The 72089-nt window shown below is 35.1% G+C and overlaps 1 long non-coding RNA gene and 1 other non-coding gene across 2 annotated transcripts; one reads left to right on the forward strand and one right to left on the reverse strand.

The window, feature by feature from the left end:
- Nucleotides 1-32313: 32313 nt before the first annotated feature.
- LOC124889363 lies at nucleotides 32314-35134 on the reverse strand. Its single transcript, XR_007048304.1, has 2 exons — nucleotides 34675-35134; nucleotides 32314-33813 (listed from the first exon to the last, which is right to left on the reverse strand). It is a non-coding gene; the product is annotated as an uncharacterized LOC124889363 (long non-coding RNA).
- An 8086-nt stretch (nucleotides 35135-43220) lies between these two features.
- LOC124889908 lies at nucleotides 43221-43327 on the forward strand. Its single transcript, XR_007048821.1, has one exon. It is a non-coding gene; the product is annotated as a small nucleolar RNA R71 (small nucleolar RNA).
- Nucleotides 43328-72089: the final 28762 nt, after the last annotated feature.

Consider the following 72089-nt stretch of genomic DNA (forward strand, 5'->3'; position numbering starts at 1 on the left):
GATGATTACAGCAGATGCATTTGGGTAAATTTATTACAACTAAAATCTGAAACTATCATGAATCTTAAGAGTTTCTAGATAATGATTAAGACTTAGTTTGGGACTACTCTCAAGACAATGGGATAGAATTTTTCAACTCAAAATGCTCAGACTTGTTCACTTCTTTAGGTATTTTGCATCAAAGTAATTGCCCTCACACACCATAATAAAATGGTATGGTTGAGAGGGAATACAGACAAATTTTAAACATTGCTAGAGAAATTAGGTTTCTATCTTATATACCTATCAGGTTCTGGGGAGTATTTATTCAAAGTGTAGTATATTTGATGAATAGATTACCATCATTTTCTATTGATGGTAAGAGTCCTTATTAAATGTTATTCTCTAAAGTTCCCTCAGTGCATTTAAGGTTGATTGGTGGCTTATGCTAAGCCTCAGTACTACCTAAAGGAGACAAATTTTCTGAGAGAGCAAGGCCTACAGTGTTGATGGGATATCTACCTCACAAAAGGGTTATTTGTTAATAGACTTAAACACCAACAAGTTGTTTGTAAGCAAAGATGTTGTATTTGAAGAAAATGTGTTTCCATTTTTCACTAAACAAAGTGATGACAAAATATCTGATTTCCTGCAATCATATGAAGATGAAACTAGTGAGACAAATTCAGATATATCTGCAGACCAATGTGAAGAGAAGTTCGTTTAAGATGATGCAAAACTTGATCACTTTACTGAAGTACTTCCACACGTGTAGTTAGACATATCTATGCAGTCATCACAGAAACTAGTGATTCTCAACCTCTACCTAGAAGAACAACAAGAGCTACTAAAGAACCTATTTGGTTGAAAGACCATGCTACTGAAGAAAAGAAGAAAGGAACCGGATATCCTATTGCAAACTATCTATCTTATGATAACACTTCACTGACATATTAATGTTATGTCAATAATTTTTCAGCTCTAATGGAGCCACAAAAGTTCAGTAAAGCTGTTGCAGATAAGAGATGGATTCAAGCTATGAAGTTAGAGATTCAAGCTCTGATACCATGTCAAAAATTACACTGGCATCTCATATATAGCCCTCACAGTTAAAGAGAAAAAAGTAAAGAATAAAAAAGAGGTAAAAAATCTTCATTGATGTAAAGAAAAAATGCAGTTAGAGAATACAACATTTGAGTGACTTAAGAGCTATTTAAACAGTAGAACCAATTCTCTAGAATCATTTAGAAGCTACCTACCTATTACCCTCTTAGCTAGCTGAGCTGACAAGTTGTCACAACTAACTTTAACCAACTTAACCAACCGGTTGTACATCTTAGGCAATGCAACAGTAACCAATACAATGAAAAAGTTAAAAATGTTAACTGCTTTAACCAATGCTAAGTAATGTTAATTCGTTCTATAATATCAACACCATCACCAGTGTTCAGTCAATGAAATCATAAGCAACATAAATATATATGTATCCATATTCTACAATCATATCCTTTACAAGGATAAATACTTTTTGGATATCCAACCAATATCATAACATCACCTTCGACCAATAATATGTCCAGAATAATCACAACATCATACTCACGGCCTTAGGCCCAGTGATAAAAGACAAGCCCCTCAAGGTCTAAAGTAAAGAGCGAGCCCCATGAGGGCTAAAGTAAAATAAAAGCGAGGAAGAGAATGCCTTCATAACCCATCATTCGTCGTTAAGGACAATCTAACCATAGATATATGGATGCATATAACATGAATATTAAAATGCATTATTGGGTTCGGCATGGTTAGTAGCATAGCTTCTCATGTATTCAAAAAATATGTCATCTAGAGTCCTTAGTATCATGACTCACAATATTAGCAACAAGAGAGCGTTCTAGTCTAATCACTAGTTTGATTACTAGGCAAAAGTATAACATTAGTAATATCATAGTCCAAAACCCAAAATAGTAGTCTAGTCAATGATTTAAATGATAACATAGTCATGGGCTTAATTAATAACATAATCCATAGCTATGCATAACATTAACGATAATGTAGTCAACAACCATATACATCATCTCAAATATTATCACCATAACTCATTTACCACGGTTAGCCAACATGCTCCCAAGGCCATTCTCTAAGAGTTTAACAAGAGTCTAAGGTCTTCAATGGAACTATAAAAATCCAAGCTTAAGGTGGGTCAAGATCCTACTTCTAATCCTAAATTTCCATAATTAGGAAAACTATACCCCAAACTAGGATAAGGTATCTAGTTCAACTTCTAGATGTCAAGTACGCTATAACCAATCCTAAGATATGAACTTCGCCTAGAAATATGGGCATTTAAGCCAACACTACCCAAATTATGATTTCAAGATCACTAGAATAGCCCAACTAAGTTTAAGCACACTAACCATGATTCTAACACATAAACCACATCCCAAACCTTGCATACTATCATATCCATGCTATAAATTAGCTTAACCTAGTTAAAAGGTAATAAGGTTTTAAAAGGGTCATAAACATTCCACCTTACGGGTCCAAAACCATCATCTTATTCCCCAAACATCAATAATTAATACTAAGTTATTTTGTTCATAATCAAGCCTAACATTGATATTCACATGCCATACGTAACACACATCATCTTCGAAGAATAGTAGGTGGAAGCCTACCTGAAAGACGAATCGTAAAATCTTACATCATTCACCACATGCTCGTCTTCATTTCACAATTCCCAAAATGTCATCATGCTATCAAAAATATAATCTAATCATCAATACGAGTCTAACGACACCCATATTGCACCATTGTGCTTCGGGTCCAAAAATGACACTAAGTATCTAAGTGGGTCCCACTTACGAAAAATACATTTCCGAGGCCAACCCAATACTCACGCATCATCAAGGAATCATAACCCTCAAGAAATGGGTGCAACCAAAGCTAGTTTTGGGCTAAAATCAAGCACTTAGTGAATTTGGTGTTTTGGGTCAAGAACTAAAAAATTTATCAATAAAGTGATGAAATCTTACCTTAATTCGGATGATAATCGCGATAATAGATGATAATCAAGCTCCGAAGTCACCCACACAACTCAATTTTGAGTTATCATACCTATTTAGGATTTTATGATCTCAAAGGTGAAGGAAAAAATGCCCAAATTTGCGACCTTGGGTCTATTTATCGACCCCCCCTCTCGGCAAAGAGATGCGGTATCTCCATGACAACAAAGTCAAAAACTTATTTTTGACCCTCGGAATTCATTCGGAATCCAAATAACATGATCCAATAGTGAAATTTTAATTTAAACCATATTTCAAATCTATTCGAATCATTAAAACTTTCACCCGAGATCGTTTTGGCAAAAAGTGGAGCCCACATATATAGTTTCTTTTTTCATAAAATATGCTCAGTAACCCAAAATAAGTCTGGAAGTCTTGGGACCTGAACCAAGGGTCCCCCTAGCCTAAAATCGACATTTCAGATGCGATGACAAAGTCAGATTTTTCATCTGAGGTCGTTTCGATCAAATGTGGGTCTCACACCCATATTTCCTATTTTTCCACTTTCCAACCAATAGGTTGAAATGAGCTCGGTGTCATTGAGACCCAAACCAAAGGTCTACCTAGCCTAAAATTGGTATTTTGGATCTCTGGAGCAGTCGGAATTTGCATCCGAGATCGTTTCAATAAAGTTTTCGCCCGGTGGTCATTTGAAACCAGCGAAGACTTCAAAACAAAGAATTGATTCTAAAAATCAAACAAACTGACCGGTAACCAAACCGTCGATCCCAGCATGTCATAAATGACTTGTGGAAGATATGGAGAAGCCATAACAGCGAAGATAAGTGGAAATATGAAAAATGACCGGAAGGTCATACATAATTTCTAACTGTCCTGAACCAGGTTCATTCATCAAACATGTGTTTTCTAGTCTCTAAGGCTTCACAAAGACAACAATAAGGTCTGCCATTTTCATTTTCAGCTTTATCATTCTGTCTTTTGTAACTAATGATCTTCCTTTTTCTGTTGGCCATTGTAGTACTCTGTCTCTTGATTGAGCTAATGTTGTCCATAAAGTATGCAACAGGCAATATAGATTGTTTCCTTATTAATTGTAAGTAACTGCAAATGATAAAATAGAGTTCATTGTTTGTTAGTTTATAAACACCCTGAGTACCAGCTAAACATTTTCACTTTGAAAGAGTTTAATTTTCTCCAAAACCAGCTAATGTCTTGTGGAGCTTTATGGTCTCAAAAATTAGTTGCATTCTTTATATATATACCATGCACCCGTCTAATTCAATGAAATTTTTTTTATCTACCACCAACTGCCATAAAAATTTTTCCACTGACGCTATATTCCAAAGTCTACAATCTTTAACATTCAAGCTACCTTTACTCTTTGGTGCACAAACCTTTTCTCAAGAAACTAAGCAAGCCTTCTTTCTGTTATATGTGCAGTGTGCTCCCTCGTATATATTCTCTACACTTCCGATCAACTTGCTTTTTAGGAGAATAAATGTTGATCCCCAAAAACTGTGAATGGAAATTAAAAGAATACAACATTAAGCTTCTGTCACCTTCCTGCATAAGAGAGCTACTTAGCATAGCCCGTTGATATCCTACGAGTGATCTTTCCAATCTGTTGTTGACAATCAATTTTGCCCCATTTCTTAGATAAAAGTGGAACCCCGAATATTTGATTAGAAATTTCCGTAAGGTATATTCAATACTTGCCAATAGATTAGACTGCACCTGGTTTGTAACTCCAGCAATAAACATAATTGATTTCTTTAAATTTGCTACCATGCCTGTTGTAGCACTGACTAGAGCTTCTTTCCTGTAAGAACCTATTATTCCTCACCTTTGTAAAAATCATTAAGCCATCAGTAAATATTAAATGAGTCAGTTTAGTCCCACAGCATATGGATGGAACTTAAAGTCTGATGGTAAACTCATGTAGTGAAAAATTCTTCACAAGTACTTCATGACTATAATTATATCACATTTGCTATTAACATTATCAAATTTCATTGGTTAACCTCAAATATTATTATTGTCATCATTAATATCATGTATATTTTTGTGACTATTAATCTAGACAAAAATAAAAAAAAAACATTTCAAGAGTAAGTAAAGCTTAATACATTGTATGGGTGACAGGGTGACAACAATCCTTGTTAACGTAAAAAGGTTTATATTCTAAGGATCAAATATTAGGTGAATTGTTGTTGCTTAAAGGCTCAAAAGTCAAAACTGAATGCCCCTAATTTGAGGTGGTCTTTAACCTTTGCTCTTCAAATTGGTGGCCTATACATCGCAAGACACAAGTTATGCTTACAAGGCAAAAAAATATTTTGTAAGACAAAATTCACAAGACACAAGTTATATTTTACCAAGAAATAAATTCAGTTTCACAGCACAGTGCCTTAAGAAGTTTATAACTCATAAGTTATGCCTAGTAGGACACAACTTTGTTCCTATAGAACTTATGCCAATATAGCACAAGATTGGTTTTAGTATCCACTAAGTTATGCCTTAAGAAATTCATAATCCACAAGTTGTACCTTATAATACATAACTTAGGTCCTATATTACTTATATCGATAGAGGCATAAGTTCAGCTTCACAGTCCACAAAATTATTTCTTTAAAAGCATCACTTATTCCTAAAAACTTTTGGGCATGAGGATTTTTTTTTCTAAACTTATATTAAGGCAAAGATCTCCAAAGTTAATAATGCATTGCGAATTAGATTGATACTATACAACTTATGTCGAACTTAATAAAAATTGCAAAATTAGGTCATAGTTATGATATTCTTGGCCCACAAAATTTCATTAAATGAGAAATTAGGAAAAAAAAATTAAATACCATTAATTTGAAAGACAAAAATTTAAAACACCCCGAATAGGAGTAATTCCTACAAAAACTACAAACATTATCGCACTTCAAGATTTGCAGCATGTGATATTAGCTTTCATATGCCTTCTTTGTTATGTCGATCCAAACAAATATAAAAGGAGCAAGTAGGGTTTTATCGGCCTTTACCTTATTGTACTCAAAAGTTTTTATAAGTAGAACAATTATATAATGGAATATAGAAGCCGAGGATTTGGGTATAACATTAGTTGGTATGCTTGTATAGTTTACGTATTAGTATTGTTAATATATTACTTTTCAACTATTTTATTCTTTGATTTTATTATTATTATTTCCTTTGTTTCGATAATCGTATTATTTGTTGTCGCTACTCATTCTGTTCTCTCTTTGTTTTTAGCATTGTCTTTTCATTATTGTATTTTGTTTTAATACTTGATTGTGATACTTTACTTGAATCGAGGGTCTGTTGGAATCCATACTTATATGGGACTACAATGGCTGAGTATGTTGTTATTGTTTGTATAGCTATGTAAATCTACTGTGTACAAACACCTCTTATACACTATTGTACGATTTTATATAAAGATTGACAACATTGGTTACATTATAATATGGTACTGTAGTTATGAAAAAATAAGAATAGAATAAAAAGAATTAATAGAGAGACAAAATTAATTTTTATTTTTCTTGAGGGATAAGAGGTTATTTACAACAAAGAAAAACTTCTTTAAATTGATTTAGTCCCAGAGTCAGAGTATTGACTTTTTCTCTAGAATAACATAAACAAATAGGCATTCACTCTAATACAAATACATTGATGACCATTGTATGTTGTATATTAAGTGAATAAACACTGTTATGAAAAAAAAAAAAAACTCTACATATTTACACTGTGTCAAAGTCCTGATGACCCTAAGAATATGGCAAACCAATCTGTATCTCTATCTCTATTTTTAATCTCTAATTTCTATCTTTAATCTCTAATCTCTGTCTGTAGTCTCTAAGGCCTTAGAAATATTATTTGAACTTTTTATCCTTAGTTAAAATGTCCACAATAAATGAAATTATCTTTTCACTATTTTTCTAATATTTAAAAGTTTAAGATAATAATAATTTAGTTATTTTTATTATATTTAGTGCTTCGAATCCAGCTAAACATTGTGTATTAATTTTTTTCTTTATTTAAATTATGTAATTTAGGAATTTTAAACTAACTAATATAGTCTATTAATTTTTCTTATTTAAGGATTCTTTATATTATTACTATGTAGAAACACGGTAAAGAAGACACCTCTTCGTCAACGTGCCTGTTTGCTTCGTGATTTTACTATATTACTCCTAAGTAATTATTATATGTCATTTACGCATTAAGAATCGCTACTATGTAAAAACGCGGTAAAGCAGGCATCTCTTTCTCGACGTGCCTGCTTTCTCTGTGATTTTACTATATCACCCCTAATTAATTATTATATATTGTTACGTATTAAGAAATTAATAATATTTGATAAAAAAAGTAAAATAAATCATTTTGAGATGTCTGCTTTAGCTATTTCAACCGTACATGTCTGCTTGCTTCGTGATTTTATAATGTTATCCCTAATTAATTATTATATGTGTAGACACGTATTTTTGTCCCGTCGAAAATAATTCTTACTCCCTATCATACTCTAACCCCATTCTATAATTTTTCCGCAAGAAAAACAAAATAAAATAACCACTTCATTTTTTTACTTATTTTTTTTATTTTTATCCAAATAACACCTCACCTCTCACCTAACAACCTACTCCACCCCATACCCCTACCCTACCTACCCATGTGACCCCCTACCCTATCCTTTACACATTTTTATTTTTCTTGAATAGAAAGACACAATATATAGATATAGATATAGAGAGAAAGGGACTTCTTCTTTATAAACGAAGGATATAGAGAAAATCAGGGAGGAGTCCATTTTTTTTGAACTTTTATTTTGACTTTTCTTATCTTCTTCTTCGTACAAAAAAGCACAGGCCACAGAATTTCTATCTTTTCTTTAATACATAGAGACACGCAGAACACACACATGACGGGTACAGTGAAAAGAAACAAAAAAATGGTGTGAGAATTTGGGGGGGAAGAAGTCAAATTTTTGGGGGAATTTCTGGTCACTGTTCCGGCAACAGCGTCGCCGGAATCTCTTCTCCAGATCGTCATTCGTACAAACCAGTCCCAAACTCACTGAAAAGCCTCTCGCTTATTTTAATTTCTAGTCAGATGGGGACGGAAAACAACACAGTCACTAGAGTACGATATTTTTCTCATCAGTTTTTGCCTTCGCAGCTCACCGGAGCATTGATTCAGACTGTTCTTTAGGTCGATGGTAACAAATGGTTATCCATTAAGCAGAGGAAATATTATTTTAAAAGAATAAAACATAAAGATTAGTTAGGCTCCCAATCTGGAAAGAACGGACTAAGAGGGTCAGCTACCCAATAAACTTTCATAATTAAATACCATTACTGTATAGGTAGATCTGATTGTGAAAGGCCTATTACTGGATAATTCATGGGTAGAGCCAAAGCGTGTGGACTATACAAGTTCCCAATAACAACAATTAGTTGATTAAATATATATTAAATTAAAGTCTAAAGTAAAGGCTAGATTTCAAGGCTATAAGATGGAGTGAATAGGCTGAAAGGGTAAAGCCTCCAATAAAGGAGAGTAAGTTGGTAGAGGTCTTCATTCAGGAACAAGATAAGACCTATTTTCAACATTTATTTCCAGCGATAGGAAAGTCGTTTATTGAAGTCCTCAAAATAGGAGAGATGATAGAGAATGGAATCAAGACTAGATGAATTGTAAGTTTTACCGCATTAAAGGCCACCAACCAAGAAATTCGAGGGGGCTCTGGAACTTTTGGAGGTAAAAAGAAGAAAGAGAACATGGCGACTGTTGTAGCTAGATCCTATTCCTATCCCAAAAGACCGCCTCGCCCCTATCACCAATCCCAAGCCCAAGCCTATTCCCATGCTCCATATATTCCTCCCCATCATTACTATCCCCCACAAAACCTACTATATTCCATTCCACCACCCCCGTACCCAATATATAGCGCACAAAGATATGCTCAAACCCCTTCTTACCCGCAATGGCATGTGCAAGCTCCTCAAAATTGTTCTTCAGCTCCATCAAATTACCAAAACCCTTCTAAATCTGGTTTCTAACCTAGGCCCGAGTATAAAAAAGAGAAGGTAGCCAAGAATCAGTTCATGCCACTCGGGGAATTGTATGCTAGTTTGTTTGATAGGTTGAGAAAGATGAAGGTCTTGAAACCAATTCAAGGAAGGCTTTTAAATCCACCCTTGAGAAATATGGATTATTCTTTAAGGTGCGCATATTTTTCTGACATGCCAGGGCATGATATTGAGAAATACTGGTATTTGAAGAGAGTCATCCAGGATTTAATTGACGCGAATTAGATTTTGGTACAGGCCCCAGAGATTCCAAACATCAACCAAAAACCATTTCCAACACATGATAAAACCAACATATTGGAATTGATATATGAGGCAGAGAATCATCGATGTGTTATAAGCCAATTGTCAGAATACAGACCAATGAAGATAAATCTGTGAATGGCAGATTCGTTGAAAGAAATGTCATCGATCCAGAAGGAAACAAGAGAAGATAAAGTCCAAGAAAGCACAAAAAAACCTGTGATCACGGTGAAAAGAGTCGGAACAGCTGTTGGTCCAAGTCAGGACAAACCTAAGTTAACGGTGGTAGGAGCTCCGAGTAAGCCTATTTTAATGATAAAAGAAGTACTCGCGGTGCCTGTTATCATCAAACCGGCAACCCAACTTCTGATAGTTGATATAAAAAAGGTCCCCTTGAACTATAAGCGGACTGTGATGACTTATCAGGGGAATGAAGTCGAGGAAGACGTAGATGAGGTAGGGGGTCTGACTCGGTCAAAAAGATGCTTCATGCCTGAAGGTTTGAGGAAGCCCAAACCAGTGGCGAGTGTGCCTTCGTATCTTAAAAAGCCTATCACCAAAGAAGAAGCCAAAGAATTTTTAAAAAAGATAAAATTGCCAGAGTATTTAATAATAGATCAGTTGAAGAAGACCCCTTCTCAAATTTCCCTCTTATCTTTATTGTTTCATTCCAAGGAACATCGTGACATTATACTGAAGGTATTAAATGAAGCATACATTTCTAGGAAGATTACGGTAAATCATCTTGAGAAAATAGTCAGAAAAATCTTTGAAGTAAATCGAATCAGCTTCTCTGAAGACGAATTGCCAGTTGAAGGTACGGGGCATAATCGGGGTCTTTACATTACCGTGAAGTGGAAGGATTTCTACATCACTCATGTCATGATTGATGGATGTTCTGGCACAAATATTTTCCCTATTTCTACCTTACAAAAGTTGAACATTGGTGTTGAGAGGATCAGGCTCAACAATGTATGTGTCAGGGCTTTCGATGGAGCAAAATCAAACTCCATTGGCAAAATAGAACTGATATTGATTATAGGGCCTGTTGAATTCTACATAGAGTTTCAAGTATTGAATATCGACTCCTCTTATAATCTATTATTGGGAAGACTGTGGATCCACAAGGCCAAAGCAGTTGCATCTACATTGCACCAGATGATCAAGTTTGAGCATAATAGGCAAGAAGTGGTTATTCATGGTAAAGGGGATTTGTCTGCCTACGAATATTATCCCTTGTCTCTTATTGAAGTGAACAACGTAAAGGAGACATTTGTCTATCAAACTTTTAATACAGTGTCGGTGTATCGTATCTTTGAAGGGCATGGTATTCCAGGGCCACAATTGTCTCCCGCTTCTATCATGATGATAAATAAAATGTTAAAATATGGATTTGAGCCAGGAAGGGGTTTGGGAGTGTCTCTGCATGGTATAGTTCATCCCATAGGTCCGAGGGAGAACATGGGTACTTTTGGTCTGGGTTTTGAACCTACCGCTGAAGATCTGAAGAAGGCCAAGGAAAGGAAAAAGGAAACATGGTCACTCCCCCACCCAACGCCGCTGCTCAGTGAGTCATTTGTCAAGAGCGGTGTTACGAAACATGTAGAATTTGAAGCTAAATTAGTTGATGACTTCCAGAACTTATTGATTGAAGTTGACATGGTTGAAGCAGGAGAAGGTACCAGTAAGGCAGATGTGCAGTTCATAGGCCCAGTTGTCCGTTTCAATAATTGCGAAGTCACTCCTCTCCCTTGTAGAAGGGAGTTTTGGTAGTTCATTTTGTTTTCCTTTCAGTTTTTTGAGTTATTCCAGGGCTGTAACTCAGAATTTAGCTTGTTTATAATCTGTTGTTTGTGTTTAAACTCTCTTATCTTTCCCTTTTAATGAAATGCACTGTCCCTTTTATTTTGTGTCTAATGTATTTTGTTTTGTCTTTTCTTTATACAGTTCTCTTTATGCTGACTCTAATGACATGACATGCATGTGGAATTTTCAACCTAATCTTAAAATCCAAACTAATCAAGATATAATAAAGCAAGAGAGAGAATATGATGAAGAAGAGGCACTAGAAGAAATAAGCAAAGAGTTGGAACAGTTTGAAGACAAGCCGAATCTTAATTTGAATGAAACTGAGCCAATTAATCTAGGGAATCAAGACGATGTTAGGGAAACTAAAATCAGTGTACATGCTTTGCTACAAATAAAAGATAGAATGATTCAAGCATTAATTGATTATAAGGATGTTTCTGCATGGTCTTATGATGATATGCCTGGTTTAAGCACTGAATTAGTGGCTCATAAATTGCCAACTGATCCTGCCTTCCCCTTGTGAAACAGAAGTTGATGAAGTTTAAAACTGATGTAAGTATCAAAATTAAAGAGGAAATCATGAAACAACTTAAAGCCAAAGTCATTCGAGTGGCTCGTTATCCCGTATGGTTATACAATGTTGTTCCTGTCCTAAAGAAAGACGGCAAAATTCAAGTATGTGTTGATTACCGTGATTTGAATAGAGAAAGTTTAAAGGATGATTTTCCACTTCCCAACATCCATATTTTACTGGACAACAGTGCTAAACATTAGGTAGCCTCTTTTATGGATTGCTATGCCAGATACCACCAGATCATTATGGATGATGAAGACGCGAAAAAGACGTCTTTTATCACACCATGTGGTACTTACTGTTATCGAGTGATGCCATTTAGTTTAAAGAATGCTGGAGCAACATACATAAGAGCCATGAACACCATGTTTTATGATATGATGCTTGAGGACATTGAGCTCTATGTAGATGATATGATTGTTAAATCAAAGAGTCAGGCTGACCATATTAAAGATTTAAGAAAGTTCTTTGAGAGGCTTCCCATGTATAATCTCAAGCTCAATCTGGCAAAATGTGTATTTGGAGTTCCATCCAGAAAAGCTGTTGGGGTTTGTAGTCAGCCGTCAGGGTATTGAATTAGATCCCTCAAAGATCAAAGCCATTTAGGATATACCGCTGTCCAAGAATAGAATGGAGGTGATGAGTTTGCTTGGTAGACTGAACAATATCAGTAGGTTCATTGCTCAACTCACAACCACTTGTAAGCCTATTTTCAAGTTATTGAAGAAGAGTACTGTGGTTGAGTGGACTGAAGAATGCCAGGAAGCATTCCATAAAATCAAAAGATATCTTTCAAATCCACTGGTGTTGGTACCGCCCGAGCCTGGAAGGCCTTTGATTTTGTGCTTATTGGTTATGGATAATTTATTCGGTTGTGTGTTGGGTCAACATGATGTCACAGACAAAAAGGAGCAGGCTATTTATTATCTTAGCAAGAAGTTCATAGAATATGAGGCCAGGTACACTCTTTTTAAAAGGACGTGTTGTGCCCTAACTTGGGTAGCACAAAAGCTGAAGCATTATTTTTCATCCTACACTGCTTACCTCATCTCCCGCATGGATCTATTGAAGTATATCTTTCAGAAGCCTATGCCGACCGGTCTATTAGCGAAGTGAAAAATATTACTTACCGAGTTTGACATTGTATATGTGACTCGAACCGCCATGAAAGCTTAAACCTTAGCAGATCATCTTGCTTAGAATCCCATTAATGAAGAATATGAGCCGCTAAATACATATATTCCTAATGAAGAGGTGTTTTGTGTTGGTGAAGTCATTATAGATGCTGATCTAGGTTGGAAGCTTTTCTTTGATGGAGCCGTTAACATGAAAGGAGTCGAAATAGGTGCGGTTCTTATCTTTGAATCGGGGCAGCATTTCTCGGTAACAGCACAACTTCAATTTTATTGTACCAATAACATGGCAGATATGAAGCTTGCATTCTTGGTTTGAGGTTAGCTATTGATATGGGAGTCCAGGAACTATTAGTGTTGGGGGATTCAGATTTGCTCGTCCATCAGATTCAAGGCGATTGGGAGACGTAAGATTTAAAGCTCATACCATATTGACAATGCTTGCAAGATCTGTGTCAAAGGTTTGTGCCTTTAAAGTTTAGGCATATTCTAAGAATTCACAATGAGATTGCTGATGCTTTAGCCACTTTGTCTTCAATGCTTCAACATCCTGATAAAGCCTACATTGATCCAGTTCATATACAGAATCGTGATCAACATGCTTATTTTCATATAGTTGAAGAAGAGCTCGATGGTGAACCTTGGTTCTTTGATATCAAGTGATACATCTAATCGGAAGAATACCCAACACAAGCCACTAGTGATCAAAAGAGGACTATTAGGCGTTTGGTGGGGGAATCTTATACAAGAGAACCCCTAATCTGGGACTTTTGAGATGTGTAGATGCAAAAGAAGCTTTGGCAATCATGGTTGGAGTTCATTCTGGAATATGCAGGCCTCATATGAACGGTCATGTCTTATCAAATAAGATCCTCCGAGCAGTTTATTATAGGCTTACTATGGAGAGGGATTCTATTCATTTCATTCGGAAATGTCATCAATGTCAGGTATAAGGTGATCTAATACATTCTCCTCCTGCTGAGTTGCACACGATGTCTGCTCCATGGCTTTTTGTAGCTTGAGGGATAGACATGATTGGGCCGATTGAGCCAAAAGCGTCAAATGGGCATAGATTTATTTTGGTGGCCATTGATTACTTTACAAAGTGGGTAGAAGTAGTAACTTTCAAGTTAGTAACAAAGAAAGCAGTGGTAGATTTTGTTCATGCCAACATCATTTGTAGGTTTGAAATTCCAAAGATGATCATTACAGACAATGCTGCCAATCTCAATGTAAGAAGTGTGTCAATAATTTAAGATCGCACATCAAAATTCCACTCCATATCATCCAAAAGAAGATGGTGTTGTGGAAGCTGCTAATAAGAATATCAAGAAGATACTGCAGAAAATGGTACAAGGGTCCAGGCAATGGTATGAGAAGTTGCCGTTTGCACTGCTAGGTTATCACACTATTGTTTGCACTTCAATAGGGGCAGCCCTATATTTATTGGTGTACGAAATAGAAGTAGTCATTCCTGCAGAAGTTCAAATTCCCTCTCTTTGAGTCATTAGTGAAATAGAGGTTGATGATAATGAGTGGGTCAAAACCCGATTGGAACAGTTGAGCTTGATTGATGAAAAAAAACTGACGTCGGTATGTCATGGCCAATTATATCAGAAGAGAATGGCTTGAGCTTATAACAAAAAGGTACGACCCAGATATTTTGAAGTTGGTCAGTTGGTATTGAGGCATATCCTTCCTCATCAGATCAAAGCGAAAGACAAGTTCTCCCCAAATTGGTAAGGTCCCTTTATTGTGAAGAAAGTGTTGCCCAATAGAGCCTTATATTTGATAGATATTGAAGGCAAAATGGCATAAATGGCTATCAATGCAGATGTAGTAAAAACATATTATGTATGATATTTTATTCCTTGTTGGTTCTATTGTGTACTAGCATTTTTTGAAGATTGATATGATGAAGGCATTTCATTCTGCTACCCATTCATTATGTCATCCTTTGTTTACCCCGTTTGAGCTTAGTTTTATTTTTCTTTCATACCCCTCTTTTGGAATCAAAACAGAGTAAAAAAAATAAAGTGTCAAGAAAAAAAATCATGGAAAAAAAAGAGAAAACCAATTAAAAAAAATCAAATCAAAACAAAGAACAAGATGATGTAACTACGTGCGACCTGATTCTCCTCTTTCGGGGAGTGAGATACGTAGGTTTCCCTATTCGGGGCTCGGTCCAACCAAATAAACAATTTAGAATTATCCAGTCAAAAAATGGGGCATGAGTTAATCCTCATTGTTTGAGTTGATTCCAAAAGTTGTAAGTCCTATCCCACTTCAAGTGTCGTTTGAGCCTCATGTTATCTTTTCTTTCTAACCCTATCTAAAAGTCAAGCTACAACCAAAGAAAGACCTTCAGATCAATCTTTGAGAATTTTAAGGCTAAGCATGCAATGGATATGATGACGCATTTTGGAAACTACTTATCTTCCTCAGCATAAGGAATCAGGAAAGAAATAAAAAAAAGAGTCTTATTGGTGAAAACCCTCACGGGCACCATAAGGCGATGGTAAGTTGAGAAAAATAAAAAATGAGAGAGTCTTATTGGTGAAAACCTCCACGGGCACCATAAGACGATGGTGAGTTTGAGAAAAGTGAAAAGGAAAGAGGCTTGTTGGCAAAAATCTTTCAAGATGTCATCAATTAAAGAAATTGTACGAGTCTAACGGGCTTGAAGAAGCAATTCAGAGGCAAAGACATGAACTTAACAGAAAATGGAAAGTTTGGATAGGAAGATCAGGCATCCCAATCTAAAGTGCATGTCATAGTCATTGGAGTTGGTTTCCACATTCAGATAAGTTTTCTGAGGGACATTGCCCTTTTTCTTTCATTTACACATTCATGTTTTTGTCCTTTTATGTCTTTATCAAAAGAAAGTCACCGTCGTTTCTTTATATATTTTTAGTCTATTCTGTGTCAAAACAAGTGAGAAAGGACTTTAAAACTTGGTATCAATCTTCCCAATTGTAAGATAAAAGCCAAGACCAGCACATGAGAGAAACACGATCATAATTAAAAGCAAGGCAAAGGTAGTTTATCAACCAAAGGTTGCTGGATTCATAGGAGTATCAGATGTCAAAAGATGCATCTCAGAGGCATGGTAAAATAGAAACTCGGTGCTTGAGTCAAGGTCATTTCCCTTGATCTGGTTTGGGTCAATGATGCGACAAGACAGGGGCAAGTGTAAGTAATCTGAAACAAAGATAAAAGGAACGAGTGCTGGAGCAGATATCTGGAAAACCAAGTGCTGCAAGCCACCACTAAGTTTTAACTGACAAATTTTCTTTGTTGAAACATGGGAAAATTATAACGCCCTAAAATTTGGGTCCCGAGATGTCACACGGTGCTTAGGGACACAAGTGACCCCAAGCTAACCCTCCTACTGACATAACTCATAAGCAACTGAATAAAATGCTTAAATCTATATAAAATCAGCGAAAACATAGCACTTCTCTGAACTTATCAATACAAATATGAACTTTACAAGATTACTACTCTGTTTTTACAAAATGAAGCTGAAACTGAATACATCAACTTCTACTGACTGTCTATGAAGCCTCTACTGGGTCATGACTCCCAACTATCCAATCTCAATACGACTAAAATAAGAAAATACAATACTTCTTGAACTGTATAACTAACTCAAGCCCTTGAATCAAAAGGACTCACCACCTGCTGACTAGAAGCTGCAAACTGAGTGAATATGGTATGTGTGCTACCACCTGTACATACATTATGAGACAATGTAGCACATAGAAATATATATATATATGGGTCTTTACTTTGGGAATGTACTGAGTATGTGGGGGTGTATGCAGCATTTTTAAATAATATCATAAGTTTAAAATAAAATCATGCACGCTGACAATTATGACTCTCTTCGCTTGAATTAAACTATAATATAGTTTCTCATAAATCATTAACAGTAACACATGCTTCATAAATCTTAAAAATCATTGGACTCAACTCGAAACTCTTTTGCTCAAGACTTAGAGTGACTTGGTGACTCAAGAAACGTAAACTCTTATAGACTTGGGAGTTTCTTAAAACCGACATAAACCATGTGATCCTACATGGAGTCCAATGTCTTTCCCACATTGGGAAGAGCTGTTCTATCCTTGCCATCGAAGTAGAACCTTAATTTTAGTGATCACTGTCTTGTCCTTCGGCCCTTAATATTTATCCTACGGTGGCACGTAGTTTTGGGAAAGTAGGATGCACTGAACCCACACTTCCCGCTCGGTGCTAAATACTACTCCTAGAGTCAAGCTCAGAACGCATTAGGAAATCCACCTTAATCAACTCAAGGGTCTATCATGAAGACCAAATCATAAATATATCTCATCTGTAAATCATATACAACTTGTGGATTCCTAACTCGACTCAAACTCAAAACAATCTTTCTCAACATCAAGTGGACTTGCTTATCAAATCATATCAAGTATCAAAAACTTCAAGAAAAACATCATAGAACTCATTCTTAACTCTCAAGCTCAATATCAATATATATTCAATAGTCAAACTTCTCATGGAAAAGCATAAATCATGACACTTGTCTGAAACCACTTTAGAAATCATCATTTCATAATATCAATATACATCTCATGGCATAAATTTCTCAATTTAAGAAATGTGATGGTAAAATAATTATAAATATCAAACTTAATCAACTCAAATCTCATAAATCATCAATAAATTAGTTTGGTGTAAACCCACTTGCAAAGATCATGAAATTTCAATAGTACAAATCAAATCTTTGGGCACAAGAATGAAAGGATATTCTTTTTCAAGCCCCACATAACTTGATTATGATTTTTGAGATGAAGAAACTTGATTGGAACTTCTTTCTCGCACTCTTGAGCTAAATTTCTTGATGACTTGACTTAGATATCTTAAATCTTGAACCACTTGAAGGTATTTATGAAAGGTTCTTGAATTTTCTTGGAGAAGATTGGATTATTGTGTTGAGAGAAAATCCTAGCTTCTTGAATGTTCTTGGAAAGAAATTGGAGAGAAATGAATTTCTCTTCTCTACTTGGATATATATAGAGAGGGTAAGAACAGGTGGAAAAGACCAAAATACCCATAAGCAAATTCTAGAACTAAAGCCTAATTTTTGGCCCAAGCGTGACGCGCCAGGATTGTGTCCTTCACTGGATTTGGACAATTGGGAAACTGCTCAGTGACACGACGCGGTGAAATTGCATTGTCACCTTGGTTATGACCTGGAAGGGCACCACAACGCGGTGGAATCGCGTTGGTGCACTGGAATTTGACAATCCTAATTTAAGCCTTGGCGCGATGCGTCAATATAGCGGAGACTCACTGAAAAATGACAATTGTCATTTTGGCTAGCTCCGGGATGCGCTAAAGTGCTAGGTGGCACACTGTCTTACTTAAATAACTCTAACTCTTCACCCCGAGTGTCAGATTTGGGCGAATTTGGTATCGATGGAAAGCTTATTCAATGCTCTATAGGACAAAAAGTCGAAATTAGGGAAATTCTACATAGTTCAATCATCATTCACTTTGGAAATCATTTCCATATACTCAAAAGATGGATTTAGACTTAATGAACGATCGGGGTATTACACAAATTCTCCCCACTTAATTCAGCTACCATTGGAAATGCATCCATGGGATTTTACTTTATGTTCAAGCCCCTCCTAAAAAATGGGATTTTACCTTCTGTTCAGGACCTTCCTAAAAAATGGGCATTTACTTTATGTTCAAGCCCCTCCTGAAAAATGAGATTTTATTTTTTGTTTAGGACCCTCCTGAAAAATGGGACTTTACTTTCTGTTCAGGACCCTCCTGAAAAATGGGATTTTACTTTATGTTCAGGCCCCTCCTGAAAAATAGGATTTTACCTTCTCTTCAGGACCCTCCTGAAAAATGGAAATTTAATTTATGTTTAGGACCCTCCTGAAAAATAGAATTTTACTTTCTGTTCAGGACCCTCCTAAAAAATGGGACTTTACTTTCTGTTCAGGATCCTTATGAAAAATGGGACTTTACTTTCTGTCCAGGACCCTCCTGAAAAATGAGATTTTACTTTCTGTTCAGGACCCTCCTGAAAAATGAGATTTTACTTTCTGTTCAGGACCATCCTGAAAAATAGGAATTTACTTTCTGTTCAGGACCCTCGTGGAAAATGGGGATTTACTTTCTTTTCAGGATCCTCTTGGAAAATGGGACCATAATTTCAAACAATGAAATCTTTCTTTATCATGATCTTTGTTTAGGATAATTCTCCTTTTAGTTTTATTATGATTTCAGGAGCCCGCCTGAAGAACAAGGTGATGAAATGAGAAATTAAAAAAATTGCAAGTCAGGAACCCACCTGAAGACCAGGTCAAATAAATGAAAGTCGAGCAACGAAGTGAAGCAATTAGAAGCCAAGCAATAATTTAAAAGAAATTACAAGTCAGGAGCCTGCCTGAAGAATAGGGTGATGAAACTCAAGTCAAGAGTCCAAAAGAAGCTGCATAGATAGGATTTTTATAATTTCATTTATTTGTTAACTTGTAATTTTTATTTTTGATGTAATGACAGAGCCGCAGACCGAAACCTCGATGGAACCTCATTCGACTCTCTAACTCGGTATTGTCCACTTCTTTCCAATCTTTTAAGATACCTGTCACTTGATTTCCTCATAACTTGGGTAGGTAGGGTGTTCGTTAATACTCGGTCGTCCTTCTTTCTTCTGTTTCTTTCTTTGAATAATGATCGGTACAAATTTCTATCTTGTTGTCTACTTCTTTGTATGAAAACACTTGGTGTTTACATTCAAAGGGGGCATGATGTAGACACGTATCTTTATTCCGTCAAAAATAATTCTTACTTCCTATCATACTCTAACCCCATTCTATAATTTTCCCACAAGAAAAATAAAATAAAATAACCACTTTATTTTTTTTACTTATTTTTGTTTTTATCCAAATAACACCTCACTTCTCACTTAACAACCTACCCCACCCCATACCCCTACCCTACCTACCCACATGACCCGCTACCCTATTCTTTATACGTTTTTCTTTTTCTTGAATAGAAATACACAATATATAGATATAGGTATAGAGAGAAAGAGGCTTCTTCTTCATCAACGAAGGATACAAAGAAAATCAGGGAGGAGTCCATTTTTTTTAACTTTTCTTTTGACTTTTCTTATCTTTTTCTTCGCACAAAAAAGCACAGACCATAGAAGTTCCATCTTTTCTTTAACACATAGAGACACACAGAACACACACACATGACTGGTACAGTGAAAAGAAATGAAAAAATGGCGTGAGAATTTGGGGGAAGTAAACTGAATTTTTGGGGGAATTTCTGGTCACTGTTCCGGTTACAGTGTCACCAGAATCTCTTCTCTAGATCGTCATTCGTACAAACTAGTCCCAAACTCACTAAAAAGCTTCTCGCTTCTTTTGATTTCTAGTCAAAGGGGGATGGAAAACGACATAGTCACTTGAGTCCGACATTTTTATCATCAGTTTTTGCCTTCGCAGCTCACCGGAGAATAGATTTGGACTGTTCTTTAGGTCATTATTAGATTTCAAGGTTTTGAGTTCATCGTTTATGCTACTGTCTTTAGTCTTGGGGTCCCATTTTATCTCAATCTATTTATCGCAATCAGTTTAGAGCATTAATTTTGTGATACTGAGTTGGATTGTGTTGCTGTTGAGGTTTTCTATTAGGGATTCTAAATCCAGGGCTTCTTTAATATTATTATCAACCAAAATTGATTATCGGAAGGTCCATTTCTTTAACTCGTTCTCTATTCTTTATTTTAATTTGTTGAATGGGCTATGATTATTTGTGGGTTGACTATGTATGTTTGATCTAGTTGATGTTATGATTATGTGCTAGATGATTTGGTTTCGGTGATACGTGAATGAATTTGAGTAATCTTGATAGTGATTGATAAAAAAAAAATGTTGGGGCGGGAATTGAAAGTTGACGAAAAGGATAGATTCGAGTTAATTTCGATTTATTGTTGATTTAAAGCATTATAGAATTATAGCGTGTTGAAGAAAATATGCAAATGTAGGTTCGGGTAGGCAAATTTAGGAATAAGTGTTTTGTTGGATGTTTGAACGTGGAATGTGTGTGAATGTTTCCTAGTTTCTCGTATTCAACTCAAGTATATTCATTTGGTCGGGGAATACCCCGAGGTTTCATGTGTTTATTCGCCGGGGAATGCCTCGAAGTATTTTGTACCCAGAAGATGTTCCTGATCAAGGCCCAAGACATCGGGTAGAGCATGGAAGCATAGTCTACGATTAGTATAGGTTAGAGTAGGATTTATATTTTTCGCAATTTTTTTATTTTGGATTGTATAATTGGACTGAACATTATTATTTTTATTTTTTTTATTGTTGTTTGATGCATATTTATGTGTTTTATGTGGTTTATACATTTTAGTGTCAAAATTAGTCGATACTCCCTACCAAGTGACCGTGGTCGAACCACGGGATCGAGTAGTGCCTAACACCTTCCCCCGGTCAACAGAATTCCTTAGTAGGAATCTCTGTTGGCAAATCAGTTAAAGAGTCAAATTGTTTTGAAAAGGATCTTCCAAAGGTGACTTGACACATCGAATTATGTCAAGTGGCGACTCTGAGTTTTGAATGTAAAAATAATCCTTTTTTTGGGAACAAATCTTTATTTTGTCACTTTAATAATGAAACCCCTTCGAACTTAAAGTTAATATCTTTTTTTTAGAGTTAAAAAAGGGTTTGACAATATGTCATTTACATATTAGAAAATTAATAATATTTATTAAAAAAGTAAAATAAACATTTACGGCATGTCTACCTCAACTGTTTCAACTGTAAGTATACGTTGGCATGCCTGCTTTCTTTGTTATTTTACTATATCACCCCTAATTATTTATTATATGTCATTTACGTATTAGAAAAATAATAATATTTAATAAAAAAGTAAAATAGACATTTATGACATGTCTGCTTCAGTTGTTTCATCCGTAATTTACTATGTCACCCTTAATTAATTATTATAAGTCATCTAAGTATTAAAAAATAATATTTAATTTAAAAAGATAAAATAGACATAAAATGATAAATTAACTCTAGATGTTTTAAGTTAATTTGACATTTTATATGAGGCTCACTTAATTTTTTTTTCATGTGTTTTTTATAGCGGTTTCGCTATATCACTTCAAATTAGTTATTAGGAGTCATTTAAGACATGTCTGCTTCGCTACTTTGATCGTGACAATTGGTTGATTCTTACGTATTAAAAAATTAATCATTTTCAATAAAAAAAAAAGAAGGTAAAATAGACATTTATGATATGTCCATTGCAGTTGCTTCGGTCATAATTTTACTATATCACCCCTAATTAATGGTCAGAAGTGATTTAATTATTAAAAAATTAATAATATTTAATTAAAAAAAGTAAAATATACATTAATGATATATTAACTTTTGATGTTTTAAATTAACTTGACATCTTATATGAGACTCATTAAATTTTCTCATAAGTATATTTTAATAACAATTTTGCTATATCACTCCTAATTAGTTATTATGAATCATTTAAGACATATCTACTTCGTTACTTCAACCGTGATATTTGATTGACTCTCGAAATTATATCAGTGTCATTTAAACTGGAAAGAAGAAAGGGTATTATAAATCACAATAGTTTAAAATTTAAATTATTTTTAAAATATAATTGACTATCAATGTTACACAAGTTTGGATAAAGACAGTATTATAAATTACAACAGTTAATAGCTTAAAATAATAAATTACAATGCAAAAAAAGTATTATAAATTACAAGAGCTAACTTAAAATATCTAAAAGTATATTAAAAATATTATTAATTATCTAAATTTTATTTATATCATATAAATTGAGACAATAAAATATAACATATACTGAAGATTGGAACAAGCTGATCTACGTGTGATAGGATTAGGAATGAGGAATAACGATGTGATAGGATTAGAAATGAGGAATGAGATTATTCAAGATAAGGTAAGAGCGACCTTCGTGGTGAACAAGATGATAGAAGTGAGTTATATTGATAATATTTGATTTTTTTGTGCGGATTTCATAAGTATCTTGACGACGGATGAACGATGATAATAAGGCATAGTTGATAAATAAAACATTGAAGGCAAATTAATTTTAGAGGTATTGGTTTGTTTAATCGGTGCCTACGTATCAAGTAAGAAACTTTTATGATGGATTGAGGTTGAAGAATCAACATTGGTTTATCGTTAAATTGAGGTTTTTCATTGCCACTGAATATAAGTTGTAGTTTTATTCTTTACATGTATATCTCCTTCTCTATCTAAACTTCCTTTGTTCATGAGGTTTAGCACACTCCTTTCCACCATCTGCATATATTTCTGTGCTTATGTTTTCTTTACATGTATTATGTACATATGTTTTCTTTACATGTATTATGTACATATAATTTGGAGGATAACAAGGACTAATGAATTGCATTGGTTGTTTTGACTTTGAGAGCTGATATCATTCGGTGCTATATGGAAGTTGGTGCCTCGACTTGGATAACAACTTCACATCTTTTTCAACAATTGGAGCTTAAGTTATTTTGGGAAGTGGGACTATTGTTTATGGAGATTAAGTGCCTGTTTGGGATTTCTTATTTCTCCAAAAACACTTATTTTGAAAAAAAAAATACTTCTTTTGAAAATTAGCGTATTTGATAAACTTGCAAAAGTACTTTTAGAGAGAAGCAAAAGCAGTTTTTCTGCTTTTGGGAAGAAGCAGAAAATTTTTGTTTTTCAAAATAAGCAGAAGCAGAAACAGAAAATTATTTTTTTCCTGACAAAAATATCCTTATCATCCCCCCCGCCCATATATATATATATATATATCCTTTATTAATTAATCAACATATTTTATAAGTTTGATTTTAAAATTTTATACTTCATATTTTTAGCACAATTCTTTAGTGTAGATAAATATTATTTAGTGAACTTGAATTATCCAATAACGATTGGTTATTTAGGCTCATATAAAGGGGAGCGTTATCATCTCCCTGATTTCAGACGTAATTCTAACTTCAAAAATTCAAATAAGACTTTCAATTTCTGTCACTCCAGTTTGAGATGTACAATTAAAAGAATATTTGGAATTTGAAAAAATAGATTTGCTTTTCTACGCTCAGTGCCATCTTTTAAATTCAACAACCAAGTTCATCTTGTTACAAATACTATGGCTATACTTAATTTCATACGACAATGCTCTACTACTGATAAATACTTTAACTATTATGTTAACGAAGACATCATCACAAAAACCAAAGAAAGAGATGAGCCTTCTGGTATACTTTCAGAAATACAAGATAAATTTTCTACTAGTATGGAGATATTGTGTGATAAAACTAGGAAAGAAATCGTTGAGAATTTTTGTGATGTATGCAGAACTAGTTATTTTTATCGTTATTTTTTCATATGTAGTGATTTAATTTAAGAAATAATTTTTATATTCATTTTTTTTTGATGTTTTTAAGTAATATTTAAATTATTTAAGTAATATATAATTATTTAATATTTTTTAATGTATTTATGTATATAAATAATGATTGAAAATTTTAGAGTACGTACTTTTTAATTAAATAAAAACAGAATTTTAATTAAAAATATTATAATAGATATTTAAAATAAATTTTCTCTATATATTTTTTAGTAGTAAAAGTTTATTGATACATGTCCTTTTTGGTCATTTGCTTTAAAAAAACACTTCTTGAAAAAGATTATCTAAAAATAATTTGTTTATCAAAAGCACTTTTCAAATGAATTTACTAAGTACAAATTGCTTTTTCTTTTCAAAAGCACTTTTCTGAAAAACTATTTTATAAAAGTGTTTCTCAAATAAGCCGTTTTATAAGAGTAATCCCAAACGGGCTCTAATTAATACTTTCGATTTCCATAAATTTAAGTTCTTTAGGGTTTCAAAATTATAGAGCCATTTGACTAATTTTCAGAGCTAAACTAGATTAGATTACTTTAATATTTTAAAATTTAAATTTAGATATTCAAAAATTATATGAAAAGTATTATAAGTTGCAAAATTTTATATTGATTAATTCAATATCTTTTTGAGAGGTAGAAGATGCCTGTTGACATGATCATAGACAAGAAGATATGAAAGGATGGAGGAGAAGGTTAGTAGGTTGCGTGTTGCTAAGGTAGTTGAATTTTGAGCCACCATTAAGTTTGTATAATTTTCATGAATTCTTATTTTTATGTTTGCTATTATATTGCAAAACAACCTTTAACTAGGGATGAATTATTTTATTTAATGTTAGAAATCCATGTTTTCTTTGATTTCTTTCTGAAACTAATTAAGATGAAGAGAGTTTTTCAAGCACTTTGCATTGGAGAATTAGGGCAATGTAATGGCCTAATTACATATCGAATACCAAATAAATTTAGATAATATATGATTAGGTTATATGAACTATCGTACTTAATTTTATCTTATTGCTATTCTGACTCATACTTTTATGCAACAAATGATTCGGGCATGAGAAGAGAAGATACATGAATGTTCCAGTGAGAAGGTGTAAGAGGTTAAATATGATGAATATTTTGAAACGTTGAGCTAGGCCAAAGAAATCTTAAAGTGATGTGATTAGATAAGTTATGACACACCTATAGCTGACTGTGAAATGATCATGGACAGAAAAAATGAAAGGCGACAGAATGCCAGTAGGTTGTGTGTTGCTAAGATGGTTGAATTTTTAGCCATCCTTAAGTTTGTTTGATTTTTCATGAAATTTTTATTTTTGTGCTTGCTATTATATTGCTAAACAACCCTAATAAGGGATGAATTATTTTGTAGAAATAATTTTACAAGTTGACTTTTGTATTTCTTATCAGTCGCAAAGGTAGGAATTTTACTAAGGGTGTTTAAAGATTTAGTATATATAACCAAAAAGTTGTTTTTGACTTATATGCATAATTATTTTTTTCTATATGGATAATATAATTTTTCAATGAAGGGTGATCGTGTGAACACCCATGGGTCAAAGTAGCTGTGTCGTTATCTCTTAGTATTGGCTTTGGATGCTATTGATGATTGCCATTACTTATTTGAAAGTTTTGTATCGATTACATTCATGAAGTTGGTTTTGTGCAGAGGGTCTATCGAAAATTGTCTCGTGGTGTCACGACCAAAAGCTACCCCCTAGTCACGATAACGGTGCTTATGGCCACAAGTGACCACAAGCTAACCCATGATCAGGTACTTGTTGTGAGAACTGAATAATATGATAAAAATAACATGTGCGGAAGATAAAATGACAAGATACTGTCAACGAAAATACTAAAATATAGTTCAATATGTATGAAACTACTGAATAGACTGGAAATAAACTAACTGTATGAACATCTAGTCTAACAAATCTGAAAGCCTCTAAAGTATGGGGAGTTGAAGGGACAAGCCCCCAACAAACTCCAACTAACTAACTTAGTAAAGTACTACAAATAAATGAAAATCATAAAGTCCTCGATGGATGAGGACTCACCCCTACTGCTGCTGAGATGTATGCAGGACTAGCTAAGAGCGGCGAAAAACTGCGCGTCTGAACCTATGTTATAGGAAAATGTATGCAAAAGAAAGTATGAAGTCAGTACTTTGAATGTACTAGTATAAGAGGTAGGGACTAGCTGGGATCATGCAAGTACTGGACATGAATTCCTGAATACATAATGATGGATGCATGACTAACATAAGCCTATACCGAGATGATATGATCAAATGAATGAATAATAACTGTATAGCTGATTTATGATTTGCTGAATATCGATTAGCTGATGTCTGAAATACTAATTTACTGGTAAATGTATATTGATCATGTAAAACTAAATTGTATTGAGTCTGATTAAATAAAATGAAAGCATGGGAGGTAACATGTAACCGACATACCCCAATTTGAGCTAATCGGGGTCCAACCTGTAACCCCAGTTGAAAGGTGGCAATACCTTACCACGGGTACTAACACTAGCTATGTGGATCCACTAAACTGGTGTCTCGAAGGACTAGGGAGTCACCCTCTACTGGCAGGTGCTCCTATGAGATATATGTTGACCCACAACTAGCAGGAAGACTATCAAACCTACGCTAGCTACTAGCAGGTGAGCCCCCATCCCTGGGTTCGCTTGATGTTAAATCCTAATCCCAACTGAACTGACACTGGTACCAACTTAAGTTCACCTGAACACCATAATCGATAGTGCTCAACATGATCATAATAACTGAGTATAATGATGAAAATCATGGTTAACATAAGTAAACACATAGGTATCAGGTATTCATAACCTGCCAGTACTGAATGACACTTTAAATATGATAACATCACCAAAATATTCTTAGGAAGTCATAATTTGGGAAACCCAAAACACAATGCATTTAAATAACTGATAATCTAATGAATTACAACGTGGGAGTAAGTGAACTTGAAAAGGGGATCATGTTTACATAGCTAAATACATGAATTTAACAATTTGACTTGGTATTTGCCAAACATGACATAGAAATTTGGAATTTAAATCATATAAAATCATAATTTACATGGAAAAATTATTAACATGACTTGAATGTAAACTCCATAAGGAAACATGGGAAATATCCTTATTTTCACTAAATTGAATCATAGTAAAGAGTAAAAGGTCATACTCAATACAAAAAGAGGATTTCTGGGACTCAATGGGTGAAATGAACCCACTGATGAATACCCCACATACTTGTAGTAGAAGCTTTGAAAAAAATCTTTGAAGTTGTTCTTGTTCTTAAGAAACCCTAGCTGTTTGGGGAAGAAGGAAAAACCGCTCTTTTAATTGTTTCTAATAAAATTGGAGATCATGATGTGAATAAGGGGTTTGGGATCTTTTATACCACCCCTTTTGAAGTCAAAACAACTTGGCTTTGGATTTTAAGGGAGTGGAAAGAGATACAAAGGCCCCTGGAAAAATATGCAGGAAATCACGTTCCCAATCGGATCTGAGTCAATCATATGACTCGTAAGATAGGGTAAGACTGGGTCTCTGACTAGTAAACTAGGTAGAATTAAGATGGTCTACATTGGTCATCATATGAGTAGAACATACAACTAGTATCCATGGCTCTTATCTTGGACAAAATCTCTGAGAGTCTATACTGATGTCCTTATGACTTGGGTCCATACGAATCATACCCTTCTTAGCGACTAGTATTCACCCTCTTGTACCCCAGACAAAATGCACCTTACCTCACACTGACTTGGGTACGACTTATCATGTATGACTCGTACCTTACTTGATGACTCCTAGGGTCAACTCATACTAAAAAAGAATGTCAACTCAATCACACTGTCTTGGATACGACTACAACATATGACTCGTATGAGTCTAAATGACTTGAAGGATAAGTCGTAAGCTATCCATACACTAGGAAGAATATGGGGTATTACACTTGGCCTTCTGAAGGTAGGCGTAAGGTCTGGATGCACAATACCCTCCTCATACTCTACTTACGAGATTATATTGGATTTATTGACATTCATGAAACATCTAAATAATGAATTGGAAAACTTAAAAGTCTTTGCAGTTCATGAATTTTAGTTCAGGAAACTTTTGTATGAATAAAAATACTTTTCTAGGATAGGTTTGGCTGGAAGAAATCATTTTTCAGTGTGTTTGATTACTTTTGATTATGGAGAATCAGATTTTACATTTAAACTAAAACAAGAGAAGATGAAAAAACATGCTCCATTAAAAAAACAAATAATTTTCATAGCTTATGGGTGAAATTTAGTTTCCTTTAAAGAGGGTGAGGATATCAAAGTAAAACCCACCTTATCATTACAAATATATGCGCCACCGAATAAAGTACTTAGAAAAATCAAACTTTTAGCACTTTTTTAAATTATTATTTTTATTTAAATAAAAGTCTTGTCCCACTAAGCGTCATGCATGTGATAATAAATCTAGGGGTAGAGTAATAAAACCTATTGATTGCTTCCCAAAAGAGAGTTGTCTCGCTTAGTTGATTAGCATGCTTTATTCGTTAATATGAAGTTGTCTTATTTTAATTTTGATTCAAGTCGTCTGATGTTTGTTATACATACATGAAGAAAAATAATAGAATTTTTGGCAGTATGTAACACACACGTACAATGCACGTATCTTAACAGGGATGTGGATGGATCAATAACAAGAGGTTGGATTACGGATGACATGGTTACTTTTATTTTGGACAAAAATTCATAAGGATTCTTTTGGATGTAGCATAGATCAATAAGTGGAACGCATTTTAGTAGTGAATATTCTGGAATTGCTGGCATCGGGTGTAGAGTGTTAAGGGGTGGATATTCTTTACCATCGTAATTTGAGGTAGCCATAATCGTCATGTTTCTACGATGAATTCACTCCCCAAAAGGGTCAACACTTGGCTTCCACACAATGCCATTTAATAAAAATAATTATTGCGGCTTAATGTACACGCAATTATACGTGATTGGACAAGTAATATAGTGACTCTAAAGAATCTGATGTCGAACCCACAATGATTACTTGTTTAGCAATTTACTTAACTTTAGTTCCGACAATATTTTAATCAAGCATTGTAAAGTACCACAGAGTTTGTGAAAATTTAGTAACTAATAACAAGTAAGAGAGTAATAAAATGTAACAATCTCAATGTAGACAAAGATGTAATCAATACGAGAAGAAATTCCAGGGTTGAGGCAATCTCAACAATCATGTAAATCATTATCCTTCTTGTAAGTTAGGTTGGTTACCGGGCTGTTGGTTCACTTGATTAATAATATGATTATGGTCTTTCAAACATCTAATCATCTACCTAAAAGGATTTCACAATTACATCATTGAGTGAGGATTCAATAATCCATTTTAGATGCTTTACGTTACCTTCCTGTAGTTGAACTAAATAAGTTTTTTTTAGGTATATTACTATCCTAGATGCGAATCCAAATTCTTTGATATTTAGAAGATAAACTGTTCCTTAAACCATTTGATGTATTCTAATGATCATCCTTCCGAGTTCACAAAAAGAGTTAAACATGTATTTCAATGATGGACAAATAGTAAGAACAAGAGATTAAGAACAACTCATATGATAAACCAACGTTTAACCAACTCTAAGAATAACAAAGTACAATCATGTGTTTGGCTTCAACCCCAAAACAAGGAAAATTAGCCACTCATGTTCATAATCAACATCCATGAAATAGAAATATCATACAAAATTAAAAGTAAGAGAGTTGAATGGTGAAATAACCCTAAAACAAAGCCCTCATAATTTTTTTCCTTGCCTAGACATATGCAAAACATAAGCTAAAATATTACAAGTGTTCCTTTTATACTTGCATGCTTTTCATGGTTTAAATACATCAGCGTGACACCCCCTTATCGTGGAGGCTAAGTAGCATAGAACACTAATATCGCGGAAGCTTACTGGAATGTGCCATACGATTTTGATGCAGCCTTTGTGCTATGCCCTTATCATGGAGACTAAATGGCATGGCACGCCACTACCCCGCATGCTCATTGGAATTTGCCATTCACTAATAAACCACCAATGTGCTATGTCCTTATCACAGAGACTACATGGCATGGCACGCTGCTATGTTAAAACTGCCTTTCCAGTTCCATGTGTATTCTTCTTCCGTTGGCTGCTTATCTTATACTTTGTATGCCTTGTTCCACTCTCTCTATGCTCTCCCTGTTTCTCCAATGTTTCCCATGATCCATAGCTTGACATTCATGCCTAATCACGTTTATTTTCACCAAATTCAAAACCTATAACACTAATCATATCCATTAGCTTAAGAGTACAATTTTAGCTTAACATAAGACCTTTTACAAGATTTAGCTCATAGAATAAGTAAACATATTAGTCATAATTGGTACTTGGATGTGTAAATAAATCCAAGATCACCACCCCTACTTAGAGTCTTGTTCGCCTTTGAACAAATATACATAATTATTCTCAACATACAAAAGCTTCACTTCACTATCTTAACAAGATACTTCTACTGGGGACATAGTGACTACACATGACTTATCAATTTTCATCCCACACATGTCTTATCACAGAGTAAACACCAGAACGCTTATTTTAGACTTTCTAATCTCAAGAGCGGACTCTATAATATTGGAAAACTCATGGACATTATTCAGCCAGGAATCATACTGGTCACCTAACATCCACAAGCACCCTCACAATAAGAGAATTACCCATATTCGTTCATCATTGTGTAATATATCATAAGACTGGGTACACCAAATAAATTTTGCTCACTCTCCCAAAGTTTTCACACATGGAATAGGATAAACCATAAGCTTTCCCTTAGTGTACTTCTCTACTAATGTCAGAATATTAATGATTAGGATCAAATAGGACCTTTCAGGTTGTAATGTAGGATGCGAGACAGGTAGGTACTATTTTGGGTAGTATAGTAACTATCTTCCCTAAGCTCTTTAATACATCACACTTTTTACCAAACTATTCTCCAATCACCCTATTTTCCACCAATATTTGTCACCCTCTGCTCTTTTATGTTTTTCCCGCCCCATCTCTTTAATCTAGCTCACAACTTTTAAGTAGGGAGTATTAACTTCTCATAACGCATTTGGGATCGTTGTTATGTTAATTTCACTACTCCTTCCCATCAACATATAAACTATACAACACCAAAACTAATTTTTCAGGGAATTAATTTCAATCTTTTCCTCTTCACTTTTGCACTCATAAACAACTCAATTTTTCAATCAAAGCACTTAGGAGTTTTGGGATCAAATTTGGGGCCAATTAAAAGAAAAGGATTAAGCTACTTATAAGGCTGCCAATGAATGAGTTTAAGGATCAGCGAGGTTAACTAGGGTTATGAAATAAGGCTAGACAAAGAAGGTACAGAATACAGCTACCAAAGAAATGCCTATATCATCTCCTAAGCTCAATACACTTTATTTCACTTTGTAAACACATCGGATAAGTTCTAGACATTACTTTGCATATGGAATATATAGAAAACCTCACTTACGCATGGCACATGCTAAAATCAATCAAGATCCCTATGGACTCTTGACCCATAAATTGTAAAAATTCAAATTAAGCCAACATTAACAAAGAATCACATAACTGAGCCTAGGCATCTTAAAAATAGTAACCCACCTTAGTTTGACATTCTTCTTCATAGAAAAATATTTTTCTTGTCATGTAGTTATATGGCCCAATAAAAAGTACCCAGTATTAGATTAGTGATCGGGTTCTCCTACCTATTTACTCCCTACAATTACTTTTTCTTAGGACGGTCGTCATCCATCCATCATCGAGAAAGGCACCTAAACTATGACTAGTTATTGGAATGCATCCTAAAAAATAAAAAAAATTACTCCTAAGCCCGACATGAAAATAATTAAGCAACTAAAATGACGAAACTAGGAATAATAAAATGATTAAACTATTACTAACTACTACACAATCGAATTCAGAATAATAATTACTAACTATTACAGACCAAATGTACTAGAATTTCTTTATAAGAATCAAATAAAAATAATGATAATATCCAACAGAATAACATCAATAATAACAATCCATCCAGAATAGATAATAGATTAAGAATCTCCACCACCCCATACTTAAAATGTAGCATTGTCCCCAGCGCTTTCAAATACAAAACAAAACAAAAATATGAGGTGATGTAAAAACTCCCTGGTCACTCCTTATCCATGCCATTATCGACATCCGGGTGTAAGGATTCATTACCTAAATCTGGGTCCATATCATCGTCATCCTCAAACATAATGTTTGAATCCTACAATAACTACCTATCCTTATCCATCGTAATGTCACCATTCTCAGCTCAAAGAAGTCTGGTCCAATTTGCAATAAAGTCCTAGCATGGTGACCAAGAGGGTAGTCAAGCTCCACCCTATGTATCTCCTCTCTAGTGGCTACCTGGGCTCCCACTCTCACCTATAGTATCTGTAGTCCGTATATGTGGGCTATGATCTCATCATCCTGAGCATGACGCTTGGGTAGTGTCAGCATTATCCTATGAGCAATGTCAAGATCCTGTGTTTGGGTCACATCCACTATGCGTGTGTCTAACAATGGTATGTAGTCCAAGGCTTTCTCCTCAACAACATAGCCTTTCAAAAACCATTTTAGCAACCCACTGAAGCCATACCTATGTCCTTGATGATATCGAGTCTTCTTTATTATTGATATAATCACTGCGGAAAGATTAACTTAAAGCCCTCTTGCATAATGGCATAAACAAAAGGCAAACCTAATCCTGAGTAACCTCTATCATGTGCTTCCCTGGAGTGAGGCAATGACAAATGATTTTCAACCGCACTCATGATTCACTGTTTATCTATACATAGGGAAATGTCATGTGATAACCTCCTTCTCAGTGGTAAATCCATGTAGTCGTTGATCTATTTCCACATAATAAATATCTGATGTCGGCATAGGGAGGAGTGATATCCAGCTATCTGAGATGAAGAGAATCTGACTCAGATGTACCTTGTAGAACATTCAAGTGATGGGCATCAAAGTAAACCACATGTCGTTGAATATTTACCTCTTCATCCGACTGCCTAGGCTTCCAATTTGCGTAGACTTCCCTGATTAACTACAGGTTGCACTCTGTGGGCTGCTAAAAAATAAAGTTTATCCATATCTCCTCGATTCTCTGAACCATGCCTGGGAACTCTCTTCTCAAACTCTCCCGGTCAATTAACTTGTCTGGGGTATATTTGGACTCAGTGCGTTTGTTGTACCATTATTTTCTGCTTATTAAACCCACCGAGAATGACCTAGTGAGACACCCGAGGCTCTAGTCACATAAGCAATAGCCCACACTCTCTTTTTTGGTGCCTCCAAAGGCACAACAACATCCTTATCTTTTTATGATATTCTTGTTATGGTGCCTGCTAAACCCCACACAAATAAATCCAAGTCAAAGTGAGTCTTATGTAGCTAGCTAACACCAAGTGTAGGTGGTTTTAGGGGTCACCCCATACTTAGTTGCTAGTGTAGGTGTAGAAATTTAGAACTAGGGTACTCATACTTTCCCCCATTAACCATATAGTCACGACACTTATTCAAACAGTCAACCAGTTTGAAAATCTAGTTACTGGCCCCAAGATCACAACTTGAGGTCACACCGTTTTACTTAGACTCCAAGCATGTACCATACTTTTCACAACAAAGTGTTCACAATATTACATCATACCGGACCATCACTTTCCTTTAGTGCTATACTTAACAAGATTTCTTTTCTTATCCAATCACCCATGCCACCATAATTAATAGAATATACTTCTGAAGTTAACACATCTCAAAGATCATTACATGAATACCATGATTTCCTTGTGTGCACAAGCAATACAACACACAAATACTCATAAAGTAATAACAATATACACACACAAATCTCCATGGAAGCACCATGTGCCCTGTTTGACACTAGCATACAACCACATACGTAAAAGCACACTCACCAAACATAATTTTGAATTAGATTAATCAGCATGTTATAAAGTTACACTTCTGTAACTGTGCACATGTTTTTCTCAAGTGTAATGCAGAAAATGAATATGAAAGCACACAGAGTCAGCCATGAATGTAAAAAATTAAGCTTCTAGGCCCAACCTTCCAAGCACAATTCAAAACATAGTGTATGGGAATTAAAGTTTTGAATTCATTACACTCTTAGAAATGAGAATTCAAAAAGTGTTTATTTACTCACAATTTTGTATGAGTGAGAAAAAAAAGGATGAGACATATACCTTAGTCGAACTTGCAAAGAAGAGAAGGAGAACTCGGTTGGGATATAGAAGGATAATATGCCTGGCGTAGTACTCTTCAATTTGGAAGAGATGTAGGAGAATGGTATGCTAGGTCTTGTAGATTGAGAAGAAATTGGGAATTTTGTGTTTGTAAAGGACGGATTAATTTTTTAAAAGAATTTAAATTGGGTTAGACCCAATTATTTAATGAAAAATGATCCGAAATACCCCCTCCGTGCCACACCCTTATCACAGAGGCTTACTGTAATGGGTGTGGCTGAATTTTTATCTCCAGTGTGCCACACCCTTATCGCAGAGGATAGGGAGTGTAGTACGCTCCTATTGCAGAGATGCACTGGAATGCAAACTTAGGGGAATTTTGGTTCCCCCATTGCTAGTCTTTGTTTTTCTTCGAGACTAGGGAACTTTTTCACACCTAGTAGCTTCCCGAAAGTACATTATTCTGCAATTTCTTTTTTTCCCCATATAAATACATTCCTCAATTCTACAATCTCATCAAAAACAATAAAACACATAAGAAAGGGTAGGTTGCCTCCCACCTAGCATCTTAGTTCTAGTCATGGCTTGACACATTTTTTTGTATTTTTGATTTTCTTTTCTCATTTTTTTAAATAAAAGGAAAACTATGCTATTAAATTATATTTGTGGGTTGCCTTTCACGCAATGCCTTATTTAATATTGCGGCACGACCAAACTCAACCTCACTCATCTGAAAATATGATAGACATATTTTGTCTATCCTCATGATTTGCCTAATAATTCTTAACCCTCTGCCCGTTCACCAAAATTGTAATGCTCTTATCTTTTCGCCACAGCTCAATAGCCCCGGAAGGGGTCATCCTTACTACCTCAAATGGCCCAAACCACTTGGACCTCATCTTACTCAGTAGAAGTTTCAGCCTTGAGTTGAATAGAAAAACTTTTTGGCTGGGTTCAAAGGCTTGAGTCAGAATATGCCTATCATGCTATCTCTTGGTCTTTTCTTTGTACAATTTTGCATTCTCATATGCATGTAGGTGAAACTTATCAAGCTCAAGAAATTGAAGCATCCTTTTCTTCCCTAAAACCTCTGGATCAAGATTCAACTTCTTCACTGCCCAATGAGCTTGATGCTGAAGCTCCACGGGAAAGTGACACACTTTTTCCATACACCAATCAATAAGGAGAGGTACCAATATGCATTTTGTAGGCTATTCTATATGCCATAGTGCATCATCTAATTTTTTCAACCAATTCTTGCACTGGCCATTTACTATTTTTTGAAGAATCTATTTAATCTCACTATTGGATACCTCCACTTGGACACTCTTCTATGGATGATACATTGTGGCCAGTTTATGTCTAACCCTATATTTTAATAATAGATTCTTAAGCCAGTGGTGTTCACAAAGTGAGTCCCACCATCACTAATGATTGCACTGAGTGTGCCAAAATGAGATAATATATTCTTCTTGACAAACTTCATCACCACTTTTGCATCATTAATGGGGGAAGTTACAGCCTCCACCCACATGGACACATAATCTATCGCCACCAATATATAGATATTATCATATGATGGTGGAAATGGTCTCATGAAATCTATCCCCCATACATTAAAAACCTCCATCTCAAGAGTATTATTTAGGGGCATTTTATGATGCCTTGAGATAATGCCCATTTTATGGAATTGATCACACTCTTTCACAAAAGTAAAGGTATCTTTGAATAATATGGGACAAAATAAACCCAACTTTAATAATCTTTCACCTCTATGATGATCCAAAAGGTGATGAATGAAAACTCTCAAGAACTTGTTTGGATTCAGTTTCTGGGACACATTTTCTAACTAATCGATCAACTTTTTGCTTGAAAAAATAAGGCTCATCCCATATATATGAGAGAGAATCATGGAACAATTTCTTCTTTTGTTGACTAGTGGCATCTTGGGGATATAAACCACGTACTAGAAACTTTACTACATCAGCATACCATGGGAGCTCTTATATGCTCAGTGCCATCAATTCTTCATTTGGAAACTCCTCCCGAATATGCCCATCCTCAATTATATGTGATTGACTTTCTAGCCTCAATAGGTGGTCTGCCAGTTGATTTTTAGCCCCTTTTCTATCATGTACCTCTAAATCAAATTCTTATAGTAGTAGAATCCATTTGATTAACCTTAGCTTTGTATCTTTATTATTAAGTAGTAGATATCTAATTGAAACATATTCCTTATGAAATATCACCTTTGTACACACTACATATGCTAAAAATTTATTGAATGCATAGACTAGAGTAGACATCTCTTTCTCTGTGATCATATAATTGATTTGGGTTGTATCCAAGGTCTTGCTAGCATAATAGCTAGATTGAAAACCCTTTTTCTTTGCATTTCCCCAGCATTTCTCCTACAACCATTTTGCAATCAATATGGGTGCCTCTGTCAATCTTTTTGCCAAGTCCTTAAATGCTTTCTAACACTCAAATCCAAATTCAAACTTTACCACTTTCTCTAGCAGCTTGCACATTGGATTCACTATTTTTGAGAAGTCCTTAATAAACATTTTGTAAAACCTAACATGTCCAAGGAAACTATTGACACCTTTTACTGAAACTAGGGGCAGCTTCTCAATAACCTCTACTTTTGCTCTATCTACCTCTAGCCCTCTTTGTGAGACCTTATGGCTACATATGATACCTTTCTTAACCATAAAGTGGCATTTCTCCCAGTTCAACATCAAATTAGTTTCTTCGCACTGAGCCAAGACCCTATCTAAGTTCTGCAAACACATATCAAATAAGTTACAAAATATAGAGAAGTCATACATAAATACCTCGACAAAATCCTCCACCATGTCATAGAAAATGACCATCATGCACCTTTGGAAAGTAGTAGGTGTATTGAACAATCCTAATGGCATTCTTCTAAAAGTGTAGGTTCCATATAGACAGGTGAATGTTGTCTTTTCCTGGACTTCTTGTGCTATGGCTATCTGATTATAGCTAGAATATCCATCAAGGAAGTAGTAGTACTCTTGTCTTGCAAGTATGTCAAGTATTTGATCAATAAAATGATTTGAGTAGTGATCTTTTCATGTGGAATCATTAAGCTTCTTGTAGTCCATACAAATCCTCCACCCCATCATCGTACGAGTTAGGATCAACTCGTTCTTATCATTTGTTAGAAATGTCATACCCTCTTTCTTTGGAACACACTGTACAAGACGACCCATTTGCTATCTAAGATAGGATATATCCCTACATCAAGCCATTTGATGACCTATTTTTTTACTACCTCCTTCATGATAGGGTTCAATCTTATTTGGCATTGCACACTGGCTTTGTAAATTTCTTTCATAAATATTTTATTCCTGCAAAAAGCATGATTTATTCCTCAAATGTCTGACATTTTCCATCCAATAGCTTTTTTTCTTCTTTTAAGCACTGCTAATACCTCCTTTACGTGCACATCTAACATTCCTATAGAGAAAATCACAGGTAAAGTCCATCATCACCAAGAAAAGTATATTTTAGGTGAGATAAAAAAGCCTCAAGCTCCAACTTAGGTGCTTCCTTAATGGATAGCCTGGGAGAGAGACCAACGGGCCTGTTCAAAGGTTCAAATTCACCTTTACAAATAAAGACACTTGAAACATACAGAATCTGAACCATTTCATGTGCTTCAACATCACCAAAAATATCATGTCCCATCAATGCTCTTTTCAGTAGGTCCTTGGACATAATAAGGGGGATCTCAAACTCAAGGCCTATAATTGTGATAGCAGACAATTTCTTATATATTGATGGTAACTTTATCACCTTGTACACATTAAATACCTCAACCTTATCATGAGATCGCATAGTCAACTTTCCTGCAGCTACATCTATCAATCCACGCCTAGCCACTATAAAGGGACGTCCTAAAATAAATGGGACTTTTGGATCAACATCAAAATCTAAAATAATGATGTCCACCAAAAATATGAGAGAACCCACTTGCACCAACATATCTTCTACTATTCCATCTGGCCTGGTGTAATGCCCTGATTTTCTAGAATCGAAATGCAACTTAGTGCTTATGATACCGAAGGATCATAACCTAACCCTCTACTGATATCTTTACCCGAGTACTACGTAATATAATATAATAAATGCAGAAAACTGGCAGAAACTTGCCATAAGGTTCAAATAACTAAAAATACTCAAGACTGAAAACTAACTACTAATACATCTGTCTGAAAAACCTCTAACTATCTGAACTATGGAGCTGATGGGATATGTCCCCAACTAACTCTATCTACTGAAAATAAACTGAGTCTAATGCCATAATAAAATAAGGATCATCCTTGAATGAAGAGGACTCACTGCTACGTGTACTGCTGTTGACTGGGACTGAGCTGCTAAGGGTGCTCTGGATCTTGTGCCTCTAAACCTATGGTGTAAAATAAAACACCATAGCACAAATATGTCAGTACGTGGGAATATACTAAGTATGGAAGATGAGGTAGGCTAAATGCAAGGGCTTATGTATGAACAATTACTTAACTGAATAATCATGAGAGTACTAAATGGGGATATATGTATGAATGCACAAACCATAACTAAAATCATCGTGACTCTGAATACTGAAACTTGGATACTGCTTTACTGGCGTCTGAACTCACTACTATACTGAGATACTGAATAACTGAATCTTCTGATATTGATAACTGAGTACTGAAGTTGAGATCAGTCCTATCTAGCGAGTGATCTCTAAATCTAATAATAATGGGAATTCTTGACTGAAATCTGAGATCAGTCCTATCTAGCGGGTAATCTTTGTATCTACTAATAATGAGAGTACTTAGCTGAATTTGACATCAGTCCTATTTAGCAGGTGATCTCTGTATATACTGATAATGAATATGATTTGACTGAGTCTAAGATCAGTCCTATCTAGCGGGTGATCTCGAAATCTGATGATACTAAAGCTGATTAACTAAATCTGAGACCAGTTCTATCTAGTGGGTGACCTCTGAGTCTGTTGATAATTATAATGATGGACTATATCTGACAGTCCTTACACTGTCCTACTGAACTGAGTTCCTTTACTAAGACTGGTTCTGAAACTGAAACTGTGAGAAGTAGACATCTAACCGACATGTCCCTTCTAGCTAAGTTGGGGTCCAACCTATAACCCCAATTGGAAGGGTTTCAGTATCGTGCCATGGGTAAATACCTATCTTGTGGAGTTAGTCCTATCTAGCAGGTGACCCCTGGGATCAGTCCTATATATTATATATTATATATATATATATAATAACGGGTGATTCCTGAGTATGTCAGTCCTATATAATGGGTGACATCTCGTACCTACGCTGGCTACATAGTTTTGGAACTTAGGGATTTCTCCTAGGGATCTCAGTCCTATCTAACGGGTGAGTCCTTATCCCTAGGTTTGCTCAGTACTAAATCCTACTCCCAACTGAAAAACCCTGAGCTGATTCTTACTCTTAAGCTGTACTCGACTGAGCTGAATCTATTACTGTTCATATTTCTTGACTGATCTGACTGAGTTAAGATGAGTTCAATTGGTTCCAAAGACTGACGGAACACTACTAAATCTCGTTATCTAACTAAATGATATTGAGTTCTGAATTGATTACTTGAATGCTACTGAGGTCTAAATCTAAATTCTTAAATACTACTAAGGTTTGAGCTGAGTACTAAACTAAAGATGGAATGCTAATGATACTGAGATTACTGATATTTCTTAAGTTCTGTAACTGTTTGAGAGTTCTGAGTTCTATAACTCACTAAGTTCTAAGAATCATGGCTTGCCTGAGATTATCGCAAAAGACATGGGATCTAGACTTGCAGCTAAATTATCGGGTATAAATATCCCCAGGACTCAATAACATAAAAGTAAATATAACCATTACAATCATTAAAGCATCTCTTCAAGCACTTGGAAATCATAAACATGTGATAGTATAGGGAGATATGTTATTGGCTCATACTCCATTCAACAAGGTCTTGCAATAAATATTTAACATGCATTGAAGAGCATATAATTGGTGGACTTCATGCTAACATGCCACAATTCATTCATTAAGGCTTTTCAACAAACACTTGGTATGCATGAGCTTGTACACCATTGGAGATTTCTAGTCAATTTGCTATAAGGACTCTAATTCCTTCACACAAGCATTTTATCAAACATATTGAGAGCATGCTTTGGTTATTCAACAATTTCTACACTTAATTAACATAAACATATCACTTAACATGCAACTTAAAGAGGGTTTATCATTAACATCATACAATTCATCACTTACTAGAATCAACTCTTGAGATTTTATAAACAAAACATGAATTTAACTCAATAATAACATGAACTTCAGTTTCAATTCACATGAATCATGAAAACTCATAATTATAAGATCTTTGAATTTAGAAAAAGAATTCTTAAACTTTTTGGGTGGAAGGGACCCAAGAATCAACATCTGCATACCTTAGAGGACTCTTTCTTAAAGGTTCTTGATGAAATCCTTAGGCTTGTTCTTCATTGCTTGGCTAGGGTTCTTGACTTCTTGAGATAGAAAATATTTTGATTTGGGGAAAAAATTATGAATAATGAAGTATTTTTGTTATTTAGGGTATAAATCCCTTATATAGACTTGTTAGGGCTTTAGGAAAATTACTAAACAACCCCCGAAATTAAATAACGGAATCTAAAAAAAATCTTGATTTCTTATGCTGGCGCAAAGTAATGGAATTACGCCAGCTCATTGGAAACTGGACAATTGGGAAACTGGTTGATGGCGCGACGCGATGGAAATCACGTTGCCACCTTGGTTGCGAACTGGAAAGGCACCGCGACACGGTGGAATCGCGTTGGTGCACTAGAAATTGACAACTCTGAAATTAATCCTTGGCGCGATGCACCATAATCGCAGAGGCTCAGTGGATTTTGACGATTGCCAGTTTATCTGGCTCCGCAATGCACTAAAGTGCCAGGTGGTACACTGTCTTACTACAATGGCTCTAACTCTTTGCTCTAGTATCAGATCTGGGGGAATTTGGTATCGATGGAAAGCTTATTCAATTTTTCACATGATAAAAAGTCAAAATTTTAAAAATTTCTCATAGAATAAAATATATTCATATTTGAAGCAAGAGCTTTGACATTCTAGAGATGAATTTGAACTAGGAGAAGTGTGTGGTATTACACCTGGCAAGTGAATGGTCAGCTAACTGTGAAATAACTGTGGTATGTCTCGGGTTGCCCAACCCCATCTTCTTACAAAAGGTAATAAGCATGCGATTTATACTTGCCCCAAGATCACATAAGGCTCGAGCGCTAATAGACTATCCAATTGTGATTTGAATAGTGAAGCTTCCTTTCCATAAGCTTTGTAGGAAACCTATTCTGAATCCTTGTGATGCACTCCTCAATAAGTGCAACTATGGCATATTTGATCAATCGGTTCTTATTTGCCACAATATCTTTGATGTACTTAATATATTTTGGGATACTCTGAAAAACATCAATAATAGAAAGGTTAATGTGAACCTATTTCAACAAATTAACAAACTTCTAATAACATGCTTCATCTTTCTATTTCTTCGGCCTCTATAGGAAGGGTGGATGTGGCTTCACATTTTTCACTTTATTCACTACGTTTTCAACTTTGTCATTCTCTGTCGTATCTGTATGTTTAGCAATAGCTCTGTAAGTCAACTTTCTAGGTTCTAACTTGTCCAGTTGCAGTCCACTACGAGTAGAAATTACATTCACTTACTTGAGATTTTGGTCACTATCACTAGGTAAACCTCCCTGAGGTCTAGTATTTTGTGCTCCTGCAAGCTGACCTAATTGAACCTCTAAGGTTTTTGTAGCCATCTACTAATTTTTTTATATCTATTGCCATTTGTGGTTGATTATCTATAAACAGTTTCAACATTTCTTCAATATTAATTGACTGGGCATTGGCTTGATTATCATAAGTATGTTGTTGCTGATTCTGAATTCCTAGCCCACGATACTGATTTTTATTTTGTCCCTGATTTCCACCTAGTAGAAGTTGGGGTGATTTTTTTAATTAGCATTATAAGTATTGCCAAAGTTCTGATATCCTTGGTGTTATGCATAACCCATATAATTAATAGATTCTAGATTTGATATACAAATATCTGATGCATCGGCGCTACTATCAAATACCTCACACCAATTCTGAGTCTGATGTACTGCATTTGTTGTGGCTAGTATGTGCACTACATTTAAATTATTGAATTATGTATTTGTATGGTTCTATAGAGAAGCAATCTGCGCTGTGATAGCTATCAAATAGTCAACTTATAGCATCCCTACAACTTTATTTGGAGTGATCCTCCATATATCTGCATTCCACTCAGGATTTCCCTATGAAATCTGATTCAAGAGCATGTTTAGTTCATCATAAGTCTTTTCCAATGCTTGTCCACCCGCTGCTGCATCTAGGAGAATTTTTGTATTTGGTTCTAGTCCCTTAATAGAAATATGATCTAATACCTCGTTGGTGTGATGGTGATGAGGACAATCACGAAGCATGGACTTGAATCTTTCCCAAGCATAGTATAGATTCTCACCATCTTTCTTCCTGAAACTCAGAATTTCACTTCTCAACCATGCAATTTTTCTAGATGGAAAGAACCAAATAAGAAATTTTCGTGCCAAGTCATCCCAGGTAGTGATGAAGTTTGGTGGCTCAGACTTCAGCCACCTTTTCACTTCCCACTGCAGAGAGAAGGGAAAGAGAGTCAGTTAAAATTAGTCGATCGATACTCCTATGAGAATATAAGCATCACTGATCTCAAAGAAGTTTTGCAAATGCTGTTGTGGGATCCTCATGAGATAAACCAGTGAATTGACCGCTCGTGTTCAAGAGTTTCACCATATATTGTTTTAGCTCAAACCGAACTCCTGAAAGTGGTATGTGGATGCTATTTAATGGCATTGTTAGCGAGTGGGATTCCCACTTTGCAAATAGGTATAGTTGTTGCTCTGTTAGCAGGACAATATCTGTCGAACCTTCCATTGGTAGTTATTGAATTAGGTATTGGAGTATAGCTTCCCTCCACCATTGATGAAATACTCGCTCAGGTTCCAAAGACGGCTCAACCAATTCTCTTTCCCTTCTAGCTCGACGTATGAATTATACCTACAAAATTCACCCGCTAAGATCAAGTTGTCAACACTCATGTAATATTGTCTACGATAATAATTTAGAAAATTACTAATTACTTGACTCCCCAGCAAATGGCGCCAAAAACTTAATTTGGCCTACTAAACACGCAAGTGTGCATACTCGGACAAGTAATATAACGTCTCTAAAGAATCTAATGTTAAACCCACAGGGACTATTTGTTTAACAATTTACTTAATTTTAGTTTCGACAATATTTTAATCAAGTATTGCAAAGTGCCACAGAGTTTGTGAAAATTTAGTAACTAATAACAAGTAAGAGTGTAATAAAATGTAACAACCGCAATAAAGGAAAAGATGTAATCAATACGAAAGGAAATCCCAGGGTTGAGTCACTCTCAGCAATCATGTAATCGTTATCCTTCTTGTTGGTCAGGCTGGTTACCGAGTTGTTGGTTCACAGGATTAATAATATGATTATGATCTTTTGAACCTCTAATTATCAATATAAAAGGATATCACAACTACATAATTGAGCGGGGATGCGATAATCCATTTTAGATTTTTTACGTTATCTTTCTGTAATTGAACCAAATAAGGCATTCTAGGTATATTCCTATCCTAGACGCGAATCCAAATCCTTTGATATATAGAAGATAAGAACTTGTTCCTTAAACCGTTCGATCTATCCTAATGATCATCCTTTCGGGTTCACAAAAGGATTAAATATGTATTTCAATGGTAGCCAACCATCAAAATAGTAACAACAAGAGATTAAGAACAACCCATATGATAAACCTTAACCAACTCTAAGAATAACGAAGTACAATCATTTGTTCGGCCTCAACCCAAGAACAAGGGAAATTAGCCACTCATGTTGATAATCAACATCTACAAAATAGAAATAATCATACCAAATTAAAAGTAAGAGAGTTGAATGATGAAATAACCCTAAAACAAAACCTTAATAAGTTCTTTTTCTTTCCTAGACGTTTGAAAAAGATAATCTAAAATATTACAAGTGTTCTTTTATACTTGGCTGCTTTTCATGATTTAAACACATCCGCGTGCCGCGCCCTTATCATGGAGGCTAAGTGGCATGGCACACCATATTACAAAAGCTTACTGGAATGTGCCATCCGATTTTGATACAACCTCCATGTCACGCCCTTATCGCAGAGACTAAGTGGCGTGACACGCCACTATCCTGTATGCTTACTAGAATTTGCCATTCACTAATAAACCACCAATGTGCCACGCCCTTATCACAGAGACTACGCGGCATGGCACACTGCTGTTACAACTCTCTTTGTATGCCTTGTTCCACTTTCTTTGTACTCCCCATGTTTCTCCTAATGCTTTCCATGATCCATAGCTTGACGTTCATGTCCACTCACGTTCATTTTCACCAAATTCAACCCCTGCAACACTAATCATATCAATTAGCTTGAGAGTACAATTTTAGCTCAACAAAAAACATTTTAAAAGATTTAGCTCATAGAACAAGTACACATATGGGTTATAATTGGCACTTAGATGCATAAATACGCAAAGATCAAACATTTGCAAATTTTGAATTCTCTAACTTTTATTTCATCAACCTTTATAAAGTTTTTGTTAACAATAAGGAAATCTCACTGAACCCATTAATTTTTAGAAATGACATAGTAGGGGGTTACATTATGGATAGAGGAACAGTTATCATCTGTTTCCCTCGAGATTATTATAACTTATTCTATTATACTTTTAGATAAGAAGTACATGATACTCCTTTGCTTGGTATTCCTTTTGGATCTTTCGACACTTTCTATATAGAGTATTCAGAAAAGATGCTTAGTGATGAGTTTATTTGCAACGGAAAGTGGAACGGGGTTAAGTGCACTCATCAATTTGCATATGAAGAATTATCTGCTAAATGCATGCATGAGTTCAAGCACTTCTGCAAATGCAGTAAAGGGTTGAAGACAACCAAAGATTATGTGCTTCACAGAAATCCTTGTGACAGTGAAAAATTCCACCACCACTCGAGAGGCCTTTGTTTTGAAGAAAAAAAATCGCGACAAGGGATTATAGATCCCTCTTGCTATAACTACTCGAATGAAAGGTCCGGTGGCAAAGACGACAAAAACCAGCCGGATGAGTATGAGGACGATGACAACAACCAAACAGATAACGAGGACTATGGCAACGACTCAAAATATTATGATGATAAGTAAGAGAATTGATTGCCTGAGTTATCATGGTTGAAGATGGAAGATAACATAAATTTTTTTAGAAGTTTTTAAGATGCAACAACCAGATTAAGGATGACCGCGAAAAGCTAAGTAGTAGATAGTATGGAGAGGATTTCTGTTTTGATAGTGTCTTTTAATCTTTAATTCAATCTATATTTTTCATCACGCATAAAATAAAGCGAAACTATGTGTGTGTCGATAAAATCAGTAGTCTGAAACAAAGATTTAATAAGAGTGATTAATTAAATATGTTATACAAATACACATAAGAAAATAATAATTTAGAATTTTCTTTTTTATTTTCATAAACTTGTTGCTTTTTAATGTAAATGACATATAGTTTTCAGTTAATCTCATATAATAATATAAAACTAAAAATTAATTCTATTTAATAAGATGTTATTAATCTATTTGCACTATATTATTTTGGATGTCGTTATAAAAACTTTATTTATTAATACAATGATTTGAGTTATTTAATTCAAAATTCTAAAATATTTTGATAAAAGATAGTTTATATATATATATATATATATATATATATATATATATAATTTGAACCTTTTTTTTACAATCTTCGACACTGTTTTTAATGAAAATAAATGATCTTTTGACACTTTCTTAGAAGAGAAGCAAAAAAGAAAGTACTACAATTGTAAAGAAGAAAAGAAAAAAGATCGTCAAGGTAAAGGGAGCACTCGTGGAGGCGGTGATTGAAAGAATTAAATTCATAGCAAAAAGTTTGAAGGAAAGTGCTACAATTGCAAGAAGAAGGGGCATATGACCAAAAATTGCAGGTCAAAGAAAAGATTGTGGAAAGTAATGTTGCCACTTCCTAGGTTGAGGAGGAGAGAAGAGCTTAAAGAAATAATGAGTTATAGTCGTAAGAGAAAGATGTAGTTTGCAGATAAAAAATGGACAACTATTTTATTCACTCTGTTAATGGCCTTTAAATAGAATCGTAAATTACATAGATTCATAATCTTAATAAACCACAAACAAATTGCACTAATAAAACTCTCATAAACTTTAGGAACAACTTTCTGCTACTCCAAATACTAGGAAAACAATACTCATACTTTAAAAAAAATAACAACCTAACAACTAAAACTAAAAGATAGCCTACTGTAGACTTAGTCAAATTTTGAACAATACTGATATCCTACAATTTTAACATTGCATGGGATCAACATGATTACATAACAAAAATTGACAGGTAATGGTTACTATCAGTACTTCATCCTAACCAAGTTCCCAAGTTATTACCAAAGAAAAAATTAGAGAAACAGGTGCGCCTAGATGGGCAGATTTAGTTGACGAAGAGGAGCATATTACTTCGCCTCCTGAAGTAAGTTAAGTCCTCAAGCACCCATATTTGTGCTTGAAGTGAGGCAAATCAAACTATGGTAGTGACCGGTACTTCTAATGTAAATGCTAAAAATGTAAATTTGACTTGTAGAGACATTTCTCATGATATGGATCATTGAATGCAATTGATGACTCTACAAGAGTTTGGCTATTACTGCCAAGCAGGGCCATATATAGGTGGAGGTCATCAGGTTCATATGAACCTATGCTCCTCTTCCTGGATCATATACAAGTAGTGTTATATTTTTCTAAAAATATTTAAATATAGATGTTTGAATTCACGTTCGAAGTATTTTAATAATAGTGCATCCATCCTTTCGAAATTCTGAATATGCCTCTACCACCAACGATATGAGAATGTTGACAAAGAGTCATGAGCCACGAGCTCTATTTCTAATCTCTAATAGCTAATTTCTATCTCTAATCTTGAAGACCCTTAGAAAAGTGATTTGAACTTTTTACTCTTTATTAAAATCTCTGCAGTAAATCTCTGCAGTAGACAAAATTGTCATTTACTATTTTTTAATTAAAATTCAAAAAAATAAAATTTCCATTTTTACCTGTATAAAATAACCATATTATATTCCAAGTTATTTTCCCTTGTCGGAAAAAAAATCAAATTCTACTTAAATTGAAAATCGCTTTTATAAAAGAATTTAATCACAACTCTATTGGTTATTAACTGCAACACATGAATAGAGGTGATGGGTAGCTAGTTTTATTTTTTCGTTTCCCTCTTTATTCGATCAAGTTCTTTGGAAAAAAAATTCTTTCACTATTAATTCTATTTTTAAAATTTATGTATCAAAAAATTCATACGTGTAATGTAATCAACTTTATTACATAGAAGTCTACGTTGTTCTCGATGAAAATTCATAAATGTGATGTAATAAATTTTGTTACATAAAATTCTATGTGTTCTTGATGAACATCCGTTGTTTTTAGTTTTAAGTTGTTCCTTGTTGTTTGAGTTAAAATATTTTTTCATGTCAAATAAGTGTATTAAATAATATTTGATTTGCTTTGTATGAATTTTGTAGGTTTCTTTATAACAAATGACGATGATAATATAAATACAATTGAAGGCCTTCTTTTGTTCAATGGATACCGTGTACCAATATGTCTTGAAGTTCAAGAATGTGAGGCATCTGATTAAGGAGGGGGACTCTAATCATTCCACTACAATCTATATTGATTTGAGATTTATGAATTTGGTGATATGATATGAAGACTCAATGCCAAATTCAGCAAGCTATTTGATATTCTACATACGATAGAAACTAAGATAAATACATGTATATTCTACGCTTCATTCTTGAAGTGTATGTGATAGTAGTGCATAGTATGTCTGGAAGAAGACAAATGATTGAATGCATCAATATACGCGTGAAGGGACAATATGATAATGATCATCAAAAGTGATGATATTTTTACACGTATATTATGATCATAATATATGTTAGAGAAAAATTCGTTAGATCATATGTATGCCTCAATTTGCTCCTGAAGTAGTAATATCATGAAAGAGGTTATAAGTTATCATAATTTATTAGGCTTAAGGAACGATTATATTCTATTTCTGGGGAATGAGAAGTTTTTTTAATTCAAACATGTACTTGATTGTGATGGTATCAAAACTCACCTCCGAAAGAGGCAGAATAACTGAGAAGAGTTATTTTGAAATCTACTTCTAAAGTAGTAAATCTTAAATTAATTCATGCAATAGAAATTAAAAATTTAGTAAAATGAAAAACATGTTATGGTAACCTTGGAGTTTATTAGATTAAAAATTCATAAATTGACATGAACGATTGTGACATCCCAAAGATGTACATACTGATTCTTCATTACTTTTAATGATAGTTTTTCTCATGATAAGTTGGTTGGACCACCTAATATTGAGATTAGATTCCTTAAAATCTAGAAAGTATAAAAGGTGAATAAGGGCCCGTTCATCTATCATGTGATATGTTGAAAAGATGCATCAATAAGCTGATCACATGTACATTCATTGTCAACCTGCGATTGACATTCATAAAGTTGCTTGCTGAATAAAATTAAGTTAAGAGCATAACTTTCAGACTCTGTAATCAAGACAATTCATCTTGATGATGATGGTTTGACATTGAATTCCCTCAATAAATAGCTAAACCTTTGCTAATGAGAACAAAGCTTCATGTGTTGGTCTAAAAATGATATATTGCATACAATAGCATTTGTATACATTAGACCAATAAATTATGATTATTTCTTTGCTCTCAATTGATTCAAGGTCAGGAAACAACTATTTCATCTAATAGTTAATGTACGGTACACGATTAATGAATATGCCATGATGCACAAAGATGGATTCCTCAAAGAATATGGAGGATGTATGTTAGTTTTCCTAACATAAGGGGGATATTATAAGCAGCTAAGAAATATGTTAGAAATTATCATCAGATCCTCATTCAAAAGATAATTCAAGTCAAATGTTGAAAGCATCTCAGATTTAAGCTGTAAGTGCTCCTATTTTGTGTCCCTAAAATGCATGCGTGAAGCATAGTAAACCAATCGATTTCAAATGAAATAATCCTTGAAAAGAATAAGGAGCAACTAATCATAATAAGAAGATAATGTACTCTTGAAGAGCCTACGACAACCTTATGAGAGGTTCAGGTAACTGAAAATAATGAAGTGATGAGATCTCAAAATGTTATGTCACATTATGAATCGATACAAAATGATATATCATCAATATCTTTGATACAATATTGGCGCAATATTGTAAGAGATTACAGGGATCTGACTTCTACGTTTATTTAAGCATGATGCGTTTATCAAGTGACATGAAAGGATGTATCTTGGTAAGCATAAAACTTATTTGATTTACAGTTCAGACAATGTCACATATGAAATGTTGAATATTTGTCACTTTATAAAATTTATATGAAAATATTTTAAGGATTCAAAATGCTTGAAGCATATCAAAGTTTCTTAGAAACTATTTATAATCCTTATATTGTATAAGCATATAGCTTGAAAATTATTGAAACTCTTGGAGAGCTTTCAAAAGCAATAGATTGTTTGCTGGCATGAGAAACATATAAATTTGAATTGGTTATGAAGTACCATATCTTAGTGTAATTGATGATTTTATATAATTTGCAAATACTATAAGGACTGATATAGCCTTTTCATTCAATTTGTTAGCAAGGTATATATCTGCTCCTACTAAGAGATATCAAAATGGGATAAAATACATGAGTTTATTTTATTCTAAAGCTTGCAGTCCTGATCTTGTTATCATGATAATGTTGGGTACTTATCTAATCCGTATAAAGCTCGATCTCAAATAGACTATGTGTTCACATATGGGGATACTGCCATATCTTGGTGATATATAAAGTAATCTATCATAGCCACTTCATCGAACCTTGCTGAGATAATAGCTATTCATGAAGTAAGCCAAGAGTGTGTGCGGTTGAGGTTCATGATATATCTCATTCAAGAAAAATATGATTCAAAATGTGACTATGTACCCACAATTTTATATGAAGATAATGCAACATGGGTAGTAGAACTTAAGGGAGGATGCATAAAAGGAGATAGAACAAAGAACACTTCATCAAAGCTTTTCTATATACATGAGCTACAAAAGAATGATGATATTAACGTGCAACAAATTTGTTCAAGTGATAATGTGGTTGATTTATTCACCAAGTCTCTTTCAATTGCAACTTTCAAGAAGATGATGCACAAGATTGGGATGCAAAGACTCAAGGATGTTCTTATTAGGGGGAGTTAATATGCGTTATACTCTTTTTCCCTTACGAGGTTTTTTTCCACTGATTTTTCTTATAAGGTTTTTTAATGAGGCAGCCTATATACGTATTGTTAGAGATGTGTACTCTCTTTACTTCACTAGATTTTTTTTCACTGGATTTTTTTCAGTAAGATTTTAATAAGGCACATTATCTATCAATTAGACATTCAAGTGAGAGTGTAATAAATGTATTTACATTATAGTGAATATCTATAAAGATCTATCAAGATTAAAATATATGTCTTTTAGTGAAAAACTAGGAGTAAATTTCCCCATAATAGAAGGACTTCCTTCGTTATAAATCACTCCTCAAAAATCCTCATGAGAAATAAAGAAGTCTCCTCTCTTCTCTCTCTGTTCTTCTTCTTATTGTTTTATATTTCATAACAATATCATTTTAATTTTAGACAATCTTTTCTATTTTAAGTTTTTATCATATGTAAAGAAGAGTTCTATAACTATATTGGATAGAAATTAGGTTCTCTTTATGTTTTTAGATCACATGAGTATAATTTTCTTAAATTATCTACAAATTGTTGTGGTATGTATTATGTTGTGATTACATGTTGTGCATATTGTGATTAGTAAGCTAACTTTTTGAATCTTTTTTATGCTAGAAATTTGTAAATTATATAATGTTTATAGGAATTTTATTATGCAAATTTTTTATTTTTTTTTGTGTTTTTTTTTTCAGTTAAAAATTTTTGATTGAACAAACAAGCATGTTATCGTTGAATGAACAAACCAAAAAAAATCTAAGGTTTACTCTTTACTTTTATTTTCTTTTATTGTTTAATTATAACTTAATTTTTATTACATTATTTAGCTATCGTCGTTGGTGGGAGGGTTGATCTATTTTTCTCCACTTTTTTTGTTGTCATTCTTTTCTAATCTTAAGCACTAAGTTATTTTTGATTTGCTTGTTATTGAATGAAATTTTCTATATAGCCAAAAAGACTTCAAGTATGCATACTAATCTTAAGTTTGATATACACTTTAGAGAGTGTACCAATGTATCCAAGAACTTGACCAACAAGCATATCATGTAATGTTATAATTAAGCGTTGAATTTTCATTGCATGATATTTATTGAAATGATAAACCTTTAAATTAAAGGTTATAGTCGACTCTTTTGATCTGGGGCTTAGTAAATAAGTTGAAGGGAACACAAGCATTTCATAGACATTAAAGTAGCACTACAAAAAATATGTTTAATTACAGAGGTTTATTTACGGGGTTATTTTAACCTTTATAAAATTATATGAAATGCGGGGATTAAATATGTATTGCTAAAAATTATATATTTGCTAGGGTTTTAAACCCCGCTATCCATCGAAAAAAATAGCGCTTACACTGTTGCCTCCTTTTTACATAAAAAAATATTTTCTTTTTTTTAATTGCCCCCAAAATATGCGCCTAAACTCATCAAAATAGCAATATTTGTTCAAAATATTTTTTAATTGTCAAAATATTTTTCCCAAAACTGAGCTAAAGTTTCTCTCTCATTTTCCCCAAAACCTATAGACTCCGTCTAGTAATTGCTACATCTTCATCAGCCATTGCTACTCCAGTGTCTCCGGTCGGCCATTGCTACTCCGGCCAGTAAATGCTACTCTCCTTAACCTCAATTTTTTAATTTTATGTGGGGTTTTGTCAATGAGATATTCGAACACTTGTCTTTTAATTTTCAATGCTAATCTACAAATTTGTATATAATTTTATAGTCTTATTTGTGTGTATGTAGAACAACAACTCACTTATACAAGTTTTTTTCTACAATGCATATTATTGTGTGTCTAGTAGTATAGTTTTCTTAAATGAACTAACTATATATTAAAAAGAATTGGGATATAGTAAAAATGGGGCCTGAGCAGAATAGATTTCCACAGCAGTAAGGACCTTCACTTCCTTCTCGGGTACTGTGCCACTTCATTTTTCATGTTTGTTTTTATTCGGATCTAGTTGTTTTTAGTGTAATTTTTACTATGTGTTTTGGTGTTATGTAAATGAGAATTATGTAATAGTAGCATTAGTTTGATTGTATGGTGGAATTGCTTTTGTTGAGTAGATCTGAGTTTTCTGTGAAATGGGGTTGTGCAGTTTAGATGAAGGAAGAAGTTTAATTTAGTGAAATAATGGTTTTATTTATAGTATGATAAATTTTCTTGTGTAGTTGATAATATGGTCATTTATGTAGCTAAGGGTGTGGCCTAGCGGTCAATGAAGTAAGTTGAGAATCATGAGTTCCCATGATTAGGTGATTTTCTTTCAGCTGGTTTAACTTTGGAGGACATAAGTTACTTGGTACCTATTATTGGTGGGAGATAGTAGGTATTGCGTGGCTGACCTAGCCTCGGAGGACAAAGTTGATAAATTTAGTGAATAGTGGTTGTATAGTATGATAAATTTCCTTGCATTGTTGATAATGTGGCAATTTGTGTAGCTAAGGATGTGGCCTGGCGGTAGATAAAGTGAGTTGAGAATTATGAGATCCCTTGATTAGGTGATTTTCTTCTATCTAGTTTAGCTTTGGTGAACAGAGTTACCTGTTACTTATCATTGGTGGGAGGTGGGAGGTAGTTTTTGACAGTGTAGTACCTTCAAGTGGGATGTTTTGGTCTGTATTCTACCCTCGAGACTCCACTTGTGGGGTTTACACTAGGTACGTTGTTGTTATTGTACCTCAACTAGTTTGGGGTTAAAGTCTAGTTGACAAATTGTTGATTGATTATGGTCATTGAACTTGTTTTTTTATGTATGTAAACTTAGTTGAGTTGTGCGAAAGTTGACCCGGACATCACAATAATCTGTTAGAGTAATTTTTGATAAGATATTTTGTTATGTATGTTATTTGTTAGAGTTCAATAATTTAATTATCTTCTATTACGTGCACTTTTCTTCTTCATGAAATCTTATAGGTGATATTTAACATATTCATCAAATTCTTCAATGGATAGATCTTGGATTCTAATGCCAAGAAACACACCAGAGTATTTGCTTAGTTTGAATCAGTTTCTAGATTTTGCATTTACCAATGGAGCTATAGGAGATAAAATAAAGTTTTCATGTCGTATATGTGGTTTTAAAAAGTGGCAAACAAGAAATGTGGTGTTTCACCATTTGATGAAGAAGGATTTCCCTGAACATTACATCACTTGGGTTATGCATGGGAAAATAAATGTTTTGCCTAATTCCAGAAACATAGAGGTCACTCAAGATGCACCACCTTTTGAAAATCCTATTGAATTATTGATTAATGAAGCATTCGAGGCTTTAAGGCATGAGGGTGTTGATGCCGGTCCGTCGCAAGTAGAGGGAGAAGAAGAAACTTTACATGATTTTTCTGATTCAAATAACAAAGATTATTTTGAATTTCTTAAAGATGGAAGTGAAGATTTGTATGAATGATCCAAGTACTCCAAGTTGGAATTTTTATTAAAGCTTTATCACATAGATTTTTTGTCTGGGTTAAGTGATAAGGGAATGACTATGGTGCTAGATCTACTAAGGGATGCATTTAAATTTGCAAAGATCCCTATATCTTTTTGTGAGGCTAAGAAAATCATCAACAAGTTGTGTCATTATTATATCAAGATAAATATTTGCCCAAATGATTGCATGTTGTACTGGCAAGATGATGTTAGTGCAGGATCATGCAAGCATTGTCACACTTCTAGATAGAAGCCTGAGAAGGATAGAAATCTTTATCATGATCCTATTACAAGTAAGAAACAAAATAGCAAAAGAAGCCTGCAAAAGTTTTGCGCTACTTTCGATTAAAACCAAGATTACAAAGATTGTTTTTGTATTCTAAAGCTATAGACCATATGAGATGGCATGCAGAGGATGATAACAAAGATGGGATCTTAAAGCACCCTCGAGACGGTGAAGCATGGAAAAGGCTTGATAAAAATTTTCCTGAATTTTCTTCTGATACTCAAAATGTTCGATTAGGACTAGCTAGTGATGGTTTCAACCCTTTTGGATCAATGAGTACTAACTACAACATTTGGCCAGTGGTTTTGTTTCCATACAATCTTCCTCCTTGGTTGTGTATGAAGCAATCAAATTTTATCCTCTCAATAATCATTCCAGGTCCACGTAAAGTAGGGAATAACATAGACGTATATCTACAGCCACTTATTTAAGGAGTTGAATGAGTTATGGCGTGAAGGTGTGGACACTTTTGATTCATCAAAGAATGAAATGCTTAAAATGAGAGCAGCTCTTATGTGGACAGTTAGCGATTTTCTTGGACTTGATATCTTATCTAGTTGGAACACTGACATGACTCAATCCGGGGCCTTGTCGTAATAGGGGTCCCTAGTCCGATCGAGATTGGAGACTACCCCAGTTACCCAACCCAACCTTCAGCTGTCTGTCTTAAGTTAGTTGAATTTTTGAACATATAACAAATAGTGTAACTATCAATATTACAGACTCTGGGATAGTTCTATTGCCAAGACCGGTCCAACCGAGTCCGACCCTCCTATACAAACCATCCAATCATACCAAGACAAACCTAACCATAGATCCAACCATAACCAAATAAGTTCCATTAATAATTAAACCTATAATTCCAAAATAAAAGAGGACGGAACAACCAACAATATCGTCAATTGGTATCAGCCCCAATATCAATACCAATGCTAAGGTTGACACCAATACCGATTCTGCCCATTTCAATCCATAGAAGTACCATAAAAGCCTCTAACCAAATAAATACATATATCTGGTTGGGACATGCCCCCAACCATAGCCAAATCAAATATCCATAAATAATCAAGAGTATAAGATAACATCTATGAAATAGAGCCTTCCGAATAGATAGAAGATAACCACTTCAATCCTACAGTTGTCACTAAATATTCGAATACTAAGTAAGAGGAGTAGAATGGTCGGGTCCTGCATTGCATGGGGATACAGTGCCCGAAGATGGGTTAGCGGGTGAATGCTAGTGTGAACTTAGGATAAGGATAAAATAATGTCATTTATAAAACAAAGTAGAAACCATTTATACACACACAAACACACATATATATATATATAACCATGCTGGGAAAGAGGACTGGGTTTATCATGCCATTAAAACCATTACCTAGGTTGTGTAGATTTGTCATCCTAAACCACCCACGGGCTATATGGTTTAAGCTCCTCTAACTGAAAAGGCCCCAGTGCATAAAGCTGCATGACCAAGAAAGAAAACCTGGGATGACTAGTATATCCCCCAAAATATAAAGTGTGACATCATGCATACGGTCGCTAGGACAAAACCTCACATCGGTAAATATGATTTTCCAGTTTAGACCCCCCAGAACCTACACCTTCCATGGCTTTGCTACACATCCCTCCTTTAAGCCCAATTAAAACCATTTTCCAACCAAACTTTTATTCCATTATTATTAACCAAGGCTATTAGTAATGGTATCGTCGTACCAATGATAACTTGAAAGTATTGTCCTTAGCCAATCCTTAGGGGATTCCCATGTACCCCACATGATTTTCAATTAAACAAAAATCATGGCCACCAAGGCCTTTTCAATTCCTTCAAAACCATTTAAACCATTCATATCATTTAGGGTTCCATTACTAAGTTTAAATCGTGCATAAGTTCCATTGAAAAACTAATATTATAGTGAAAGCAATGTTATAGGCATTTTATGGCATAGTATTTCCAAAACCAAAGGCCATTACCAAAGAACCATCCCCATGCAACCAATTATACAAAATCACTATTAATGCGTATAAAAACATAATTAAAATACGGGAAAACCGTAACCAAGCATTTATAACTAAGCCCCTCAAATCATATTTGAAAACCCAAAATCATACAATATTCAAATGATGAAAACATTGTATAAAACGATGTCTTTAGTTGGAACTAACAATGAGGGAAGAGAACATGCCTTAAACTAACATAATGATGGAAAGAATCACTAAGACAAGCCCTAATTTACTCCTTAAGATAAAACCCTAGCTTCCTTTGCCCAAGAACTCTAGAGAGGATTAAGAGTGTTTTCCAAGTGTTTAATAATAGAACAATAAGGTAAAAAACCTTCCAAGAGCAATATAAGTCGTTGGACCTTATTAGGACAAATGGAGAAATATCCAAATTTCCCTCACTTAAATTGCACTAAATTCACGTCATAGGGTACGACTGACCCTTACGTGTCATACCCATCTTGTACGAGTGGTATCCACCTCTAAAACACTAGGCTTTCCCCCTTGGACCTAACATTTTCTAAGGTACAATACACCTAAACCCAAATCATATTCAAGAGTATGACTAGTACCTATAAACTGTACCCCTGGTAGAATAAAATCTAGGAGGTTCGAACACTGACCACCATACGAGTCCTGGAAATGACTCGTACCCTAGCTTATGGCTCATGGTGAACCACTCATACTCAGACCCAACTTAAGTTACTAAGTCTAAGGTTAAGTGAAGGAACCAAATGACTTGTATCCACTAGTATGACTTGTACCACCAAGTCGTACCCATTACAATAACCAAATCTATCACCAACTAACACTAGTTAGCATATAAATGGACCATACCACTTATACCCAAGTGTACAACTCATCCCCTAAGTTGTATCTTGCCCAGAAACTAGAAATCAAGGAAATTTTCTAAGGTCCAAAAACTAGGGTGTTTCAGTCTCACCCACTAGGAACATTCATCCCCGAATGACGAACAAGGTAGGGTAAGCACATACATGATTCATTTGCTTTATCAAATATATTTCCAATCTTTAACAAAGCTTAAAAACAAAGAGGCAAAGATGTTAATCTTTCCTTTAACAAACTCAGAAAATAAAGATGTATTGAAGATATATACCTTCCGCATGACTCCTAGGAACATAAAATAGATGCAGATACTTGGAATTCATCTCCTCCTCCATTTCCCATGCAGCTTCTTCTACCTTATATGGTTCTGCCACAGAAACTTAACCGAAGAAACATCCTTGGTTTGCAACCAACAAACCTGTCTATCTAAGATCTCAACCGAGATCTCTTCATAAGATAGATAGTCCAAGATACCCAACCCCTCTAAAGGAATAATCGAAGAAGGATCACCAAGACACTTTCTCAACATGGAGACATAAAATACCAAATGAATGGATTTCAAACTAGAAGGCAACTCCAATTCATAAGAAACATTACCAACCCTTCGCCAAACCACATAAGGACCAATATATCGAGGATTGAGATTTTTTTTTTTTGCCAAACTACATCACTCCTTTCATGGGAGATACCTTGAGGAACACCTTAGCCCAAACCTCAAACCCCAAGTCTATATGCCTTACATTTGCATAGGACTTTTGGAAACTTTGGGCAACCTTAAGCCTATCTCGAATCACCTGCACCTTTTCAATATCATAATAGATCAAATCCGGATCAAACATATCTGCCTTACTAAGCTCGAACCAACCTATAGGAGATCTACACCTCCTACCATACAATGCCTCAAAAGGGGTCATACCAATACTAGAATGATAGCTATTGTTGTAAGAAAACTCTACCAAAGGTAGATGCCCAACCCAACTACCACCATAATCAACTACACATGCCCAAAATATATCCTCCAATATCTAAATAGTCCTTTCTACTTGCCCATCTATCTGAGAATGAAAAGTAGTACTTAGACTCACTTTAATACCCAATCCTTTCTGAAAAGACCGCCAGAAATAAGATGAAAATTGTGTACCACGATCAGAGATAATCAAAATAGGTACCCCATGCAGCTTCACAATCTCTTAAAGATATAACTTTGCATAATCCTTCTCCAAAAAGGTAGTCCTCACTGGCAAGAAGTGAGCATACTTTGTCATCTTATCCACGCTGACCCAAATCAAATAATATTGATTCCAAGACCGAGGAATACTGGTAATGAAATCCATATTGATTACCTCTCATTTCCGTTCGGGAGAAACAATCTCTTGATACAACCCACCAAGTCTCATGTGCTCAATTTTAACTTGTTGACACACCAAGTACTTGGCCACAAAATCAGCCACGTCCCTTTTCATAGCGTTCCATTAATATATCTCCTTAAGATCATGATACATCTTTATCGATCTGGGATATAAAATATAGCATGATTCATGTGCCTCAGCAAAGATCCTTTATCGCAACCTGTCGACATCAGAAATGCACAACCTCACTTGGTACCGTAAAGTATTGTCGCCACTAATCTCTAACACTATTACCTTCTGCATACCCATATTACTCTTGATTTTCATCATGATAGGATCTAACACTTTCTTATCCTTAATATCTGGACAAAGAGACGACCGAACCACTTCCTATACCATCACCCCACCATCCTCGGAGTCTAAAATACAAGCTTCAAGACTTGCCAAGCGGTGAATATCTTTCACCAATTCCCTCTTTCCTTTCTCCACATGAGCCAAACTCTCTATGGACAACCTACTAAGAGCATCAGCAACTATGTTATCCTTACCTGGGTGATAGTGAAGACTCATGTCACAGTCTTTGAGAAGCTCCAACCATTTTTTTCTTGAGATTTAGCTCCTTTTAGGTGAACACATACTATAGACTCTTATGATTAGAAAAGATATCTACGTGCACCCCATACAGATAATGCCACCAGATTTTTAAAGTAAAAATCACCACTAATATCTCCAAATCATGAGTAGGATAATTTCTCTCAGGCACCTTCAACTGCCTAGAAGCATAGGCAATTACCTTCCCATGTTGCATCAAAACACAACCAAGTCCCACCATAGATACATCACCATAAACCACAACCCCTTACTACTCTCAGGCAATGTCAAGACCTGAACCAAAGTTAGATTATCTTTCAAATTCTCAAAAATTTCCTCATAAGCATCTAACCAAGAAAACTTTACCTTTTTCTAAGTCAACTTAGTAAATGGGGAAGTTATCAACTTAGTAAATGGGGAAGTTATCCTAGAAAATCTCTCCACAAACCATCGATAATACCCAGCCAAACCCAAGAAGCTCCAAATATCAGTTGGAGTCATGGATCTAGTCCACCTTTTGTCAATCCACCATGATCCCCTCGCTAGAAATAACATGACTAAGAAAAGTCATGGCGTTCAACCAAAACTCACACTTGGAGAACTTGGCATACAACTATTGTTCCTTCAAGGTCTGCAATACCACACGAAAAATGATTTGCATAATCTACCTCGCTTTTGGAATGAACTAGAATGTCATCAATAAATACAATGACGAAGAGATCCAAGAACTGCCTGAAAACCTTGTGCATCAAGTCCATAAATGCCATGGGGGCATTAGTCAAACCAAATGACATCACCATGAATTCAAAGTGCCCATAATGATTAGGGATAGCCTCCTCCCTAATCTTAAACTAATGATACCCTGATCAAAGATTTATCTTAGAAAAGAACTTGGAACCTTGCAACTGATCAAATAAGCCATCTATCCTTTGAAAAGGATACTTGTTCTTGATCATTACCTTATTTAACTATCGATAGTCAATGCATATCCAAAGGGAACCATCCTTTTCATGCACAAACAACACCGGTGCACCACACGGGGATACACTAGGATGAATAAACCCTTAATCTAGTAGATCCTTAAGTTGCTTCTTGAGTTCTCTCAACTCAGCTGGAGCTATTCTATAACTAGGAATAGATATTGGACGAGTTTCCGGAACCAAATCAATACCAAACTCAATTCCTCTATCCGGAAAGACCTCAGGAAACTCATTTACCACCATAAACGAATGAAAAGAAGGACTTTCCAAGTTCGAATCTTTAACCTAGACCAAGTGATAAAGACAAACTTTAGAGATTAACCTTCGAGCTCTAAGATAAGAAATAAACCTTCCCCTAGGAGCTAGGGAACCACCCTCACACTTTATAATTGGTTCACCAGGGAACCTAAAAACAACCTTACAAGTCCGACAATCCAAGGATGCATAAAACAAGTGTAGCCAATCCATCCCTAGAATAACAACAAAATCCAACATAACAAGTTCAAACAAATCCACCAAAGTCCACCTATCACCAAAAGATACCATATGCCCCCTATAGACTCTTTAGAAATAACTGATTCACCTACTGGGGTAGAAATAAAAAAGGGATTCAAAATAACCTCAGGAAATTTTCAGCCATATATGGAGTCACATAAGAAAGAGTGGACCCCAGATCAACTAGAAAATACACATCATAAGAAAAAAATTTTAAAATACCAGTAATGACATCAGGTGATGCCTCAGATTCCTGTCGAGATGTAAGGGCTTACAACCTATTCTAGCCAGTACTGGTACCAGAAGTAAGACCAGACACCGAAGCCGCACCACTAGGTGCAGGAGCAGAAGATGAAGCAGTTGGAGCTTTGACCTCTCCCGAATCTCCCTTACCAACCAAATAATTCTTGAGCATATGGCCCTGCGGCCACATTTAAAACACTTGTCCCTTCCTTCGTCACAATAACACCAATAAAGATGAACAGCGGACCGGTAAGGACGACATAAAAAAGTCGATTGACTCCCAATCTCCTAAGATTGGGCACCCTGTGTCCAGAAATTATCACCACCTTATCGACGCCTATCACCCAACTGCCTCAAGTAAGGAGCGCTAGCAGTAGAGAAGGAACCAGAACTCCCCAACTTCTTTTTCAACTATTTACCTTCATCCCGACCACCTTGCGACTGAGCACCTCCATGGCCTAAAAACCTATTTTTCTTACCCTTCCTATCTATGAACTCCGCCTATTTCTTCTTCTCATCCTCCACCTATTGTATGTGGACAACTAACCTGGAAATATCTATATCCTTTCTAAGAAAAATAATCTTGATTTTCAAGATCAAATCCCAAGATACCCAAGAGTAAACTTTCTCATCTTTGCTCTCATGCCGGCCACCAAATCAGGACCATACATTGGCAGTTGATAAAATTTCAAGGCATATTCCTTGACAGACATTCTCCCTTGCTTAAGATTTACAAACTTCTTTATCTTAAGCAATAGTATGAATAGACTGATGAAATTTTGTATTAGTCACCTCACCCCAAGAAGGACTAGTAGCAACCAAAAAAACTCCAAAACTATCAAGGATAGGACCCTAAGATCAAAGACAAACTCCAGATGTGGGATGTACCCCATCAACATTATCCCTAAATAGGACTAAAGAGTTTCTCTGTATTCCAGTTCATCGAGGGATGATCTGAAAAGTGAACAACCAAGGATAAGAGAAGAATTCCATTACTTAGACTCCAAGCTTGAAAATAGAATATCAAGAAAGTAAAACATTTCTAAATGTCTTATAGCCTCTCTCTTATAAGTATGGTGCACTACACACCCTTAAAAGAGACTCTACCAGACACGACTTTGTGGACTCCAAACTGACCATGAACCTAAAGCTCTGATACCAATTTGACACGACCCAACCTAGGGCCTTATCGTAATAAGCATCCCAAGTTTTATCAGGACCAAAGACCACTCGTTACCTAACCCAACCTTCATCCACCTACCCTAAGTTAGTTGAATTTTTGAACATATAACAATATAGTGTAACTATCCAGATTATTGACTCTGGGATACGCCTATTTTCAAAACCAACCCAACTGAGTCTGAACCTTCCACACCAATCATCCAATCATACCAAGCAAAACTAAACTATAGATCCAATCATAACCAAATAAGTTCCATTAATGATAAAATATATAATCCCAAAATAAATGAGGATAGAACAGCCAACAATATTGTCAACCGATATCAGCCCCAATACCAATACCAATGCTAAGATTGTCACCAATACTGATCCTTCCCATTCCTACCTAGAGCAGTACCATAAAAGCCTTTAACCAAAAGAATACAAGTATTCGATTGACATTCCCCTAACCATAGCTAAATCTGATATCCATAAATAATCCAGAGTATGAGAAAACATCCATGAAATGGAGCCTTCCGAATAGATGAAAGATCACCACTTCAATCCAATAGTTGTCTTCAAATATTCGAATGCTAAGCAGGAGAAGTGGGATGATCGAGTCTTGCATCGCATGTGGATACAACACGTGAAGATGGGGTAGTGGGTGAACGCTAGCATGAATTCAGTATAAGGATAAAATAATGTCATTTATAAAACCAAGTAGAAACCATTCATATGCACACAACCATATATATATATATATAACTATGCTAGGAAAGGGGACCGAGTTTAGCATGCCATTAAAACCTTTACCTGAGTTATGTAGCTTTGCCGTCCTAAACTATCCACGGGCTATATGGGCTTAGCTCCCTCTTCTAAAAGGACCTCAGTGCGTGAAACCATATGACCAGGAAAGAAAACTTGGGATGACTAGTACATCCCTCAAAATATAAAGTGTGACATCATGCACACGATCACTAAGACCAAACCTAACATTGACAAATATGAGTTTCCAATTTAGATACCCCCGGTACCTCCACCTTCCACGAATTTGCTACACATCCCTCCTTTAAGACTAATTAAAACCATTTTCCAACCAAATCATTATTCCATTTTTATTAAGGCTAAGTAGCTCGATGGACCCTTGTATTTGGTCTGATTTGTAAACTGGATACTCCTACTTATACGTTTGTCATCTGAACCCGTCAACTCAATAAAGCTCAATATTTTAAACCTTTTACCCATCAAAACATACTATTTTAAACCTTTTTTTCATCCAACTAATATGAGTGTAATACACTCGCTGACACGTGGCATGCCATGTCATATTTTCAATGACATGTAGGAAATTAAATATTAAAATATATATAAAAAATTTTTAAAAAAAAGCTCCCCATCCCCACCCCACATACCCTCATTCTTTGTCTTCTACCTTCTTGATGATATTACATAATAGTAAAAAAAAATTTTAAATGTATTGTACAATGATATTCACTTCAAATTAGAATATTCAAGACACAAAACTTTCTCTCTCTACACCTATATTGTTTAAGAAGCTAAAAAGGTGGAAAATTTGGACACCTAAATTGTTGAAGGAGGTAAAAAATTAAAAAAATTGGGCACCCAAGTTTTCCAAAAAATGGAAAAAATGGACAAGAAAATTGATCAAGAAGCTGAATTGGTGAAAAATATGGACACCCAAATGTATGAAGAAGCTGAAAAAGTGGAGAAAATGGACCCCCAAATTATCCAAAAAGTGGAAAAAATAGATACCTAAATTGTTCAAGAAGTTGAAAAGGTGAAAATTTTGGATACCCAAATGGATGAAGAAGCTGAAATGGTGAAAAAAATGGACACCCAAATAGAAAAGGAAGCTGAGAGAGAAAAGAAATTGGAATCCCACGAGACAAAAATCGAAACTTTGGTACCTTATGGAGAGGAAAAAGAGGATTTTACGGAGGTAGATGATAATGGAATTTATGAAGATTGGTAATGGCAATGGAGGAAAAGAGGAGTGGGTTGTGTGTGTATGTTTGACAGAGGTGGAGAAGATGAAGATGTGAATCGAGGGAAAGATTGGGAGGGGAACAACTGGCTGGTGGTGGTGCTTGGTGAGGGTTGGGAATAGTGGAGAGGGATGGGGAATCATGGTGGTGGTGCTGGGTAAGTGTAGAGGTGGGGGCGGGGGACTACGAGGGGTAGGGGTAATGAAGAAGAAGGTTGGGATTTTTTTTTCAATTTTTTTAATTTATAATTTTTAAAAAGAATATTTTTAAGGTAAATTTTTTGACTTTACTTGATCAAAAATGCGTGTTTTATACATTTTTCCAACTCATAAATTTAATGTCACATATGCAAACAATGGTTTAAAATATTATGTTTAGATGAGTTTAAGCATCCAAATGACAAAATTGTAAGTAGAAGTGTCTACTTTACAATTCAGGACAAGTACAAGTGTTCATGGAGCTATTTCGCCTATTATTAACCAAGGCTATTAGTAGTGGTATCGTCATACCAACAATAACTTATAAGTATTATCCTTAGCCACTCCTTAGGGGATTCCCATGTACCCCGCATGATTTCCAATTAAACTAAAACCATGGCCACCAAGGCCTTTTTAATCCATTCAAAATTATTTAAACTATTGATATCATTTAGGGTTCTATTACCAAGTTTCAACCATGCATAAGTTTTATTAAAAAATCAGTATTATAGTGAAAGCATTGTGATAGGCATTTTATCAAACACATTGGGGGAATAGTATTTCAAAACCAAAGTCCATTACCAAAGAATCATCCCCATGCAACCAATTATCCAAAACTACCATTAATGCATATAAAAGCATAATGAAAACATGGAAAAACCGTAACCAAGCATTTATAACCAAAACTCCCAAATCATAGTTGAAAACCCAAAATCATACAACATTCAAATCATGAAAACATTGTATAAAACCATTCATTTAGTTGGAACTAAAAATGAGGGAAGAGGATATATCTTAAACCAAGATGATGATGGAATTAATCACCAAGATAAACCCCAATTTACTCCTTAAGATAAAACTGTATCTTTTTTAGCCAAGAACACTATAGAGAATTTAAGAGTGTTTTTCAAGTGTTTAAGAATAGAATAATATGGAAAATAATATTCCAATAGAAATATAAGTCATTGGACCTTATTAGGATAAATGGAGAAATGTCCAAATTGCCCTCACTTAAACTACATTAAATTATCATCATAGGGTACAACTGACCCTTACGAGTTGTACCCATCTTATATAAGTGGTACCCACTTCTCGTACCCTCAGTTTTCCCTCTTAGACCTAACATGTCCAAGGTACAACACACCTAAACCCAAGTCGCATTCAAGTGTACGACTAGTACCCATAAACTGTACCCCTGGTAGAATATATTCCAGGAGGTTTGAAAATTGACCATTATATAAGTCCTAGGTATGACTTGTACCCTAGCTTATGGCTCATGGTGAGACACTCTTACTCATGCCCAACTTAAGTTACCAAGTCTAAGGTTATGTTAAAACACCCCAAGTCTTGGACCCTTGAAAAATTTCCTTAGTTTTGGACTTAATAGACTTGGTATAACTCAAGGGTACCAATCGTTCCCATGAATACAACTTGTGGGATGGATTGGTGGTTCACTCATGCACTAGGTAGTTTGTTTTGGTTAGATACTTCCCAACGTATGACTCATCTTTGTACGAGTCATATAGAAATATATGAGTGGTGCAAGGCAAGTCGTATGGTACTTGTTGGGGTTGTCTTGTGGAATTTGCCCAAGGTACTGTTGGTGGGTGTGATTGAGTGTACCACTCGTACCTTTAGGTACGATTTAGGGAGGTGTGAGTCGTACAGAAATGAGTAGGTAGGGTCTTGGAAAGGTCTTGGGTATGAGTTGGGGTACAACTTGTACCCTAGGATACGAATGGTATAGTTGAGTTGTACCCCTAGACGTGGCTTATTTTTAATTTTAAGTCAAGGGTAGTACTTCAAAGACCTTATGTTCTCACGTTATATAGCCCTTGTTATCCTATTATAACACTTATTAAAGGATGGAAATGCTCCAAACACTCTCTCAAAATCACTCTTGAAGATTGGAGGCTAGGGTTTCTTCATGTATTCTTCAAAGGGCTCAAAGGTCAAGATTTCTTCCATGAATATTCATGTATAAGGCATGTACTCCTTCTCTCATTGTTAATTCCAACTAAAGGCATATGTATTGTGTTTTAAATATTGATTTATAGATAAAAAAAAAGGTGGTATCAAAATATATGTTTAGGGTCTTGATGCATATTGTTTGGTATTGGTTTAAACTATGTTTTTACATATTTTTGGTAATGTTTTTCATATGTGATTATTGGTTGGTTATGGTTTAACAAACTAGTCTTGAGAAACCCAAATTATGGTGGTTTATGCATTGGTTTTGGTCTTGGTAAAGGTATACCCTTAGTATGTTTGATAAAATACCTCGAAGAATGTTTCACTCTAGTGTCAAACTTTTATTGGAACTCTTGCATGGGTTGGTAATTAACTTTTATTTAATCCATGTCATGGTTTACTTTACATACTTCTTGTCTTTCATAGACTTTGGTTTTTGCCTATGGTCGGGGACATATCCCGACTTGGTACTCGTTGGTTGGTCTAGAGGCTTTGTACGGACAAATGAGGACTTGAGTATGGTATAGAATAGTTATGTTTAACATATATATACAAGCATTGAATTATTATAATTAGTTTTGGTTTATCGATTTTGGCATTGGTTTGGTTGGTCGTTGGGTGGTACTACTTGGTTGGGTTAGTCTTAGATATAGACTTATACTAGAGTCACCACATGGTTGGACACACTACCTTTTTATATATTCAGACATCAGCTAACTCAAGGTATGTATTTGGTGGTTGGGTTGGGTAACGGGCGTTGTTTCTGGTCCTGGTTGGGCTTGGAATTGCCTTTTACGACAAGGCCCTAGTTCGGGTCCTGCAAGTTGGTATCAAAGCTTTAGGTTTTGTGTCATGGGTTTTCCACAAAGTCGTGTCGAGTAAAGTCTTGCTTATGGGTGTGTCGTGCATCACACTTATAATCAGAAGGCTACGAGGCATTTAGAAATGTTTTACTTCCTTGGTTATTCTACTTTTTGGATATGGAGTCTATGGTCTTAAATGTTTTTCTAAATATTCCTTGGTTTACTTTTCGTATCATGTCTTCTCAATGGTCTAATGTTAGTGGAAACTCGCCTATACCACTCGAGGATAACATAGAAGGATCTAGTCCAGCTCATAGGGACTAGACCCGACCAAGGGTCATAGCTTCTATTTTTCCCCATAGAGTCCCACCGGTCTCCACTGACTCTATCTTAAAAGGTGATACTCATACTCGGTTACCTCATAGAGAGGTTACCAATTTAGAGTTTTGTCATCCTAATAATCTATTGACCCAAATAGTGACAACTCTGTCATGCCAATCTTATCCTATTTGAATAGAGAGAAATCAGGTAAGGTTTGTAATGGGAAAGGTAAGGGGGTGTCAGTTTTCTGAACCAAAGAGGAGGCCAATGGTATGGCAGGAAATGGTCCAAAAAGAAAGAGTTGAGTAAGTCCTAACTCTTATTCTATGTCTTTTGTACCCTACCCGAATTCAATTAGGTGGTAGATGTTTTCAGATTGGTAAATTTTTCTAGGGCACAAGGTGCCCAATGTCAGGCCAATGGGGCCCATTCTGTATCATCCCATTTTCTTTATAAATTTTATAGTTGGTCCCACCGTGGTTATTTCAAGAGAGGTAGGAATCAGTATTTTTGTTGTGGTCAGTTGGGTCTCGTATGATGGGGATGTCCTATAAGGGTTTCCGCTTGGGCAAATAGAGTATTGACTACTACCTCTAGCTTCGGAAGTGGTCAAGATTATCTTAATGTTCTTACTATTCCTTGGGAGTCTGACGCATCTTTTGATATTGACGCTAGTATTTTGAAAACTCCTTTCCTTGTGGTGTGTATGGTTTATTTGGTTTGGGGTACCCTCTCTTTTGTTACCTCATCTGTGGTTGTGTAATTTGATCTCAAGATTACTTCAGATTCTTTTTCTTCTTTTATTTCTACCCTAGTAAGTGAATCTTCAATTACCAAAAGAGTTTATAAGGGGTATGTGATATCTGCTGGTAATAAAGGAGTCTTGGTAAAATTGTTTGACTCGGATGTAGTAGATTTTGATGTCATTCAAAAATGGATTGGTTGCACTCATGCTATGTATCATTGGGCTGTCGAATCCATACAAAGATTATCTTTGGGCTCCATGGTAAGTCATGGGAGGTGGTTTCATTCCCTAGCTATTAAGGGAAAAATTGTATCATATCTTTGAACTTGGAGGATGGTTTCAAAAGGGATGTCTTTATCATTTGGTTTGGCTTAAAGAATCTAACGCAGAAGGTCTTTCTGTGGTTTGGTTTCAGTGGATAAATTTCCAGAGTTCTTCTTGACAACCCTCATGGTGTCTTTCTAATAGGGAGGTTGGTTTGGAATTGATTTTATAACGAATATTTGTCCAATTTCTATTCTTCGGTATAGAATGGTTCTGGTTGGGTTAAAGGGGCTTGAAGGTTAATGAAGGGATCTTTAGATAAGGGTTTCATCCGTCTTAATGTTTCTTTGTGGAGTGTTTTCTATCTTGCATGTATAGGGGGGACAGTTCCCTAAAAATTAGGTTATTGGTGAATGACTAAGGAACTTGAATGTCTTCCTTGTAGGGTGGACCATGCTTATGTATATTCTGTAAGGGTACTTTTCTATTATTATATGGTGGTTGGTAGATCCTAGGCTTGAATCAAGATTCTTGCTTTTAATAAAAGGGAGAATGATAAGCTCAGAATAGAAATGTGAGAGTTGTGGAGGTAAAATTATAGGTTGGACGAGGATGATGATTTAGGAAATACAATAGTGAGAGAGTTGTGCCATATAGGCTAGGAGTTCAGGTTGAATGGGGGGGGGACTAAGAATCTAGTCATTCGGTAGGTTAGATCATGGAACTTTCACGTGTCTTTGTCCCTATACTTGTACTTGATTGTTGGCATGCAATTGATTATTAAATTCATGATTTTAAATGTGGGTTTTGTGACAATTGAGGTCTTTAAGATGATTACTTATTTAATTGATTTTTCATGGATTATGATGCATCATCTACGCTTATTTATGTTTATGAACATTGTGGGATGCATGGAAATGTTAAATGGATTTCAGGGTACTATAGATTTCCCTAATTACTTGGTTTTGGTCTTTAAAATTATATTCCCTCAAAATGTTTGTGAAATTGCCATTGAATATAATTTTTTATACGGTTTGACTATTCTTAAATATTTACATTGCATAAATGATTAAAGGAACATGAATTGGTTTTGGTTGGATTCAAATGATTTTGAAAAGCCCTTGGTCGCTATGTTTTGATTTTGAATGGTTTTGTTTTAATTGTAAACCTTAGAGTCAATTTGGTCTCTGGTTTTGGCATATCTATACTAGGCTCTAGGTAGCCTTTAGTTGAATAAGGTTTTGGGTATAGGAGAACCAAGCATCCCCGGTGTACATCTTCGGTGACACCCATTAGAGCAGAGTATTATGCTTGTAGGTGAAATAGGATGAAGGTTGGTGGTTAATCTAGAATTCTCTTATAGTGGTGGACTTCAACGGAAGGTCAGATTGCATATTCTAGTGATACTCCTCTCTCTCAGTTAAGAGATTACCCACTGGTGTGCATGCATTCTTATAGCACTTATGACTAAGGTTTAGATTTTACATTTGCCTTGTTCCCTAGATATGAACCTTAACCTTATGTTAAGTTTCTTCATTATGGTCTAGGTGGTTGTTGTGAAGTACTTCATGCCTATAGTGCCATGTCTTGTCTCTAGGATCTTGCCTTGGGAAGCATAGATAACTCTTATAATTTGGCTTTTTAAATGACTCTTCTTATGTTAGGATGGTAGTGGTTTGAAAAGTATGGTGATTTGTTGAAATGGGGAATATAGAAGTACCTAAGTGGGGGAGAGTCTAGGGTGACTACCAAAGTTAAGGTTTTTGAAGGTAAGATTGTTGTGATGAGAAATGATTAGGAAAGGAATGGGTGGTGAAAACCTTTTGAAGGTTGTAAAGAGTGCTAGATTTTTTAATGAATATATCATACTGTGGGTATATAAGCGATAGGCTTGAATGTTATGTTTGGTAGATCTATCGATAAGATGTGTTGGGTAACTGAGAGATCTGGTAAGGTATGGTTTTATGAATTGTTTTCATGGCATAGTAGTTGTATGAATTTTGGTTTTCGACTATATATTGGGGGTTTTGGTTATAATGGTTGATTATGGTTTTCTTGTGTCTTTTACTTATGGTATTCATATAGAATAGTGTTAAGAATGGAGTAGTGTTTGGGGATAGATGTAAGGAGAAGAGCCTGATAGCCTAAGTTAACTCCTTTTAGGTTTGGATAGGCTTGAACATGGAGGTGGTGTATAGCTAGACTCAAACTCGCATAGTAGTATGTCATGGTAAATTCTAAGTTGAATTGGACTTTTCTTTGCATGAGTCCATTCAGCCGATATTCTATGAATTTGAGTAGGGGTAAGGTGTGGATGGATCTTGGTTGGTTGGTTTCTTTGGTTGGTATTGGCATCTCAGATTCATTGTTCTTTAGGGAGGTCCCGATAAGTATCTTAGATTGGAAAGTTCATCGGTTGCGAATAAAAGGTATGGCTTCGGTAAAGGTTCCATGGTGGAACCAAAAGACCGAGAAAGCCATTTAGGATGCGAAAGTGGACATGGAGTCCAAGTATCCGTATTGGTTCTTCCAGAAACTCATGCGTAGGTTATATGTTCCTTATCACATCTTGGTTTATAAATTGGTTAATGGTGAGGAATGGTTCCTCTCGCATCTTTGTTGTATAACTTAGATAAGGGTCAAAATGGAGGTATTGGAATGTAAATTATGCTTGGGTTGTATGGTGATCTTCTTATCTTGGTTTGTGTCTTTGTCTTATATTTTGGATTGAAGAAAATTTTGAAGTATGTTAATGCATTACCTCGTGCTTTTTCTAACCCTTCCCTGTCATTCGAGGATGAATAATCCAAGCAGGGGAGACTAAAACACCCCAGGTCTTGGACCCTTGCAAAATTTTGTTGGTTTTGGACTTACTAGACGTGGTACAACCCAAGGGTACCAATCGTACCCTTGAATACAACTTGTGGGGTGGCTTGGTGGTTCACTCGTACACTAGGAATTATTTTTAGGGTAGGTACTACCCAAGATATGACTCATCTTGGTATGAGTCGTATAGGAACATACGAGTGGTCCAAGGCAAGTCGTATGGTTTTTGTTTAAGTTATCTTGTGGAATCTGCCCAAGGTACAGTTGGTGGGTACGATTTAGTGTACCACTCGTACCCTTAGGTAATAGTTAGGGTGGTT

This window comes from Capsicum annuum, chromosome 12, assembly GCF_002878395.1.
Source record: "Capsicum annuum cultivar UCD-10X-F1 chromosome 12, UCD10Xv1.1, whole genome shotgun sequence".
NCBI lineage: Eukaryota > Viridiplantae > Streptophyta > Magnoliopsida > Solanales > Solanaceae > Capsicum > Capsicum annuum.